General features: G+C 41.3%; 1 protein-coding gene across 2 annotated transcripts; it reads left to right on the top strand.

Annotated features, from left to right (window-relative positions):
• Window positions 1–41,350: 41,350 nt before the first annotated feature.
• On the top strand, window positions 41,351–45,604 carry LOC132820363 (high mobility group protein B3-like). 2 transcript variants are annotated; one of them, XM_060832415.1, is made up of 5 exons: window positions 41,351–41,431; window positions 43,262–43,423; window positions 43,509–43,651; window positions 43,873–44,047; window positions 44,342–45,604. In XM_060832415.1, exons 2-5 carry the CDS (start codon window positions 43,274–43,276, stop codon window positions 44,486–44,488), a joined length of 615 nt encoding a protein of 204 aa, XP_060688398.1. In that variant the 5' UTR covers window positions 41,351–41,431; window positions 43,262–43,273; the 3' UTR covers window positions 44,489–45,604. The 2 variants fall into 2 exon arrangements, with proteins under 2 accessions (XP_060688398.1, XP_060688399.1); XM_060832416.1 differs by having other exon boundaries at window positions 41,413–41,435.
• Window positions 45,605–72,089: the final 26,485 nt, after the last annotated feature.

Genomic DNA, 72,089 nt, shown 5'->3' with positions numbered 1-72,089 from the left:
ACTCTATCTATTGGCATCCCATTGTATTGTGATAGAAAACCTGATGTCACCCTCCTGAAAGGGTTGATTAAAAGTATTGAAACTAACAGAACAATGCTATCTTTTGGATAAAATCAAATTACTGCTGGAGTCTGAAACCAAAAGAGAAAATGCTGGAAAATCTCAGCAGGTCAGGCAGCATCTGTAAGGAGAGAAAAGAGCTGACATTTCGAGTCTAACTGACTCTTTGTCAAAGCTTTGACAAAGGGTCAGTTAGACCCGAAATGCCATCTTTTGATTAGGCACCTTCAAGCCTTTTCTGTCAGCATTATGTTCACAAACTTTGTGTTTTGTTCATTGACACATTTGGGGATATTTCATTCTGATTCATTCCTCCTACTCTAGGCAAGTCTTATATTTCAGAAACAAAAGCAGAAGTTGCTGGAAGAGCTCAGCAGGTCTGGCAGCATCTGTGAAGAGAAATCAGAGTTAACGTTTTGGGTCCGGTGATCCTTTCTCAGATTTTTATTTCTCTCCACAGATGCTGCTAAACCTGCTGAGCTTTTCCAGCAACTTCTGGTTCTGATTTACAACATCCACTGTTCTTTTGGTGTCTTTTATTTCTTTCCTTGTCACATTAAATACTGCCATTTGTCTTGCACCCCTTTGTTCAGTAAAATTATTCTTGTCTTCCTCTTCCTTTTTTTCTCTTTGAAAGCCTCTCCTTGCTAAAATTCTACTGCATCTCTTAACTTTTACCATTCTTGATAAAAAATCAAGAATGTTTCTCTTTCTACAGGCCTCTGGGAATATCAAGAATTTTCACTTCATGCTGATTCTTATGTTCCTTGCAAGCCTCTTCTGACCTTTCCTCATGTAAATCTACCGTCATAATTCTTTAATCCCTTCTCCCTAACATGCTTCTCTAACTTCCCCTTAAATGCATCAAAACTAATCACGGTAATCACTCCTCTGGGAATAATTTTTTTTTAATTTCAAAAATATACTTTATTCATAAAATAATTTGATGGCCTGTACAGTTGGTCATACCATACATATGTAAACATTTACATACAGAGATCAGAATTTATCATTTTTATACAGGTCTGTACATTTTTCAATCGTATGCCCATATATGACTGTGGCGTCAGCAGAGCCCAAATGACTGCATGGGCACCCTGTTCTTCGTTAGGCAGGCTGATGTTACACAGTGGTCTTTCCCCACCGCGCCTTGGAAATAAATGTCACATTCTCACTATTTTGTGGGTGAAGAATTCTCTCCTGAATTCCCTATTGCATATCTCGGTGACTATCTTATGTAATGGCCTTTTCGACACATTGACTCTTCATCCACTCTGTCAAAACTCTTCAGAATCTTAATACAGATAGCTCTGGGATAACCCTTGTTCCAGTAACATGATTTGGCTGCATCACTGACGACTGAAGGAACGGTATTTTCAAGAATGTTCACAATAGCACGATTCCAGTGGAGATTGGTTCACGTGCTTCATTCTGCGCATGCACCAATGTCCACACCAAAATCTCTGTACAATTCCACACATGCATGATGTCAGCGCCAGCCTTCATGCTGTTCTGCACCAACGTCAATATCAGCTGCTGACAGAGCAGATTTTGGGCGGCACGGTGGCACAGTGGTTAGCACTGCTGCCTCACAGCACCAGAGACCCGGGTTCAATTCCCGACTCAGGAGTGTGGAGTTTGCTCATTCTCCCCATGTCTGCGTGAGTTTCCTCCGGGTGCTCCAGTTTCCTCCCACAGTCCAAAGATGTGCAGGTCAGGTGAATTGGCCATGTTAAGTTGCCCGTAGTGTTAGGTAAAGGGGTATGGGTGGGTTGCGCTTCGGCAGGTCGGTGTGGACTTGTTGGGCCGGAGGGCCTGTTTCCTCACTGTAAGTAATCTAAAAAAAAATTTCTGAGAGGTACTGTATAGACAGAAGCTTTCTTCCATTTTTAAAATGTACTGTGTTAAATTTACTTTTGTTTCGTTGATAAATATGATTTCAACCTTCATTTAGGTTGAGCTCTCCTTTGTGTTAGACTTTTGGGTGATTTTTGAGTGATCGTGAGTGATTTTTTTGCTGGTCTGCCCCCAACCCTACTTTTTCCATAGGCCCCATTATTTCTATTAAATGAATTTATATTAAGCAAGGTTTCACTGGAATGCAACGACAACGTTATCGGAGAACGACCTGTAGGTCACCCCTCAAACTTCTTTCAAGAGAAAAGACACCCAGCCAGTCAATCCTTCGCTGAGGGGATGACCACACAGGGAACATTCTAGTAAATCTCCTCTACATCCTTTCCAGGGCCTCTATACACTTTATATGACTCAGTGACCAAAGTTTTACTCAGTACTCTAAGCTTGGACTGGCAAAGATTATCAGCATAACTTCCCTACTTTCCAATTCTATCTCTCGAGAAATGCAGTGTGTTTGGTTTGCCTTTGAAGTATCACTAACTTATTACTAAACTTTTAGTGATTGGTGCATTTGTACTAAGAGATCCTTTTCTAGTACCTGCCAGGTAAACAGTGAAATATTCTAGATTTAGAGGTAATGGGGCCAGTGGTGGGAACGGAAGTTAATCAGTTGGAATTTTAGTGGATTAAAATTTCACCACCTTCTTGCCCTAATTAAGGCGTTTGAGTAGAAGTAGACCATTCAGCCCATCAAATCTGTTGCGCCTTGCAATGAAATCATGGCTGATCTGATAATCCTGAACTCCACATTTTTGCCTTTTTCCCCATAACTCTTATTTCCTTATGGACTGAAAATCTATCTAACTCAGCATTAAATATTCTTAATGATCTAGCCTTAAATTCCTGTCTAGTTTACTGTCATTGGTACCAATGTGGCTGACAACAAATGTATCTCTCCCTTCTCATGCCAACGACCTCCCAGCCCCAAGGAGATGTCCTTTGCCCTAAAACCAGGAAAACAATGCAACATTTGGTGTTCATGCTCACGGCTGTGGAGAACAGTACCTAGAGTCATGGAGTCATAGAGATGTACAGCACAGAAACAGACCCTTCGGTCCAACTTGTCCAAGCCGACCAGATATCCCAACCCAATCTAGTCCCACCTGTCAGCACTTAGCCCATATCCCTCCAAACCCTTCCTATTCATATACCCATCCAAATGCCTCTTAAATGCTACAATTGCATGAGCCTCCACCACTTCCTCTGGCAACTCATCCCATACACGTACCACCGCCTGCATGAAAAGGTTACTCCTTACGTCTCTTTTATATCTTTCCCCTCTCACCCTAAACCTATGCCCTCTAATTCTGGACTCCCCGAACCCAGGGAAGTGACTATTTATCCCATCCATGTGTCTATTTATCCTATACATGGCCCTCATGACTTTATAAACCTCTATAAGGTCACCCCTGAACCTCTGACTCTCCAGGGAAAACAGCCCAAGCCTATTCAACCTCTCCCTATAGCTCAAATCCTCCAACTCCATCAACATCCTTGTAAATCTTTTCTGAACCCTTTCAAGTTTCACTACATCCTTCCGTTAGGAAGGAGACCAGAATTGCTCACAATATTCCAAAACGGCTTAACCAATGTCCGGTACAGCTGCAACATGACCTCCCAATTCTTGTACTCAATAATCTGATCAATAAAGGAAAGCATACCAAATGCCTTCTTCACTATCCTATCTACCTGTGACTCCATTTTCAAGGAGCTATGAACCTGCACTCTAAAGTCTCTTTCTTCAGCAACACTCCTTAGGACTTTATCATTAGGTGTATAAATCCTGATAAGATTTGCTTTCCCAAAATGCAGCACCTCACATTTATCTAAATCAAACTTCATCTGCCACTTCTCAGCCCATTGGCCCATCTGATCAAGATCACGTTGTAATCTGAGGGAACCTTCTTTGCTGTCCATGACACCTCCAATTTTGGTGTCAACTGCAAACTTACTAACTATACCTCTTTTGCTCACATCCACATCATTAGTATACATGACGAAAGGTAGTGGCAGTCCACTGGTCACAGGCCTCCAGTCTGAAAAACAACCTCCACCACCACCCTCTGTCTTCTATCTTTGTGCCAGTTCTGTATCCAAATGGCTAGTTCTCCCTGTATTCCATGAGATCTAACCTTGCTAATTAGTCTCCCATGGGGAACCTTATTGAAGTCCACATAGATCATGTCCACTACTCTGCCCTCATCAATCCTCTTTGTTAGTTCTTCAAAAAACTCAATCAAGTTTGTGAGATATGATTTCCCATGCGGAGAAAATGAGGACTGCAGTTGCTGGAGCTCAAAGTTGAGAGTGTGGTGCTAGAAAAGCACAGCAGGTCAGGCAGCATCGCAGAGCAAGAGAATTGATGTTTCGGGCATAAACCCTTCATCATAAAATCCTGATTCTCCTGCTCCTCGGATGCTGACTGTTCTGCTGTACTTTTCCAGCTCTACACTCTCGATTTCGATTTCCCACGCAAAAGGCCATGTTGACTATCCCTAATCAGTCCTTGCCTTTCCAAATACATGTATATCCTGTCCCTCAGGATTCCCTCCAACAACTTGCCCACTACCAACGTTAGGCTCACAGGTCTATACTTCCCAGGCCTATTCCCCTAATTTTACTATCGCCTAACAGTTTGACGCTCCCCTATTTAAATGGCTGTATCCTGTACCACGGTGCTATCACCAGTTTGCTTATATTCCCTGCAGTCCATACTTTTGTCGACACCAGCTTGCAAGAACTTTGTAGCTGTTGGATGATAGTGGAGACTAAGGCTGCTCAGCACCCACTCCATCATGCTGTGCTCTCTTTGATCACAGACTGAGTTTGAATCACGTAATCTAATGGATGTGAATCACCTCCCAGAGCAAGATGTCCAGGTAAATTTCCTCTCCCTTATTTTTAATGCCAAATACAATTGAAATTAGGCTAAATTTGATTTTCACGAATTACAGATTTAGACACTTTCTGACCCAACAAATGCACTCACTCATGCCAAGTTCTGGGTGGAATAACAAGATTACACCAACCTACCTGCTGCCAATTGTAGCCCTTTAGTTGTCAGTTAATGACGTGGGCTGCAATTACTTTGTCTCTCATAAGATAAGGAAGAGTCAGCCTCCCAGGCTGTCTGTCCGTGTGGCGCCTCTGAGCAGTGTGATGCCTCTCAATGTGCACTGACCTATGCAGGAGTAAAGGATTGGACACGTAGTGAGGGTGTGGCCACTGAGAGTGACCATCCTGTCACTGCTTCATATCACACTTACTGTGTGATTCCCATCCCGTGAAACAACCACCCGTGGCCCCCGCGCGTCCCCCACCTCCAAACAAAACTTACCTTTTCTCTGGTAGCTCCTTCAGCCTGGGAATCAAGAGGCGGGGGCTGTGGATGGATTGGCAAGAGACTGAAAGCCTGTTGGCCAATCAGATGCTTGATTTCTGGTAGATCTGGTGGGCTTTCACATCCTGGCTCAGTTCAGAAAGGGGATGGTATCACCCAGAAAGGTTAATTAACAATAAGTTCAAAACAAAGAAAATGTGGTAACTATTCTCTAAATTACATTTTTAATTCATACGTTTTACAAATAAATCTGTGATGTTTTCTGTTTACCTCAGAATTCCCACGGAATTGTGAGGAGACATTTTATCATTAGTCACTTGCTATACTGTACAGTGCAACAACTTTCTCAATGATTGCCACATCCTTTGACATTGCTTGCACAGAATGGCTATTAGTATCTAAATATAATATGGAGAGCAGCTCTCATGTTTCGTAATCCATTGTAGATTAGATTCTGGTTAATCTTGTGCTTACCCTTACAGAAAGATTAAGTTGGAAATGTATCAGGTGTATGAACTTAGTGAAGTGTCCTGACCAATGTCATGAAACACATCCAGAAAAAAACAAATATTCTTCAAATGACAACAACTGGTTAGACTTAATTCTTATTTGCCTGTTAAACATTATACAGCCAAATATCAATAGTACACATTTGGGAAGAATTGCATGATATTGCCTATAATTTCACCTTTTGATTAAGATAGAACATAGAACATAGAACAATACAGCACAGAACAGGCCCTTCAGCCCCCTTGCACTAATCTGTGAACTATTCTCAGCTTATCCCCCTACACTATCCCAAAATCATCCATGTGCCTATCTAAGGATTGTTTAAATCTCCCTAATGTGGCTGAGTTGACTACATTAGCAGGTAAGGCATTCCACACCCTTACCACACTCTGCGTAAAGAACTTTCCTCTGACATCAGTTTTAAATCTATCACCCCTCAATTTGTAGCTATACCCTCTCGTACAAACTGACGTCATCATCCTAGGAAAAAGTATTTCACTGTCTACCGTATCTAATCCTCTGATCATCTTGTATGTCTCTATCAAATTCCCCTTAGCCTTCTCCTTTCCAATGAGAACAGACCCAAGTCTCTCAGCCTTTCCTCCATAAGACCTTCCCTCCAGACTAAGCAACATTCTGGTAAATCTCCTCTGCACCTTTTCCAATACTTCCACATCCTTTTTGTAATGGGGTGACCAGAACTGTACACAATATTCCCAGAGTGGCCACACCAGCGTTTTGTATAGTTGCAGCATGATATTGCGGTTCTGGAACTCAGTCCCTCTAGCAATGAAACCTAACATACTGCATGCCTTCTTAACAGCACTATCCACCTGGGTGGCAACTTTCAGGGATCTATGCACATGGACTCCAAGATCCCTCTGCACATCCACGCTACCAAGAATCTTTCCATTGACCCAGTGCTCTGCTTTCCTGTTATTCTTCCCAAAGGGCATCACCTCACATTTAACTGCATTGAACTCCATTTGTCACCTCTCAGCCCAATTCTGCAGTTTATCCAAGTCCCCCTGCAACCTGTAACATTCTTTCAAACTGTCCTCTACGCCACTGACTTTAGTGTCGTCTGCAAATTTACTAATCCATCCACCTATGCCTGCGTCTAAGTCATTAATAAAAATGACAAACAGCAGTGGTCCCAAAACAGATCCTTCTGGCACACCACTAGTAACCGGACTCCAGGCTGAATATTTTCTATTAACCACCACTCGCTGCCTTCTTCTAGAAAGCCAGTTTCTAATCCAAACTGCTAAATCACCCTCAATTCCATGCCTCTGCATTTTCTCCATCAGTCTACCATGTGGAACCTTATCCAAGGCTTTACTGAGGTCCATGTATATCACTTCAACTGCCCTACCCTCATCTACATGCTTGGTCACTTCTCAAAAAAATCCAATGAGGTTTGTGAGGCACGACCTGCCCTTGATGAAACCATGTTGACTATCTGAAATCAAATTGTTGCTTGCTAGATGACTATAAATCTTATCTCTTATAATCCTTTCCAAAACCTTTCCTACAACAGAAGTAAGGCTCACTGGTCTATAATTACCTGGGTCATTTCTGCTGCACTTCTTGAACAATGGCACGACATTTACAATCCTCCAGTCCTCAGGCACTAAACCTGTAAACAATGATGACTCAAATATCAAAGCCAAGGGCTCTGCTATCTTCTCTCTACCTTCCCAGAGAATCCTTGGATAAATCCCACCCGGCCCAGGGGATTTGTCTACTTTCACTCCTTCTAGAATTGATAACATCTGTGCGTAACTAACCTCAATCCTTTCTAGTCTAATATTTCATACCTCATTCTTCTCCTCCACAATATTCTCCTTTTCCTGAGTGAAAACCATTGAGAAATGTTCATTTAGCACCTCTCCGATCTCTACAGGGTCCACACTCAACTTCCCACTTCTGTTTTTGCTTGGCCCTATTCCTATTCTAGTCATGCTTTTATTCCTCACTTACCTATAGAAAGCTTTAGGGTTCTCCTTTATTCTATTTGTTAAAGACTGCTCGTGTCCTCTCTTTGCTCTTCTTAACTCTCTCTTTAAATCCTTCCTAGCTGATCTGTAACTTTCCATTACCTCATCTGAACCATCTTGCCTCATCAACACATAAGCCTCCTTCTTCTTCTTAACAAGAGATGCAATTTCTGTAGTAAACTACGGTTCCCTTACCTTATCGCTTCCTCTCTGCCTGACAGGGACATACCTATCAATGACACGCAATATCTGTTCCTTAAACCAGCTCCACATTTCGATTGTCTGCATCCCCTAAATTTTTGGCTGAAGAGGCACATACATGAGTAACAAGAAGTACTTTATCACATAATTGTAAGCTAGCAGGTTATATTAGCTTAAGTCTCATTAACTACATTAATGCTAGATAAGAGTCATCACTATCTCTCAGAAGATGGTTAATAGGTCTCTGCTACTTTACTGTAGAACTGACTAACAACAAACTAGAATTGACTAACTCCTCCCAGAGACAGTTATCTAAATATCAGTGGACAGAGTTATTTCAAAATCCTTTCAGGCCAACTGTCTTGGACAGCAGTTATTATGCTTATACCTACCATGATGTTATATCACAATGACAGTCTTAAAAATCAGAAACCAGGTTATAAAAGAAGGACTGTGATTTCCTTACGCAAAGTGCACCAAGAAAATCTCCTATCAGTATTTAAAATTGTGGATTTTGTGTCATCTGCCAACGTTTATGTCCAACTCCAGAACAAGTAGCCCAGACTGACACTTCAGTGCAGTACTGAGGGAGTGCTACACTATCAAATGGACCTGATGGATGGAATCAAATGATTCAATGATGTTATTTCAAAGAGAAGCATTGTTGTTCTTTTAGGTGTTCTGACCAATATCTATCCTTCAATCAACTTCACTAAAAATGGATTATCCAGTCATAATCCAGGCATGGATAGGATAAATATACAAAGTCTTTTCCCTGAGTAGGGTGGGGGAGGGGTGGTGGGTTGTGGTGGGAGGGGGAATGGTGGTGGTGGAGTCCAGAACAAGAGGGCGTAGGTTTAGGGTGAGGGGGAAAAATTTTAAAATGACCTAAGGGGCAACGTTTTCACGCAGAGGGTGGTACGTGTATGGAATGCGCTCCAGAGGAAGTGGTGGAGGCTGGTACAATTGCAACATTTAAGAGGCATCTGGATGGGTATATGAATAGGCAGGGTTTAGAGGGATATGGGCCAGGTGCTGGCAGGTGGGACTACATTGGGTTGGAATATCTGGTTGGCATGGACGGGTTGGACTGAAGGATGTTTCCATGCTGTACATCTCTATGACTCTATTATCTCGTTGGTAATTGTGGGAGATTGTTTACAAATTGAGTGTTCTGCTTTCTACACAACAGTTGACTACATTTCAATAATACTTAATTGGCTGAAAAGCTTTTGGATATCCTAAGCTTGTAAAAAAATGCAATAAAGATGTAAGTTTTTATTATTTTTATTACAATCTTGCAACACAGCTATAATTCTGCATGTTCTATCAGCCTTATGTATCAGCTTGTTTGAATGTCCCGTTCGTTGATTGAGACTCATAAATAGTTTTAAGAATCTGTTCTTTCATCGGGATGTAGTTATTGCTGGTAAGGTCCACATTTATCGCCCATCCTAATTGCTATTGAACTGAATGGCTCGCTCAACCATTTCAGAGCATCTGGAGTAACAAGTAAGTGAGACCAGGTAAGAATAAAAAAGTTCCTTCCTCAAAGGACACTAGCTAACCAGATGGGTTTTAACAACAATTGATGATTGATACATGGTCTTGCTTTATATTCTAGATCTTATTCACTGAATTTAAATTCCTCCAGGAGGTCAATGGTGGAATTTGGGATTTCTGGATTACTACCCTACCCTCCCCCAGTGACATTACAACGACTGCATCATTGGTCCCTGCATTTCTTAAGTTATTGTAATGAGCTCAGAACCCTTTGTTGATTTAGCTTCTTATTATTTTGTGATATTTAGTGCAGCACCATCTGGTGTACATGAAATTGTGGGAATTAAATTGCACCAATTCTCTCTGTTCCTTTAGCTGGCTTTAATGTGCAAAAGATAATACCATAGCAAATGGTTTACTATTGTTATTAAGGTGCCAAAAAAAAAACCCATAACCCTTGTATCCTGGTGGGACATTATTAGCCCGTTTGTGCCAGGTACAACACAGAATGGAGTTATACAGAACTTTTCAGCACAGAAACAGGCTGTTTCCCAATAGATCTATGCATCACATGAACCTCCTCCCGCAAGGCAGATTGAGGTCAAATGGTCTTTTAGTCAGGAATTACGAAAACCTGAGGCATTGTTAAGACATCAGCCATGATACGAGGGGGCCTCTGAGTTGGAAGATCCCATTTAGAGGCCTTGTGATTGTAATCTCAATTGACACATTGATACAATACTGAGGGAGGGCTGCACTGTCAGGGGTACTGCCTTCTGGATGTAGTGCAAAATCAATGCCCAACTCCCCACTCCATTTGTTTGCTGTGCAGAAATTGGCTGCTTTGTCTCTTATGTTGCCAAAGTGAGTATACAAAATACTTCATTGGCTGTAGCATTTTAGGGTATCCTCAGATTGTGACAGACTCTTTATTCACCTATTTCTTCCTTTCTTCCTGCTGCAGACATTTCCTTTCCCTCAGGTGACTAATCTGAGATCTCCTTACAAATTTGTTTCTCAATTTCCCTCAGACTATTAGGGGGCCTATAATATAATCCCAATAAGGTGATCATCCCTTTCTTATTTCTCAGTTCCACCCAAATAACTTCCCTGGATGAAGAGGGAAATCAGGAGGGCAAAAAGGGGACACGACATAGCTTTGTGAAATAGGGTTAAGGGGAATCCAAAGGGTTTTTACAAATACATTAAGGGCAAAAGGGTAACTAGGGAGAGAATAGGGCCCCTCAAAGATCAACAAGGCAGCCTATGTGTGAAGCAGCAGGAGATGGGAGAGATACTAAACAAGTATTTTGCATCAGTGTTGACTGTGGAATAGGACATGGAAGATATAGAATGTAGGAAAATAGATGGTGACATCTTGAAAATGTCCATATTACAGAGGAGGAAGTGCTGGCTGTCTTGAAATGCATAAAAGTGGATAAATCCCCAGTGGATCATGTATACCCTAGAACTCTGTGGGAAGCTAGGGAAGTGATTGCTGGGCCCCTTACTGAGATATTCGAGAGGTGCTGGAAAACTGGATGTTGACTAATGAGGTGCCACTATTTAAGAAAGATGGTGCGAAAGTTGTTAGAGGGAATCCTGAGGGACAGGATGTACATGTATTTGGAAAGGCAAGGACTGATTAAGGATAGTCAGCATGGCTTTGTGCATGGGAAACCATGTCTCACAAACTTGATTGAGTTTTTTGAATACCTAACAAAGAGGATTAATGAGGGCAGAGCGGTAGATGTGATCTATATGGACTTCAGTAAGGCATTCGACAAGGTTCCCCATGGGAGGTGGCTTAGCAAGATTAGATCTCATGGAATATAGGGAGAACTAGCCATTTGGATACAGAACTGGCTCGAAGGTAGAAGACAGAGGGTGGTGGTGGAGGGATGTCTTTCAGACTGGGGGCCTGTGACCAGTGGTGTACCACAAGGATCGGTGCTGGGTCCACTGCTTTTTGTCAATTATATAAATTATTTGAATGCTGGCATAAGAGGTATAGTTGGTAGGTTTGCAGATGACACTAAAATTGGAGGTGTCATGGACAGCGAAGAAGGTTACCTCAGATTATAACGGGATCTTGATCAGATGAGCCAATGGGCTGAGGAGTGGCAGATGGAGTTTAATTCAGATAAATGTGAGGTGCTGCATTTTGGAAAAGCAAACCAGAGCAGGACTTATACTTAATGGTAAGGTCCTACGGAGTGTTGCTGAACAAAGAGACCTTGGAGTGCAGGTTCATAGTTCCTTGAAAGTAGAGTTACAGGTAGCTAGGATAATGAAAAAGGTGTTTGGTATACTTTCCTTTATTGGTCAGTGTATTGAGTACAGGAGTTGGGAGGCCATGTTATGGCTGTACAGGACATTGGTTAGGCCACTGTTGGAATATTGTGAGCAATTCTGGTCTCCTTCCTATCGGAAGGATGTTGTGAAACTTGAAAGAGGTCGGAAAAGATTTACAAGGATGTTGCCAGGATTGGAGGATTTGAGCTATAGGAAGAGGCTGAACAGGTTGGGGCTGTTTTCCCTGGAGCGTCGGAGGCTGAGGGGTGACCTTTTTACCTTTAGAGGTTTATAAAGTCATGAGGGGCATGGAGAGGATAAACAGACAAAGTCTTGTCCCTGGAGTGGGGTAGTCCAGAACTAGAGGGCATAGGTTTAGAGTGAGAGGGGAAAGATTTAAAAGGGACCCAAAGGGCAACTTTTTCAGACAGAGGGTGGTACGTGTATGGAATGAGCTGCCAAAGGATGTGGTGGAGGCTGGTACAATTGCAACATTTAAAAGGCATCTGGATGGGTATATGAATTGGAAGGGTTTGGAGGGATATGGGCCAAGTGCTGGCAAATGGGACTAGATTAGGTCAGGATATCTCTATAACTCTTTGACTGTAATTAAACAGGCTACTTTGCCCTGGATGGTACCAAGCTTCTTGAGTGTTGTTGGAGCTGCACCCATTCGAGCAAATGGGGAGTATTCTATCACACTCCTGACTTGTGCCTTGTAGATGGTTTGGGGAGCCAGGAGGTGAGTTACTCACTGCCGTATGTCTAGTCTCTGACCTGCTTTTGTAGCTGCTATATTAATGTGGTGAATCCAGTTGAGTTTCTGGTCAGTGATGACCGCCAAGATGTTGATAATGGGAGATACAGTCAAGTGGCTGTGATTCCATTGTCTCTTATTGGAGAAGGTCATTGCCAAGTTTTGTGGCTTCAAACATTACTTGCCACTTGTTGTGCAGACTCAATGGGCCAAAAAGTCTTTTTCTGTGCTGTGGACCTCTATTACACTCATGCATCCAGAGTGGAGAAATGGTGCATGGGAGGAAAGGAAGTCCCTTGGGTAGTACGAGGTGGTAAAGGTCCAGAGTGGGTTAAGGGGTGGTCTGGTCCTGAATGAGGGAAAGGGGCACAGGACTGCAGGGGTTAAGGGGTATCTGGTTTGGGGTGGGGAAGGGGTGTCAGGTCATGAGGTTGATGGGGGAGGGAGTTAGGTGTAGAGACAGTGGAAGGGTGTGGGATTCCCAGCGGGTGCAGGGGTTTGGGCCCAGATTGAGGTGAAAGGTGCAGGAATGTTGGGCCCAGATCTGTCAGAACAGGGTCTAGGGGAGTAAAGTGTCTGGGGAAGGTTTACTGAGGGTGGCAGAAATGAGGTAACAATGGGTCTATTAAATAGTTACTCAGGAGTTCAATTACATATCTCCAGGACAACCTCAATTATCCGAATGCGGATGATCCGAATTTCGGATTATCCGAACAAGATCTCAGGGTTAACAGCATTAGGCGACTCAGCATTCAGTTAAACGGCATTATGGCATGCATTGCCGAATAACCGGCATCCGAAATTACCGCTTGTTTACGATCAATTATCTGAACAAAATACCCCCTGCCCATCTCGTTCGGATAATCAAGGTTGTTCTATAATTATCTGAGCAACTACTGTGCTTCATTTAGAACATAAGAACTAGGAGCAGGAGTAGTCCATCCGGCCCTTCGAGCCTGCTTCATCCTTCAATAAGATCATGGCTGATTGTTTTGGGGCCTCAGCATCACTTACCCACCCTCTCACCGTATCCCTTAATTCCTTTATTGTTCAAAAACAAAATCGACCTTAGCTTTAAAAATGTTTACTGAAGTAGTGTCAACTATTTCACTGGGCAAGGAATTCCATTGATTCATAACCCTCTGGGTGAAGGAGTTTCTTTCAATTCAGTCCTAAATCTGCTCCCTCTAATTTTGAGATTAGCCTTCTTGTCCTGGTTTCATCTGCCAGTGGAAACATGCTGTCTACCTCTAATCTATTCCCTTCATAGTTTTATATGCTTTGATAAGATTCCCCACTCATTCTTCTAAATTCCAATGAATATAATCCCAGTCTGTTCAGTCTCACCTCATAAACCAACCCCCTCAACCCTGGAATTTACCTAGTGAATCTTCTAACCTTTCTGATTTAAATGGAGACTTTTGGTGCATTCCAGGGATAGAGGAATTGTCCAGTGGAACCTGAAATTTCCCAGGCAATTCCTTGGAGTCTGCTACAACATGGATTCAACAGGGTCTCCATGCTCCCTTCCATCTACACTGAAGTAATGACCATCAGAAAGTCCTGGCCTTTTCTGGGGGAGTCTTTCACTTGCACTAATTAATTCATGTTCATGTTATTTGACTGAAGAAATATTAAGGAATCCAAGGTCAAGTGTAGATTGATGCAGAGTAAAGCTGTCCGCATTCTACTCCACGGCACCTCACCCTGGCAACAAACACTCCTTCCTGCACCACATTTGGACATTTTTCCATCTCACACTCCAACAATACTCATGGCTTCATTTTAGTTCTGAGCAATTGGCATGGTGGGTTCATGCTTTCAAGAAACAGCATTACAATTACTCACACCCTCACCTTCCAAAAAATTGCAGGGATGATCATGACAGCCAAAAAAAAGGTGAGAGATAAGCAACTGCTAACTCAGGTCTGTGTTTGAACAGAAGTGACTCAGTTAAAAGGTCAGTGTCTCACCTGCTGTACCATCACCAAAACAAAAATCACTGAAAGCTACTATCCCTTCACTTGTAAATGGTCAAATTAGATTAGAATGTTTCGCCAATGAATTTTAATTCTTGCTAAATTTTAAAAAATGGGTTTGGCAGTAACAATCTGAGCTTATTCAATGATTATATTTTGTCTGTGAGCCTTATTAGACAACAATCACACAGTTGTCTTGCAGGCATCTGTAAACTGCTACCTGTTTATTAAAGAGACCACTTCAGTAGAATCACCAGTTACCTTCAAGTATTCATGGCAGGTGAGAATACATCTGTTCGGGTATGCCTACAGCTGCCATTTGCTGCCTTATTTGTACCAAGTATGATCCTTTTATCTTGAGTGTCATCACCACCAGCAAAGACACAGGATAAAACAATCTTTTTAAATTAATTGTTGTGGTTTGTTTTCATGTGGCTTGACATTAACTTTCATCTGATAATGCTCCTGTGAAGCATCTTTGTGACAACAACTATCTAAACGCAAGATATCATTTGTGGACTGTACATTTTCATCTAAACCCCAACACATCTGACTGAAAAAAAATTGAATCTTATGTCAACAAACACAAAAATATCCAGCTCCCACTGATGTCTGATGCACACTGGAAACAGGTCTCCTTCTGCAATAACTGTTTGCATTCTCAAAATGATCAGTTGTTAAGAAAGGAAAAAAAAAATGTTTTTGCAACAGATTGGAATATTCCACTTCTTTTGAGCTAAACATGAATGCAGGATTCAAACCGCTTTCAGTCATACAATGAAGAGAATGAAGAGTATACATCTTCTAATGGCTGGTTATAGAAAGACATGCCTGTGGTGGCATGGCAATTTTGGTAGAATTACCATGTCTTAAATCGGATTCAAAGGGTGATATACTGTCATTAACTGCAGTCCATGGAAGGTTCATGAGGTTGATCCTGGTATGGAGGGACTATTTTATGGGGAAGAGATTGAATATGCTGGATTTACACTCATTGGAGTTAAAACATACAAGACTCTGAGGGTACATGTCAGGGTAGACACAGAAAAGTTGTATAGTACAAGTGGGCATGATCTCATGATAAGGAGTCACATATTTAATACAAAGGTGAGGACGGATTTCTTCCCTCAGAGGATAATGATTTTGTGGATTTTTTTTAACCATAGAGCACTGTAGAAGTTGGGCCACAAAGTACATTCAAGGCTGAGAAAGCTAGAGTTTTAATCAGTAAGGGAATCAGGTTATGGGCCAAAGATAAGAAAGTGGAGTTAAGGATCATCAAATCAGCCATGACCTTGTTGAATGCTGGTGCTGACTCAATGGCTGAATGGCCTACATCTGCTCCTAATCTTATAGTCTAATGGTTCCTTGGCCATAAAGAACAAGACTGAATTGATCAGTTCCCAGAAAGAAGAAATTTCATTGTACCAGAGCAGAAACTTCCCAATTAATCCTGAATGCAATAACAAACAGGGTAGATGGCACTTTGCAAATGTTTATAGTTATTAATACATAGAAACAGACATACTTTATTAAATTTGCTATTTAATACAATAATTTAACAGTGGTAATTTTCTTTGTCAATGGTATTTTTAACATTGTCAAAGCTTCCCAAGGTGCAGAACAGAAATAGATGCTAGGTAGCAACAGAACAGTTTAAGAAAATGAAGACATAGACCAAAAGGTGGGAAGGATATGACGGAGGCCTAACATGCAAGAGCAGAAGGTAAGACTCCAGTGATAACAGGAAGACAGAAAGGGATATTGTCAGCATTTCAGAAGAAGAAGAAGATACTGGATGGAATCTTAGGGTTCTCCTCAGATAAAGGAGAAAAACAAAATTACTTTTATTCATTCTTCTCAAGCAGTCCTTCGAGATTGAGGATAATTTTCAAGATTTCAACATGGCAGCAGAGTAGGCCGTTCCAGCCGGAGCTCCTGTGCTCTGCCCTTTCTTTCTCTCTTTTGTTTCTCTTTTCTTGAGTGTTTTTTTTCAACTTTTAACTTTTTAAACTTACTCAGGGGGAAATGGAGGAAGCAACTCCTGACTGGAGGCTGGCACAGGGAGGTGGGTCCCAGACCAGAGGCTGGTACAGGGAGGTGGGTCACAGACTGGAGGCTGGCAAAGGGAGGCAGATCCCTGACAAAAGGTTGGCACAGGGAGGTGGGTCCCAGACTGGAGGCTGGCGCAGGGAGGTGGGTCCTTTGCGGACTGAGGGTGAGGCCTTGAGTTTTTATCCTAGTGTGATCTGAAGGCTCAGTGCTGGCTCATACTAGGGCAATAGGAAAGTAAATTGCCTGATTTTATTTTCCTTTTTATTCTTATGCTGGATTTTTATTTATTATTCTTTCAATTTTGTTCTTAAACTTAAGTGTCTGAACCTGAGGAACAAGCAGGGTAAAATGTTCACTCATGGATATGGCAGAGGTACTTAATGAGTACTTTCCTTACACGTTTACCGAATTAGAAAATGGTGCCAATGACCCAGGTGAAAATGTGAGTTAAACAATTGAATAATATCGCGATAGACAAAGAAGAGGTGCTGCAAAGGCTGGTAGTATTCCAGATAGAGAAGTCACCAGGTCCAGATGGAATATATCCTGGATTGCTGAGAGAGTTAAGGGAGCAAAGTGCCAAGCTGTTGACAGAAATTGTCCAGGCCTCTCTGAACACCAGATTAGTCCCTGGGGAACTGGAAGTTTGCAAATCTGACACCATTGCTTAAGAAAGGGGCAAAATATAATCCAGGAAACGACAGACATGTCAACTTGATCAGAGTGGTGCTGGAAAAGCACCACTCCATCCACTTGGACAGCCCGCGCTGGCCTATTACCCACCCTCGACCTCTTTATTTCCAACTTCTGCCGAAATATTAACCGCCTCAAACTATCTACCCCCCTCCCCCACTCCAACCTCTCACCCTCACAACGCACAGCCCTCCACTCCCTCTGCTCCAATCTCAACCTCACCATCAAACCAGCAGATAAAGGGGTTGCGGTGGTAGTTTGGTGCATTGACCTTTACACCGCTGAAGCCAGATGCCAACTTGAAGACACCTCCTCCTACCCCCCCCCCCCCCCGACCATGACCCCAACCCCCATCAGAGCTGAAAATGTGTTGCTGGAAAAGCGCAGCAGGTCAGGCAGCATCCAAGGAACAGGAGAATCAATGTTTCGGGCATAAGCCCTTCCCCACAAACCCGAAACATCGATTCTCCTGTTCCTTGGATGCTGCCTGACCTGCTGCGCTTTTCCAGCAACACATTTTCAGCTCTGATCTCCAGCATCTGCAGTCCTCACTTTCTCCCCAACCCCCATCACCAAACCATCATCTCCCAGACCAAACCGAACTTTATCACCTCAGGAGATCTCCCACCCACAGCTTCCAACCTCATAGTCCGGGAATCCCGCACCACCCGATTCCACCTCTTTCCCAAGATCCACAAACCTGACCACCCTGGCCGACCCATTGTCTCAGCCTGCTCTTGCCCCACTGAACTCATCTCCACCTACCTCAATACTGTCCTATCCTCTCTAGTCCAGGAACTTCCCACATACGTTCGAGACACCACCCATGCCTTCCACCTCCTCCAAGACTTCCGTTTCCCTGGTCCCCAACACCTCATCTTCACCATGGACATCCAATCCCTCTACATCTCCATCCGCCAGGACCAGGGCCTCCAAGATCTTCATTTCTTCCCCGCCAGACATCCCCAACAGTACCCTTCCACTGACACTCTCATTTGTTTGGCTAAACTGGTCCTTAACAATTTCTCCTTCGAATCTTACCACTTCCGCCGACCAAAGGGGTAGACATGGGCACCCACATGCAGCCCAGTTATGCCTGTCTCTTTGTCGGCTAAGTAGAACAGTCCATCTTCAGTAGTTACACTGGCACCACTCCCCACCTCTTCCTCCGCTACATTGATGACTACATTGGCGCCACCTCGTGCTCCAGCGAGGAGGTTGAGCAGTTCATCAACTTCACCAACACATTCCACCCTGGTCTTAAATTCACTTGGACCATTGCTGACACCTCCCTCCCCTTCCTGGACCTCTCCATCTCCATTAATGACGATCGACTTGATGCTGACATTTTTACAAACCCACCAACTCCCACAGCTACCTGGATTACACCTCTTCCCACCCTACCTCTTGCAAAAATGCCATCCTATATCCCAATTCCTCCGCCTCCACCGTATCTGCTCCCAGGAGGACCAGTTCCACCACAGAACACACCAGATGGCCTCCTTCTTTAGAGATTGCAATTTCCCTTCCCATGTGGTTGAAGATGTCCTCCAACACATCTCATCCACATCCCGCACCTCCTTCATCAAACTCTACCCATAACAAGGACAGAACCCCCCCAAAGTTCTCACTTTCCGCCCTACCAATCTTCGCATTAACCTCATCATCCGCTGACATTTCTGCCACCTCCAAACGGACCCCACCACCAGAGATATATTTCTCTCCCCACCCCTTTCTGCTTTCCATAAAGACCATTCCCTCCGTGACTACCTGGTCAGATCCACGCCCCCCAACAAACCACCCTCCCATCCTGGCACCCTCCCCTGCCACCACAGGAATTGCAAAACATGTGCCCACATCTCCTCCCTCACCTCCATCCAAGGCCCCAAAGGAGCCTTCCACATCCATCAAAGTCTCACCTGCACATCCACCAATGTCATTGATTGTATCCGTCGCTCCCGACAAGGTCTCCTGTACATTGGGGAGACTGGACGCCTCCTCGCAGAGTGCTTCAGGGAACATCTCCGGGACACCTGCATCAATCAACCCCACCGCCCCGTGGCCCAACATTTCAACTCCCCTCCCACTCTGCTGAGGACATGGAGGTCCTGGGCCTCCTCCACCGTCGCTCCCACACCACCTGACACTGGAGGAAGAACGCCTCATCTTCCACTTCAGAACACTTCAACCCCAGGGCATCAATGTGGACTTCACCAGTTTCCTCATTCCCCCCCCCCATCCCCATCACTTACCCCAGTTCCAACCTTCCAGTTCTGCACTGTCCTCATGACCTGTCCTATCTGCCTACCTTCCTTTCCACATATCCACTCCACCCTCCCCTCTGACCTATCACCTCCATCCCCACCCCCATTCACCTACTGTACTCCTTGCTACCTTCTCTCCAGCCCCACCCCCCCATTTATTTCTCCACCCTGGAGGCTTCCTGCCTCTATTCCTGATGAAGGGCTTTAGCCCAAAACTTCGATTTTCCTGCTCCTCGGTTGCTGCCTGACCTGCTGTGCTTTTCCAGCACCACTCTGATCTGAACTTTGGTTTCCAGCCTCTACAGTCCTCACTTTTGCCCGTCAGCTAGATGTTAATAGTGGGAAAAATGATGGAGGCCACAGTACAGGATAAGATAAATGTACATTTTGAGGAAAATAAGTTAATACTAGACAGACAACATGGATTAAAAGTTGGCTAAAAAAATAGGAAACATGGCAAGGTCTTGAAGGCATTTCTCAGACTGGAGATGAATTTAAAGCAGCGTTCCCCAGGGAACTGTGATGAGACCCTTGTTTATCTCATTTATATAAACAATTTGGAAATAGGTCTTGAGGGAAAAGTCTTTAAATTTGCTGGGGATACTTAGCTAGGGAGAATAGTGAATTTTGAGGATCACACTGAATAACTTCAAAAAGACATTGACAAGTTGGTCAAATGGACAGCCAATTGGCAGATGAATTTTAATGCAGAGAAAGATGAGGTAATGCATTTTGGTAGAAGAAACACCGAGGGAGAATACAGGCTCAATGGTACACCTGTGAGGGGAGTACAGGAGCAGAGGCACCTCACAGGGTTCATGTGCATTAGTCTCTGAAGGTGGCCAGATGAGTTGAAACAGTTTTTAAGAAAGCTTATAGGATTCTTACATTTATAAATAGAAGCATAAAGTGTGAAAACAAGGAAGTGATGCTATACCTCTACAAATCATTGGCCAGACCATATTTGGAGCATTGTGTTCAATTCTAGGCACCTTGGTTAAGGGAGGATGTTAAAGCCTTGGAGAAGTGCAATGGAGAATTACTAGAATGATACTAGGAATGGGGTTTTTTAGATGTAAGGAAAGATTCGAGGAATTGGGCTTACACTCCTTGGAGCAACGATTAAGAGATGACCTACTGAAGTGTTCAAAATTGTGAACAATTTTGTGCACAAATCAATGATTACATTCCCTACAGTGTGGAAACAGGCCATTTGGCCCAACAAGTCCACACTGACCCTCCTAACAGTAACCTACCCAGACCCATTTCCCTCTGCCTAATACACCCAACTCTATGAACAATTTAGCATGGCCAATTCACGTGACCTACACATCTTTGGATTGAGTGAGGAAACCAGAGCACCCGAAAGAAACCCACACAGACACAGGGAGAATGTGCAAACTCCACACAGACACTTGAGGGTGGAATCGAACCTGGGTCCCTGGCACTGTGAGACTGCAGTGCTAACCACTGAGGCACTGTGCTGATCTTTTGATGGGGCAAAGAAGGATATTCTGTTTTCATTTATTGGTACATCGGTAAAAATGAGCCACTATTTCAAAATTGTTCAGCAAAAGAGCTAGGAATGGGATGAGGAATAATTTCTTTACTCAGATTTGTTGGAATTTGGAATCCAATACTTGGAGAGTGGTGGAGACAGATTCCATAGGAGATTTCAAAAGAAAGCTGGATATATATTTGAAAGTGATCAAGTTTAGAGGGTCACAGGGATAGGGCTGGAGAATGGGATTGATGGACAGATCTTTTTGGAGCAGCTACAGCAGAATGGGCCGTATGGCCTCCTGTTCTCTAAGCTTCTTTGACTGTATACTGAATAAACAGAATTTAACTTCTTCCAGCTGCCATGGTTAGATTTCAACTTATGACTCCAGATTACTAGTCCAGTGATATTACAACTATGTTATCATTCCCTTGAATGTAGAAGGCAAGTGAAATGAATTAAGTTGGAGAAGAAGCTGTAACTGATGGGGAATCCTATGATGGTTAGATTGAGGCAGAAGGAAGACAGAATGGAGTTTGGAGTGAAAGTGAACTTTTTACAAGAAAGCTGAAACTCATCAGAAAGAGAATAAAAATCCAGACACGGTATCGCGTAGCACTAATACCTAATCTTTGGTCCAAACCATCTGTGCTGACCAGACCTCCCAATCTGACCTAGTCCTATTTGCCAGCATTTTGCCCATATCCGTCTAAACTCTTCCTATTCACATACCCATCCAGATGCCTTTTAAATGTTGTGATTCTGCCAGCCTCCACCACTCCCTCTGGCAGCTCATTCCATACTCACACCACCCTCTGCATGAAAATGTTTGCAGGTCCTTTTTAAAGCATGCTCCTCTCACCTTAAACCTATGCCCTCTAGTTCTGGACTCCCCCAGACCTTGGCTATTCATCCTATCCATTGCCATCATGATTTTATAAACCTCCACAGCTTCAAACACTCCAGGGACAAAAGCCTTGGCCTATTCAGTCTCCCCTCTAACTCAAACCCAACAGTCCCAGCAACACCTTGTAAATCTTTTCTGCACCCTGTCAAGTTTATGGAAGAGCAACCAAGATTGTATGCAGTATTTGAAAAAGACTACACCAATGTTTTGTATAGCCACAACATAATGTCCCAATTTCTATATTCAGTACTCTGACCAATGAAGACAAGTGTACCAAACACCTTTTTCACCATGCTGTCTACCTGTGACTCCATTTTCAAGGACCTGAACCACTAGGTCTGTTTGTTCAGGAATACTACCCAGGGCCCTACTATTAACTGTAAGTCCTACCCTGGTTTGCCTTAGTGAAATGCAACATCTCACATTTATCTAAATTAAACTCCATCTGCCACTCCTCAGCACATTGGCCCATCTGGTTAAGATCCCATTGTACTCTGAGATAATCTTCTTTACTGTCCACTATACCTCCAACTTTGGTGTCACCTGCAAACTTACTAAACACATCTCCTATATTCACATCTAAAACGTTCTTATAAGTGACAAAATACAGTAGACCTAGCATCAATCCTTGTAACACACCACTGGTCACAGGCCTCCAGTCCAAAAAAACAACCCTCCATCTCCATTCTCTGTCTCCTACCTTCAAATCAATTTTGTATCCAATTGGCTAGCTCCTCCTATATTCCATGTGATCTACTTAATAAAAACCAAAAGATGTGTGGATGCTGTCAATAGAAATTGCTGGAAAGGCTCAATAAATCTGACAGTATTTGTGAAAGAGTTACCATTTTGCATCCAGTGATCCTTCATCAGAACCCTCCCACATGATCTGATCTTACTAACTAGTCTACCGTGTGGAACCTTGTCGATTGTTTTGAAATTTATATAGATAGTGATTATTGTTTTGCCTTTATCTGTCTGCTTTGTTACTTCTTCAAATATCAATGGTATACTAAATCTAATTCTAAAAGTACTTAATTATATACTTTTAGTGAGAGTGATAGTAGAATAAGCAATCTTTTTAGTTTTGAACCCATGACCCCAAAACATTAGCCCAGTGACATTACTATGACATTGTCACTTCCCCTGTTGTTCTTCATTTGTCAGTTTAGATTGTCAGCTACTCAACTACAACAAACAGATATTTTTAATCAAGCTGTTCAAAGTGTTGTGAAACACCTATGGGGTAGATGGGAAATGTATTCAGGCCCTATCACCTTAAGGCAGGGACACTCTCACTGCACCACAAGGGCTAGAACTGTGATAAACATCACATTCAACAGTGATTATGTGCACCTCCTAATTTGAGTCATTAGATATCAATCAGGAAAGGGGGCTTTAGCTGCCTTTTAACTTATTTTTAACCCTTTCCAACTCATGAATCCTTCAAATGTAACCTTCCCTTTTTGCTTTGATTGGATAATTCAGCACAGTTTAGGATCTGCAAATGTTCGTACCAATGAAAGGAAGAGACTAAACCTTCAAATCAATTAAGAGACAGCTGGAAGTCTTGATGGATGGTCAATTGGGTCTCTTTAGATGAATGAGTGTAGGTAGGTCAAACTTATTTCCATTTGTATTTATTTTTTTCCTTTGGAATTCAATGTTAGATTGGATGGTATATTTATCCATTGAAAGAATTAATGTGTTGTGGTGGGTATTAGAGAGAAAGTGGATGATGTTTACAAGAATGGTTGCAGGATTAGATTAGACAATTGCTCTCTACAGAGAATAGTGAGAGGAAACAAAATGAGAAGGGGTTAAGATGGAAAGAAACTGTTATCATTGTCTGGAGGCTTGAAAGATAGAGGACACTGATTTGAGCAAAAGAGCTAAAAAGTGGGGAAAATCTTTCACACATCACATCATTAGTTGGAATGTATTATCTAAGAGAATGATTGAGATAGTTTACACAATTGACTTTCATAAGACAATTGGATAAACACCTGAAGGAAAGAGATTTTCAGTGTTATGGGGAAAGTGTGGGAGAGGAGCAACTTGCTAAATTGCTGTTGTAGAGAGCCAGCAAAGGCTTAACAGGCTGAATGGTTGCAGAACAAGAGGCTGTTCTATAAACCTATGACTTGTGAGGACATTACATGTCTAGTGTGAAAGATAAGTGGTGATTATTAAGTTGAACTTTGTGCTGCACTCTTTCCTTTTAGGTGCTGCCTTTCAATGAAAACATATTACGTTCCCACTCAGCTATGCAAGCTTTAATTGGTACTATATAAAGTGTGGTTGCTAACTTTTATTCTTTAACTAATGTCCCCAAAGCAGATTGATTAGTTAACTAATTTTATTTTTTTTTAATGGACTTGTGCTGTGTGAAAATTGGATGTTAGGTTTGCCTAGAATACAGTTGTGACAATGCAAAGTATTTTTGTGATTGTGATGAATTTTTTTTTGAAGTCATAAGGTAATGAAAGGTGCTAAGTATTGAGCAAAGACTTAATTTGTGCTCATGTATTTAACCAACCCTGGAAGAAAAATCAGTTAAAACAGGCAATTACATCATAATCCTTGCCTATATTATGAAGTACTTTTTTACATCATACAAAATTGCCAAATTTGTAGTGTTTAGTAGGTTAGTTTTACAAAAACAAACCTGTAAAAGTAAGCTTTGAATCAAGTTTTTGATATTGTCACCTGTATTGATATTTCTGTGAGCTACTAACTGTCTTTGGACGATTCTACAATTATGGCAAGTTCCTTTTTTAAATAACTTTCATTTGTTATTGGTCATCCAGTTGTAATCTGACCCCTTATGTGCACAGACCAAAAGAGACATGCTTAGTTGTTAACTAGTGTAATAAGGACAGATGTACAAAGTTAAAAATCTCACAATGCCAGGTTATAGTCCAACTTTTGGAGTGACGCTCTTCATCAGGTGATTGTCCTGATGGAGTATTGCTCCGAAAGCTAGTGCTTCCAATTAAAGTTGGTGTTGTGTGATTTTTAACTTTGTATTCTCCAGTCCAATACTGGCATCTCCAAATAAGGACAAGTGAGTTTTGAATTCCTTTTGTATGTCTGAGGAAACGGTTGAGACTTCAGGTTGTTTTATATTCCTGCATACTGCCAGGTTGAAATTTTAAATGAGGTGGTAAACCAATTGATAACTCTATGCTGGTGTCTCTTAAGATCAAAAAAGTGTTAATTCTTAATCTTGTTTGAGCCCTAAAATTCCACCTTATGTTGCCAAAAAAGTGTTCAGTTCAGTTATTTTTTTCATTTTTTGCTTCTAAAGGAATTAAGATGTCAGTGTACATAAGGAATGACTGTACTAGACTCTCACATTAACAAATTCACATGTTATTTCTCTATTCATACTGATCATGCACATTAGTCAATTTATTTTAAATCGACTGATGCTTGTGTTAAAACAATGGGCAGAATGCTCTTATTATTTTTTGATGGTTAATTTCACGGGTAGCTTAAGTAACCAGTCCCCCCAAGTGACAATCATGAACGCCATTGTGTGTCCTTTATCATTCTACCCCACATGATCAAGTTCTTCCCAATTTTAATGGATTTCAGCTGAGGTTCCTGAATAGCATAGATGAGAAAGTTGGAAGATTCTAGCCTCTGTTGATATTCTTGACCCGGTATGTGGCAACTGCAGGGACTTGCCCAAGATGGTCATCCAATTGATTTTTTTTTTCTGTCGCCGCCACCACCACTACACTTTGAGTATTGTGATTCAATACTTTTCACATCCCACAAAACAAAGGCTGAGTTGAGGTATTTGTTACAAGTGGAATTGTGATGCCATTTTGATGTGAATGTTGTCAAAAGCTGTTTAATGGCTGAAACCACAAATTAGGAGCCATAGAATAAGTTACACTTTTTTTTAACCCCCCTTTGCCACAATGTGATATTTGTAAGTTATATAATTCAAATCATGTAAACTAAATAACCTTTCAAATAATGAAGCTTGCCTATATTAAATACTGTCCACTGGCAGATTTACTTTTTATGTCATATGTTTCAATGCTGGAGCCAATACTTGGGGCTGAAGAGTTATGGAGGGACTAAAAGATCAGGTTTTTTTTTGTCATTGTAAAGTTGAATAATGTTGGTGATGCTGTAAAGTATTGTGTATATATCCAAATCTGGTTTTGAAGGGTATAGAAATGCATCTTGAGTGACAGCAAGAAATAGTAATAGTAATAATAATTCTCTTTTGAAATTGGTAATCTCTGGTTTACATTCAATGCCAAATTCAAATAAGGGAAGGAACAAAGAGAGAGGAAATAAATGGAATCAGTGGTGGAAGAGCTGGTGTATTGTTTGAGGATTCCAGTTTTTGGACAATAGAATGTCTTTTGGGATGCAAAAGACCTATTCAAATTGGACTGGAGACTTGTGACCAGTGGTGTGCCACAAGGATTGGTGATGGGTCCACTGCTTATCGTCACTTGTATAAATGATTTGGATGTGAACATATGAGGCATGGTTAGCAAGTTTGTAGATGGCACCAGCACTGGAGATGTAGTGGATAACAATGAAGGTATCTCAGTACAATGAGATCATGATCAGATGGGCCAATGGGTGGTAGATGGAGTTTAATTTGGATAAATGTGAGGTGCTGCATTTTGGAAAAGTAAATCCGGTCAGGACTTGCACACTTAATGGTAAGGTCCTAGGCAATGTTGCTGGAAAAAAAGACCTTTTGGAGTGCAGGTTCATAATTCCTTGAAAGTGGAGTCCTAGGTAGACCGGATAGTGAAGAAGGCATTTGGGTATACTTATTGAACAGTGCATAGAGTATAGGAATTGGGAGATCATGTTGCGGCTGTATATGATGTTGGTTTGGCCAGTTTGGGAATACTGTGTTCAATTCTTGTCTCTCTCTCCTATAGGAAGGATGCTGTGAAACTTGAAAGGGTTCAGAAAAGACTTACAAGGATGTTGCCAGGATAGAGGGTTTGAGCTATAGGAAGAAGCTGAATAAACTGGGATTATTTTCCCTGGAGTATTGGAGGCTGAAGGTCACCTTGTGAAGGTTTAAGAAATCATGAGGGACTTGGAAATGGTGAATAGACAAAGTTTTCTTTTGCCCTAGGATGGGGGAAGTCCAAAACTAGAGGACATATGTATAAGGTGAGAGGTAAATGGACATCTGACAATTGGAATGTGTTCAAAAGTGTGATAGTTCAGAGGCATTATGTTTCTGTTAGTGAAGGGTAAGGCTGGTAAGATTTAAAGAACAATGGATGAATAAAGATATCGAGATTCTAATCAAGAACAAAATAATCTTAATTTAAATATAGACAACTTTGGTTCAATTGAACTCTTTATATAAAGTGTAGAGGCATTCCTAAAAGATACCAGGAAGGCAAAGAGGTAATGCGATATTGGCGGGTAAGGATAATTAGAAAAGATTTTACAATATATTAAGAGCAAGAGAGTAACTAGAAAGAGGATAGGGCACCTTATCGATCAAGGAGATTGTCTTTGTCTTTGTGTTGAACGCTAGGAGATGGGAAAGATATTAAATGAATATTTCATCAGTTTTTAGTGTGGACAAAGAAATGGAGTCTAGAGAATACAGAAACATAAATTTGTTTTTAAATCAGTTCAACTTACAGAAGAGGACATTTGGGAGGCCTTATAATATAAAGGTGGATAAATCACAGGGACTTGATCTAATGTATCCCAGAACATTATGGGAAATGAGAGAGGACACCGATTCCTTGCAGAAATATTTGCATTATCTATGACTATGGGTGAGGTGCCTGATGACTGGAGAATTGATAAAGTCGAACTGGAGGTCTGCCATCAACTGTTCCGCGTGGATCGGTTCTCGCTCCTCTTTTGTCATTTTATATAAATGATTTGGATGAGAATATAGAAGGCATGGTTTGTAAATTTATGGACAATACCATAATTGGTGGCATAACAGATGGTGAAGAAGGTTTTCTAAGATTGACTCATTTGATCAAGATCTTTTGGCAATGGGTTGGTCAATGGCAGATGGAGTTCAATCTGGATAAATGTGAGGTATTGCATTTTGATACAACAAATAAGGGAATGGCTTATATAACTAATGGCGGGGTCTTGGGTAGAGTTGTAGAACAGAGGGACCAAAAGGTGCAGGTACGTTATGTGACGGAAACATCAAAGAATTGACAGGATGTTTAAAAAGTGTGTTTGGCACATTTGCCTGCATTGCTCAGTCCTTTTGAGTATGAGAGATTGGGAAGCCATGAGGCTGTACAGAACATTGGTGAGGCCTCTTCTGGAATACTGTGTGCAGTTCTGGTTGTCCAATTTTATAAGAAGGATATTATCAGCTGGAGCAGGTTCAGAAGATATTTACTAGATGTTGCTGGGTATGGAAGGTTTGAGTTATAAGGAGAGGCTGGGACTTTGTTTTTGGAGCATAGAAGGTAGAGGTGACCTGATAGAAGCTTATAAAATAAGTGATATAGATAGACAAACTACTGTTTACTATTTCCCAATGGGGGTTTTCAAGACATGGAGGCACATTAAGGCGAGAGAAGAGAGACTTTTCTTTTTTTTAAAAAAAAAGGCACGGGGAAGGGAAAATTTCTCTTTTCCCTACATTTTCGACATTTGTTTTGGTTTGTGTGTGGAATTAACCTCTTGGAAGTGACAGATGTGGGCGCAATTAGTGTTTAAAATCCATTTGGATGAATAAAAGAACTTTTAAAAAGTTGAGGTATCTGGGTGAGGAGTAGGCAGTTGGGATTAGTTTAATTTGGGATCATGTTCAGCATGGACTGTTTGGACCTAATAATAGCTATAGAGCATGGAAACACTCCGACTTTGACCATGGCCTGTTGCCAAATTGAAATTCACTGATTTAAGCAAGTGAACCTGGTGTGTATTGAACAGTTCAAGAGCAAATGTTGGACATAGTGGATAAAACCTTACTATATCTGGTGATTGTCAAGATTAAAGATGACAACTACCTACTGTTTCTAGTAATAAAATCTATATCCAATCTTTTCAGTAAGATGCATTTTTACTTTGATTACTTCAAATTATTGTCCAATTCAAAGGAGAACACTATAGTTGTAATTAGCACCAAAAAGTGGAATCATCAATGCGAACATAAGAACTAGGAGCGGGCGTAGGTCATCCGACCCTTTGGTCTTGCTCCACCATTCAATAAGATCATGGCTGATCTATTGTGGCTTCAGTTCCACATACCTGTCCCCTCAACGTAACCCTTAGTTATCTATCTTAGCTTTCAAACATTTATTGAGGAAGCCTCAACCACCTCACTGGGCAGGGAATTTCACCGATTCCCAACATATGGGTGACTTGGAAAAAGTGAGGACTGCAGATGCTGGCGATCAGAGCTGATCCAGGTACCGTCTCGGACTCCTCCTTCCCCTTCCTAGACCTCTCATCTCTACCTCGGACGACCAACTCAACACGGACATTTAGTATAAACCGACCGACTCCCACAGGTACCTAGATTACACGTCCTCCCACCCTACCCCCTGTAAAAATGCCATCCCATGTTCCCAATTCCTTCGCCTCTGCCGCATCTGCTCCTAGAATGACCAATTCCAATTCCGAACAACCCAGATGGCCCCTCCGACGTGGTTGACGATGCTCTGCTCCACATCTCCTCCACTTCCCGCTCCTCTGCCCTTGAACCCCGCCCCTCCAATCGCCACCAGGACAGAACCCCACTGGTCCTCACTTACCACCCCACCAACCTCCAGATACGTTGTATCATCCTTCAAACAGACCCCACCATCAAGGATATATTTCCCTTCCCTCCCCTATCAGTGTTGCGGAAAGACCACTCCTTCATCGGGTCCACACCCCCACCAACCCAACCTCCACTCCCGGCACCTTCCCCTGCAACCACAAGAAATGCAAAACTTGTGCCCACACCTCCCCCCTTACTTCCCTCCAAGGGATCCTTCTATATCCGTCACAAATTCACCTGCACCTCCACACACATCATTTACTGCACCCAAGGTGACCTCCTCTACATTGGGGAGACAGGCCACCTACTTGTGGAATGTTTCAGAGAATACCTCTGGGACACTTGCACCAACCAATCCAACCGCCCTGTGGCTGAACACTTTAACTCCCCCTCCCACTCCACCAAAGACATGCAGGTCCTTGGCCACCTCCATCGGCAGACCATGGCAACATGATGCCTGGAGGAAGAGCGTCTCATCTTCCGCCTAGGAACTCTCCAACCAGAAGGGATGAATGCAGATTTCTCCAGCTTCCTCATTTACCACCCCCACCCAACCTCCCTTATCTCAGTCCCAACCCTCAGACTCAGCACCGCCTTCTTGACCTGCCATCATCTTCCTGGCCTCTCCACCCCCACCCCTTCTCCAGCCTATCACCCTCATCTTAACCTCCTTCCACCTATTGCATTCGCAATGCCCTTCCCCCAAGTCCCCCCTCCTACCTTTTATCTTAGCCTGCTTGGCACACCCTCCTCATTCCTGAAGAAGGGCTTATGCCCGAAACGTCGATTCTCCTGCTCCTTGGATTTTGCCTGACCTGCTGCACTTTTCCAGCAACATATTTTTGGTTTAAAACTCACCTCCATGAAAGGTAAATGGCGGGGGGGGGGGTGGAATAATACTGCCTTGTCAGGAGATTTGGTTGGGAAGTAGAAAATAGAGATAGCAGGTATCTCCTGATGGAACTCCATTGGTCAATTCCATCTGGATCTGTGGCACAGGTTTAACTATTCACTTTTTTTCCCTAGAGAATTACACAGCAGTATCGAACAACATATCGAAGTTTTCTGAATACAGCTTGAAGGGGTAGTAAATGAAGGAAAGGAAGCATAAAAGTACAGATGTGGATCAAACTTCCTTCAATAGGTCTAGTTGCTAGAAGGAATACATTCGGGGTCAGAACATGAACAGCTGGGAAAAAAAGTCTCTGATCCAGTAACCTTCAGTTAACTCCTGATTTTACTCCATAGGTTCTGCAACATCTGAGGTTTTCCAATACCTTATTTTGTTTTTAAGCTATACTGCAGGCAATGAGAACTAAATGTTTTTTAGGATTTTGATATAAATTTGATATGGTAATCGGAGAGAAATTGTTTTTTTTTTACACTAGTGATGGAGTTTATGATAAGGGGACATTAATATTAAAATCATTGCCAGGCAATTCCAGAAAGCCACTAGGGGAAACACTTTCTCATGGAAAAGTGACTGATAGCACTGTGAAACACTCTTTCCCATAAAGAGCAGTAGATACTTGCTCAGTTAATCACTTTAAACGCTGATGTTTATTTCTTTATTTTTCTGGTGACAGTCAATAAAATTGAAATGCAGGTCAGCCATCTTCTAACTGGAATAGCAGAGCAGTTTGAGGGGCTGAAGAGCCTACAGCTGTTCCTATTCCCAAACTGAGAAAAGTAACATGTTTCCTGCTCTTTGATGGTATCCAGTGACACCTGCTGGAAAGATTAGCATGTGGTTCTTGGTGACAATAGGATTGAGTTAAAAATCTCAGGTCATAGTCCAATAGGTTAATTTGGAAATACAAGCTTTTGAAGCACTGCTCCTTTGTCAGGTGGCTAGTGGAGTTGCCACATTGGACACAGTATTTATAACAAAAGATCATAGTATCATACACTGATGTGATATATTGAACAAACTTAAATTCCTGTTTAGTTTTCGCTATTTAGAATGGGTCATGGTTTCAGTTCATTAATATGTAAGTCCCAGAACTATTTTCAAGTCACGTACCTGAAATAACTTAAGGCTTTATTTTAAAATGACATCTCAGCTCAGACAATGCAATAAGGTGTGAAGTTAGAGTCTGTATGTATTCCAACCTTGAGTCAGAGTGGTTCTATTTCCAAAGTAGGAATTTATAAAATATCACTTGGGTTGTAAAAACTATTGACTGCCTGCAGATTGTGTGCTTTTTGAACAAAATAGAATGTATCTGCAAATAGGATTGAATAGCGATCTCCCACATGGCAAATATTCACTTACCTTTTTGCATTTTGACTCATCCATTAAAAAATTGTCCCATCATGTAGCCTTTTTTTATTTAGAAACTGTTAAAACATGTGACAAAGTTGTCTTTTATTTTGAAACTAGAGTGTGAACATGTCAGGCCCATCAAGCCTGCTCCATTGTTTAATACGTGTTGTGTCGTGCTGAAAAAGCACAGTAGGTCAGGCAGCATTCAAGGAGCAGGAAAGTTGACGTTTCAGGCAAGAGCCCTTCATCAGGAATTTGAAGGGCTTTTACCAGAAACGTCTTTTTTTTTCTCTCTCTCCCTGCTCCAAGAGCCCTTCAAATCCTGATGAAGGGCTCTTACCTGAAACGTCAACTTTCCTGCTCCTTGAATGCTGCCTGACCTACTGTGCTTTTTCAGTACCACACTGTCGACTCTGAACTCCAGCATCTGCAGTTCTCACTTTCTCCATTATTTAATATGATGATGGCTGATACTTTGATCCTTTCACTCCCTTGTTAAGACTCTATCCAGCTGTCTTGAAAATATTCAAAGATTCTGTTTCCACTATCTTTCAATGAAGACATCCCAAAAAAAAAACTGAATTCAATTTCAAAATCCTGACCTGTAGTTCCAGATTCACCCATAAATTGAAAGATACTCTCCACTTTCCCTGTCAAGATCCCTCATGATCGATCAGGTCCCCTCTGCTCTCCTAATTTTCTGCTGGATACAAACCCAGCACATACAACCCTCCTCCGTAAGACAACCCACCCATTCCAGCAATTATTCTATTAAGTATTCCAAATTGTTTCCATGTTTTTACATCCTTAAAGATATTCCTGGTACAATATTCCAAATGTGGTCTCTCCAATGCCCGGTACAGCTGAAGTATAACTACTGCCTTTATCCAACTTCCCTTACTATAAATTAAAACATTCCTAGTTTTCCAAATTATTTGCTGTATATGCATACTAACATTTTGAGATTCATAAAGTCACTGTCACAAACTCTTAAAATACCCACCATTTAAGTGGTATGCTGTCTTTTTGTTTCTCCTCCTTCTGGTCAAAAACTGACAACTTCACATTTTCCCCACAACATACTCAATTTGTCATATAATTTGGGAACTGCTTAACCTATCTATATCCAATTATGACTCGTTTCAAGTAATGTTCATAACTCCTACATTTGCATCAGCAAATTTTAACTACCAAACTTTTTTTGTTCCTTTCATCCAAGCCATTTATATAAATTAAGCTGAGGCCCCAGTACTATATCCTATAACTCACTACTCATTATATCTTCGACATGCAGAAAATTTATTATGACTTCTGTTTCCTGTTAGCTAGCCAGGCTTCTCTGTGCCCAATATGTTATCCCTTACGCTACAGGTTTTTATTTACAGAATAACTTTGTGATGTATTATCAAGTGCTTTCTGGAAATCGAAGTATACTGCATATCATTGTGGATGTCACAAAACACTGTAGTTGTTGCAATACTCACTGTTCACAAAGGCCATATATAATTATATACTGTAGGACCATGTGCTTCCTCTACAGCCCCACCAGGGGCAGAGGAGAGTGGTTGGCACAGTCACTGTGACTACTAGTTCCTTCCCACTGGCTGCCTTTCCACTGTCAATAGTAGGAAGGCAATCAGAAGAGATGCAAATGACCTTTAAAAAGGTGACTTGCAAAGGAAGCATTTCTGAATGATTACTTGCTCCAAGTGTTCATTCATGAAAATTTAGGTAGCTTGGTCTCTTGAAAGAGAATTATTTTCAGTGAATGTAACTAAGGAGGAACTCCCAGACAGGATAGGAATTAAAACTGTAAACTCCCAGGGAAAGGCAACATTCCTCCCAGATGATGGGAGACGATGGAGGTGATTTGAGGCAATGATCATTAGAAGAAGCCATTTGTCAGAAATCAGCAATTTGGAAATAAACTGATGTAATGCTGATATTCAGAAAGGACTGACTCTGCAGTTACTTTGAACACAGAGGGAAGAGTAGCAAATGAGTTATTGTGTGTCTGTGTTGCACACCACCTCCCCCATTAATTGCAGCTAGACTTGAGTTTCTCCAGCATGTATTTTTTATGTCCAACATCCACAGTGTTATGATTTTATTGAGCCAACAAATGTTGGCTTTGTCGGTGATGCTCAAATTCAAAGGAAAAAAGTACAATTGGTTTTCTTTGGGGGGCAAGAAAAGATATGCCTTAAATATTAACTCCAGGAAATTCCAGCTTTGGGTGACTCTGTCTGTCTGTGCAGTTTGCATGCTCTCCCTGTGTTTGCATGGGTTTCCTCTAGGTGCTCTAGTTTCTTCCCGCCATCAGGGTTGTGCAGGTTGGATAGATTAGCCATGGGAAATGTAGGGGGGATGGAGTCTGGGTTTTGGTGGTATGTTCTTCAGACTCGATGGATCAAATGACCTCTTTCCACACTGTAGGAATTCTATGAATGGGCTCAGGTGGGCATAAGGGAGAGATTTTGATTATGTCTCAACCTTTTCTCAAATCCACTTTCTCCTATTCCCACCAGAGGCCATATGGTGGGCATGTGCTGGAAGGAGGGGAGTTAGCAATTTAAATAGAATAAGACAGCATGCCTCATTTTAACTTGCTTTTTGAAATGTACTCTTAGCTGCCTGCAATTCCTAGGTTGTCAGACCCCTGCTAGCAAACCAAGGTGAGCGAGCTGCTGGATGAGAAAAGAATTACCATTTCACTTCCCTGCTGGATCCAGCATGCCTGCCTATCCACCAAAACTTTATCCCATTTCAACAATCCTCCTTGCAAACAAGGCTTTTGATTGCCCCTGTTTTTCTACCAGTTCTATGGCCTTACTCCTGGCCTCCTATCTTGACTTGCGCACACAGGTCTCTGAGACCTCCAGATGTGGAATTTCAACCCTCCACTGAGCTACTCATATCTTTAGGGACCCACTCCCACCTTCACCCAACCATTTGGGACATGGTCCTAAACTGTACTTCGAGATCACGGCACTCCTCTACCTGGACCTCTTGAAGTCCCCAATTGTAGATCATTTCATTGTGAAACTGTTTTTCAAGCTGCCTTGACCATAACATCTGGAATTGCCTCTTCCGCCCTTGAAGATGCACCATTTGTTTAATTAAGATTTTGATAAGCTCTATTATTGGTGCAAAATCTTTTTTTCCCCTCAATTAAATGCTTATGTAAATGATTTTTTTGTTTCTTGTATACATTTGTAATATGGGCTTGGAAGCATTCCAAATGGATTAAACTTGTAGTTGATCCAAAGTTTTCAGTGGTGGTAGAAACTGAGGTAGGCCAGAATATGTAGAATTAGATGGATGAAGCGTTGAATTATGTAGACCAGCCTTAAATCAGAAAAACAGAAGAGTGAAGGAATACAGTTTTTTAAAAATACAAATCACTTCCTATCGGAAAGATGTTGTGAAACTTGAAAGTGTTCAGAAAAGATTTACAAGGATGTTGCCAGGGTAGGAGGATTTGAGTGATAGGGAGATGCTGAACAGGCTGGGGCTGTTTTCCCTGGAGCGTTGGAGGCTGAGGGATGACCTTAGAGGTTTTATAAAATCATGAGGGGCATGGATAAGATAAATAGACAAAGTCTTTTCCCTGGTGTCAGGGAGTCCAGAACTAGAGGGCATAGGTTTAGGGCAAGAGGGGAAAGATATAAAACAGACCTAAGGGGCAACTTTTTCATGCATAGGGTGGCTGTGTATGGAATGAGCTGCCAAAGGAAATGGTGGAGGCTGGTACAATTGCAACATTTAAAAGGCATTTGAATGGGTATATGAATAGGGAGGGTTTGGAGGGATTTGGGCCAGGTGCTGGCAGATAACGACTAGTTTGGGTTGGGATAGCTTGTCGGCATGGACTGGTTGGACCAAAGGGTCTGTTTCCATGCTGTACATTTCTGACTCTATATGTAACATTTTTTAGTTACACCATGATGGCAAAACAAGCAAAGCTTTATTTTAACTTAATACCGTCATGTCTACTGAAGTACAGTGAAAAGGATGGTCTTCTGTGCTTTACAGGCTGACTACTATAAAAGTGACTCAGGGTAACAGAACAGAGAGCAGGATACAATGTTACAGCTATTGGGAAGGTGCAGTGAGAGATCAACATTAGAGGTCCATTCAGAAGTCTTAACAGTGGGGAAGAAGCTGTTCTTGAATCTATTCATATACGTATACAAACTTTTATATCTTCTACCTGGCAGAAGAGGGTGGAAGAGAGTATAGCTGGGCTGGGAGGGGTCTTTGATTACATTGTTTGCTTTCCCGAGGCAGCCAGAAGCATAAATGGAGTCAAGGATTGAAAGGCTGGTTTGTGTGATGGACTAGGCTGTAACAACTTTCTGTAGTACCTTTCAGTCTTGGGAAGAGCAGTTGCTATACTGTGCTGTGATGCATCAGATAAGATGCTTTCTACGGTGCATCTATCAAAATTTGTAAGAATCTTTATTGACATGTTGATTTCCTTTAGACTCAGTGTAGGCGGACTGGGACAGATTGGTGATTGCCACTGTCACTCCCAGGAAGTTGAGACTCTACCATCTCAGCATGACTGCAGACAGGTGGGGTGTCCTCCATTCTACTTCCAGAAGTCAATGACCAGCTGCAATGTTCTGCTGATGTTAACGGACAAATTTACACCATGCCAGTGAGCACTTTCCTGTGCCCCATCTTGTCATTGTTTGTTTGAGATCTGGCCTGCAATGCTGTGTGGAATTTGGCCACACAGTCCTGAGTGGTATACTGTAGTAGGGGACTGAGTACACAGCCTTGTGGAGCATGTGTTCAGGATTATCATGGAAGTGTTGCTGTTACCCATCTGTACTGTTGGTTTTTTTTCCCAAATGGATATAATTGAAAGTTAGGGACTTTGGCTGAACATGTATTGAACCTTCATTAGCTCGCTTTCAAATTGTGAACCATTCTGATCTCTTATAAGACAGAATACAGATGCACTACAGAGAGAGAAAAAGAGATTTATATTTTATACCAGAACTATAAAGCTGAAGGAAAAGTGAACATACTGTATTTTTTTTTTAGCTATATCCAGATGCCCTGGCAGTGAAGGGTAAAACTGACGCCAATCTTTTAAACCCTCTCCAAATTTCTTTAATTTGGAGATCCACATTACAAACATAAATCCCATAACCCAACTTACAGCAGTTTTGCAAGTTCTTTTTTTAAATTGAAATTCCTATTTTTAGAAGCACAAGTGAATGTCTACCACCTGAAAAGGATTAAATGTAGTTAATATGAAAGTTATTTTGTCAAGTAAAGAGCGAGTGATATGAAAGCAGTCTTCAAAATGACAAGCTTGATAGCTGTTTAGAGAAATAAACTTTCTCTTGCGGGAGCATAACTGGAGGCCATCTTACAGGATGGTCACTAAAAATGAAATGGGTCATTCAGAAAAAACTTATCAATTAAGTGGTGAGAAAATGGAATTCACTCCCGCAAAGTAGTTCTGATAAATACAGCAACACTGAAGAACAATCTAGATAAGCAAAAAGAAAAACCAGGTTCTGTGGATAGTTAAATGAAAAAGGATGGCTGGAACCTCAAGTTGAGCATAATGATTCACTTCATGCTAGCATTTAAGACATTGAAGAGTCTGGTATGAAAATGACAAAGTAATTGGTGTACAAGTTCTATGGGAGTACCATTTGAATACCAGAGCTAAACAATGCAAACAGTGTTGACAAGAGAATGTGTAAAGCTGAACCTAACGAGAAATGGTGACTCTTGCTAAATGATGAATAACATTTTTCACTAAAGGGTTGAATTATGAGTGGCCTACTCTAGAAGTTCAATCAACCTCTCCGTACCTGTTCTGCTGTTCAACAACATCATGGCAGATCTGATTTGTAACCCCTCATCTGTTTCTGCCAACCTTCTTAATCCATGTGTTTTCAGAGGTAAAAGGTCATAGTGGAAAGCAGAATAAGTTGCCAAGGATACTGCATATTAAAACAAAATGGGAAAAGATTAATTTTAAGAGTAATTTGGAATAACTGTGTGTCAGTTTCTCTCAACACTACCTGACAGTGTGATGGGAACACCTGAAAGAAGTATAAGGCCGTCAGTAGTAGAGTCATGGAGTCAGTTGTACAGTATGGAACCAAACCCTTCCAACCAGATATTCCAAATTAATCTAATTCCTTTGTCCCATATCTTTCTCAACCCTCCCAGATGTCTTTTTAAATGTTGTATTGTTCATGTAAAAGACTCAGTTTTTTAAAAAAGTGACTAAGAATGGACACTAATTGCTATTATTTTGGTGTGAGATCTCTAGGTAATGTGGACAAGGATCCTAATGGATCTTTATCCGTTTTTATAACTCTAATATTTTGAACAATGTTTTAATGTGCCAAAGTTTAACCTTCTGAAGAAGGGTTTCTCTCTGATTTCTCTCCACACACCATACCAGACCTGCGGAGCTTTTTCCAGCGATTTCTATTCTCATTTCTGCATTTTAAAATAACTTAACCTGCCATAGTAAGTTAGTATTGAAGGCTGCTCTTACTAGAAGGGGGGAAAATTCAAAGGAAAATTGAGAATAACTGTAAAAAGTCTTTTTAATTTTGAAGAAAAGTATTAATTTAATGGCTCCGAGCCAGAGATGATCGTATTCCAATCTATAAATTTCCCTTAAGCAGTAATTAAATTCTGACATTAAGTCTGCGTTTCCAGACTGCGTTTGGGTTCTGTGGCCTTAAAGGAATGGCAGAATGATACATAATGCATTACTTGACATAACATCCCTGTCGTTATTAAACCGTATCTTCTAACTTGCTGAGCAATACCGTAGGTGGTCCCATAAGCGAGTTCAAAAACGCTTCAGAAGTCACACATCACAGTGACCGAACCCTGTGAAAAGCGGGAACGCCATGTCTATTACCCCTGTTACATTTGAACTTGGCCCCTTCCCAAGAATAGCACCGGGGGGATTTATAAGCAGCTGTCAATCTGCAGAACCGTTCCTCCGGATGAGTCTAATTAGATCACACCCCGTAGCAAATACCTGAATACTGGTCTGTGAACGTGATAAGTTGGGTTAAACTCGGCCGCCACTTTAGCTAAACAATAGCGCACCGCTGACCTGCTAACAGTTCCAGAAGTTGCGAGCCACTTTTTAAAGTTCAACTCCAAACACCCTCAACTGGACTTCCTACACTTTTGTGTAGCAGTGTTTCCAAATAGAAAATATATTTATACAGACAGAAAAATCAATTTCTGATTTTATACATTCACATTTCATCCAATTATTTCACAGGATTTTATCAATGAAGGGTCACTTAGACTCGAAACGTGAAATATTTCCCTCCACAGATGCTGCCAGACTAGACTTTCTCCAGTAATTGTTTTCTTTGATTTCCAGCACCCGCTCTTCTTTTTCATTTAATTTATAAAACCAATTACACACACTTTCGGAGAAATGTTTCAAAATGACGTTTCTAGTAATAATACCCTGTTTTGATTCCAGTTGTCAGGAGTTACTTATCTAAACTTTAATATGTGGGTTTTAAACTTTCTCGGACACGTCCAACAATTGAATTTGTCGTTTCTAAAATGTTGGAATACTTACCGTGAAAAACAGCTGTAGTTAAAATGATTTAACATCAATACATTTTAATACTTTAAATCTTTTGTTCGGAATTTGTTCTTATTGTAAGGTTCTCTAATGGGAAGTACCATGACAAGATTTTTAAACAAAAAGCGCTGTGCTTGATAACAAAAGATTTTAAAATTCGTTTATTTTTTTTAAAAAAAGTGTGTGTATATGTGTTGTGTGTGTGTGTGTGATATATAGTCCATTGAGCTCATATTTATCCAGAATATAAACAGTCGCAAAATATTTTTATTACAGTGAAACTTCATTAAGGTTCAGACCTAAGAACGGAGGCAAGTCTAATTGTTTTGTTTTTAAACGTCATACTTTTACGTGAAACGAGAGCAGCAATAGCTTTAAAACTCGGGCATCAAGTTCAGTGTGCAGCTTGTTCAGAGGGAGACCAATGAGGGGGGGAGGGGGAAGAGCGAGAGAGACAAACAAACTATTAAGGAACCAGAAACACAAAAAGTGGCAGAAACTCAGCAAGTCTGGCAGCATCTGTCAAGAGAGAGGAGTCAAACCGGAGTCGAAACGTCAACTGTTTTTCTCTCTGCACAGATGGTGCCAGACATGCTGACAGCCAGCATTTGGTATCTTTTTTGTCCCCAGATTTCCAGTATCTGCAGCATTTTTACTTCCACAGTTATAGGACCATGTTCAGGTAGGTTGAGGGAAGAAATTTGTTTGTGATTTTTCTTTTGGGGGGAGAGGAGAAGAATTACTAAAGGGACGAGTTTGAGTGAGAATTGTAGGAATAAGTTGAGAATGAACTACGGTGGGAACCATGATGTGGAGGTGCTAGTGTTGGCCTGTGGTGGACAAAGTTTAAAAATGGGGTAAAAACAATGACTGCAGATGCTGGAAACCAGATTCTGGATCAGTGGTGCTGGAAGAGCACAGCAGTTCAGGCAGCATCCAAAGTGCAGCGAGCTCGACGTTTCGGGCAAAAGCCCTTCATCAGGAATAAAGGCAGTGAGCCTGAAACGTGGAGTTCTCCCCACCCCCACCCTTCTCTAGCTTATCTCTCCACGCTTCAGGCTCACTACCTTTATTCCTGATGAAGGGCTTTTGCCCGAAACATCGAGTTCACTGCACTATGGATGCTGCCTGAACTGCTGTGCTCTTCCAGCACCACTAATCCAAAGTTTAAAAAAATCCTGATGAAGGGCTCTTGCCTGAAAAGTGTTTTCTCCTGTTCCTCGGATGCTGCCTGACTTACTGTGCTTTTCTAGTACCACTCTCTTTCGCCTCTGGGAGAAAGTCAAGACGGGAGATCAAAGTTTAAAAATCACACAACATCAGGTTGGACTACAACCTGCTGTTGATGTTTTTTTTAAAAACTACGGTGGGAACAAATTGTGTGTGTGCATAGGAGGGGGTGCTCCTGGTGGGAAGAAGTTGAGTTGATGAGGGAGGTCTAGTGGGACAGGTTTGACAGTGGAATAAGTTGAGTGGGAGGAAATGCACTGTACGAGTAAGTGCATTGAGAAACTTTTTTTTCTTCTGGCTGTTGCAGCGCTCTGCCAGGGCATTTTCCTTTTCGAAAAAGGCGGGCCTTTTTTGAATCTGGCGGCGTGCGAGGCCGCGAGCCAATGGGAGACGGGCGAGCCGCGGGTGGGCGGGGCAGAGGGCGGTGGCGCCGGCCAATCGGGAAGCGCGGCCACTGTTTAAAGCGGTGGCACGTCTGTCCAATGAGCGGGCGCGGCGGGGTCTGGGGCGGGAGGGGGAGGGGAGTTGGTGCAAAAGGAGGCTCGAGCGCGTCCGCCGACAACCAGCAGCAGCCAGCGAGCCAGCCGCCGGGTAGGTACGGCCGCGAGAGGCGGAATAAAGAAAAAAAACAAAATAACCGCTCCTCTTCCCACCCCCAAACCTTTCGTTACCCCTTCCCGTCCCCTCTCCCCGCCGTCCCCCACTGCCCCCACCCCACCCCGCCGGCGGGAAGGTGCTTTCCCGGCTCTTCCTCACCCTCGAGGCGCTTACACGCCGCCTTTAACATGGCAGCCCCCCCCCTTCTCTCTCTCTCTCTCTCTCTTGCTCTCGCTCCCTTTTCTCTCTCGCATGGCGATAGTGAGCCGCGGTGCGCTCCCGGCCGCCGGTTGCGCTCGAGCTCCGTTTCGCTTTCCCGCCGAGCTCCCCCCGCCAACCCCCCCCACGTCCGTCCGAGTCGGCGGGGCGGAGAGTGGGGTTTTTCCACAACTTGTCTTTCTCTCTCTTTTTTTTTTTAAATATTTTTTAAAAAAAAGCCCCCCGCTCTCTCGCCCAGTCCGCGGTCTCTATCAAGGCAACCGCTATGCGTCAAGTGTCTGGAAAACTGTGGCCAAACTTTTTTTCAGCCGAGTTTCTTCCGCGCGCACACAAAAAAAATATTCGGAAATCCGGGTTAATATTCCCCCCCCCCCCCTCCCCTCCCCTCAGATCGGCCGTGGTAATTTATTTTTTTTTGTGTGTGTGAGGGTGTTTTTTTCTTGTATGTGTGTGAGGTATTGTTGGGTTCTCTCTCGCTCTCTGGCTGTCGTTCACTCCTAGTGCAAAAGATGGAGCCATTTTAGCCCAGCGTGTGTGTGTGTGTGTGTGTGTGCTATTGAGAACAACTATACAGAGAGACACACACACACACATTGCCCCTGCTCTCTCTCTATATATAAGCACTGTGCCGCCTAAGCAAAGAGGGGGAACAATTTCTTTTCTATTCCCTTTATAAAACAGCCGCCTGAAACACCCCCACCCCGGCGATTTTCCGCCCCAAAAGCAGCCGCAGCCTGACGACGGAGGCATTTCAAGGGGACTTTCTTTCATGAGGAAGGATTTCACAAAATGGAAGAAGAATTATTGGGATGTTGACCTGTTTTTCTCTCCCTCCCCTCTCCTTTCTTTCCTTGTCGACTGCAATTCGCCATCATTACTCTCTATCTCCACATAGATGTACAGTGCCGTCCCCACCTTGTGCTTTAAATCACCCACAGCAAGGTTTTAAATACCCGTTCTTTTTTCACCCCCTCTCTCTCCCTCTCGCCCTTTTTTTTTTGCAGGTTCTTTGTTTCAGAAGAGGATTTTTTTTTGTTGTCCTTGAACATAAAATGGAGATGGAAAGAACATGGCGGGAAAGAAATAGATAAATAGCTGAGGAAAGATTCTGGATAGAACTATTAAGCTTCAATGCTATTGAATTGTGCAGTTGAAAAGCGCTGGCGGCTGTATTCGGACTGGTGCTTTCAGTTTTTAAGTTTAATTTGCGCCTATGTGAATTCGTCTCTGAAATGAAATATCTTTTTCTAACAATGGAAAGAAGGACTTCTGCCGCGTAGGTTGTTTTTTTTTGAAATCGCATCTGTACTTTTTACGGCTGCTTAATTCAAACGAGGCTACTTTTTTTTACTTTGACATTCTTGTTTGCAGGTGATGAAAAAATAACAATTTCTTAACTTTGGATGATTTTTTTTTTCTTCAAGAATTGATATTTAAAATGGATAGCACAAACAAAATGAGATTGCAATTTTTTCCAAAGTTGACATTCAAGTACATAATGTGGGAGACTAGTAGGCATTTATTTTTTTTAAAAAAATGTACAAATGTGAATTTGCTGCTTTCAGGCAAATTTGGGGAAAATATTTACTTTTTCTCTCTTTCTAGAGAAATATCAATATGGCAAAGCGTGACCCGAAGAAGCCAAGAGGCAAGATGTCCTCTTATGCGTATTTTGTTCAGACTTGCCGTGAAGAACACAAGAAGAAAAGCCCTGATATTCCAGTTAATTTCTCGGAATTCTCTAAAAGGTGTTCTGAAAGATGGAAGGTAACTTGTCTTGCTTGTGTATAAACAAATGTGCAACATATATTCTTGACTGAGATGTTGATCTAATGTATATATTCTTCACCAGACCATGTCCAGCAAAGAGAAGGCCAAATTTGAAGAACTGGCCAAAGTAGACAAGGCACGTTATGACCGAGAAATGAAAAATTACGTGCCAGCTAAAGGTAGCAAGAAGAAGAAGAAGGACCCCAACGCGCCAAAAAGGCCTCCGTAAGTATACTCATGATTACGGTCAATCGTGTTGACAACTCAGTGGTTTTGACTTCAGAAACTGCAAAATTCTGTTAAGCTTGATTTCAGGAGCTCCTAATCTCTCAAAATGTCAGCTTTTATAGCTGCTTATTTCTTCAAGTCCAGTTGATACTTTGTTTAAACATAACACCATGACTGTTGTTTCAAATGCATTTGTTGTAATACGTCTTTTTTTGCAGCTCTGGGTTCTTCTTGTTTTGCTCGGAGCATCGACCAAAAATCAAAGCTGTCAGTCCTGGCTTATCTATTGGTGATGTAGCAAAGAAGCTTGGTGAACTGTGGAATGCATGCAGTGAAGAAGAGAAGAAGCCATTCATTAGCAAAGCTTGTAAGCTGAAGGAGAAATATGATAAGGTAAGTACAGTTGCAACATTAGTACTTCCACATTTTGATCCCCAGGTTAAATCCAGAGTAACTATTCTAGAATTTATACAAACTACTTGATCTGAATGCTGATCAGTTTCTTCCTCTATATATGTTTGGAATCACTTGTAATGCCACCTGAAACTTTGTATAGTATGAGGAAGTATTGACACTACACAGGGAAGACTTGGTGGTATTAAGTTTTTTTTTGTGCAAGTTGGTGATCTCATTGGAATTGCTGGTCTTCCAAGTGGCAAGGAGTTGAAATAATTTCCTTTTTTTAAGGATGTTGCTGATTATCGTGCCAAAGGCAAGGTGGATAGTGCAAAGAAGCCCCCTGCCAAGAAGGAGGCATATTGTGATGACGACGATGATGATGAGGAAGAAGATGAGGAGGAAGAGGAGGAGGATGAAGAAGATGATGATGATTAAATTGTACATTTTGCCTCAGCTTATTACTTGCTATGTAACTGAAAGCATTTAAACCCTGTTACAAGTGTTGCAACCTTTTAATTTTGTAAGTTGGTGTGTATATGGTCTAAGGCAAAAAGTAGCTTGAGTTTTAAACTGTACAGGCCTTTTTGTAATATTCACACTACAGCGGTGGACATTGAGTCAACTGTTAACTCCTCTTTCTGTAGACTGGCTCAGCCTCCTGTGCAGAAGGGGGATTTAACTGGATTAAAATGTATTTATGTGGTGTTGTGTTTAAGTGCAGTATAGTTTAAAGTGCCGTTGTAGCCAATTCTTCAATTTTTGAGATTGCTGTAAGTATGAGGGGTAATGAAGCAATCAAAGTTTAAAAAATAAATCAGAGTTGTCAGTAGGCATTTTTTTTTAAGCCTGCCACGCTTGTAGGCAACATCGCACGGTGTCTGTCCCACATACTAGAATGGTCGTGCAATATACTTTTGACTTCATTCAGAATGAGTAAGGTATGGTTTATTGAGCGGAGTAGCAAGATGGCAGCCACCCTTGGGTAGTGATCAGTTTAATCTAGACCTGTTGGATGAAAAGGAGGTCACCATCATTCAGTGCTAGCCTCCTGTGCCTATGTATATCATGCTACTGTACTCCAAGAAAATATTGGTAAGCAGAAGCCAAATCCAAAGGGCTGTAAATGGTAAATGATTCTTTCCATTTCTGTGAACTGTTGTTCTCTCTCAAATGAGAAAGGACATATACTATTTTAAGACAAACGCTTTGTTTTGGCATTAATAGGCCTGTCTGGTGTTCTAGGTAATATTCATGCTTTAAGGTGATTGCATACTTCACAATTGGTGCAATTTGGGAACAATTTGAGCAAAATGCTTTAAGGCATCTTTTTTTTATATAAAAATATTAGGACTTTGCAGTACAATGTGGTCCTGCCTGAATCTTCACAGGCTGTGTGGTGACTCCCAATTTTGCACTTTGCTGAAATCCTAGTGACAACCCTGAGCATTCTGTACTTTAAATGATCTTGTAACTAAGGTATATTTTCTTTTTTGTATGTTTAGTATGCTAAAATGTGTTTTGAAGTAATTAAAACAGGATTAAATTTGTAAAGTCTTGCTTGTCTAAAGTGTCATTTAGATACTTTATAATGCTTATCCCTACACCAGTACACTATATAGGATGATTGAAGTTTTGAAATGGTAGCTGAAATGAATGTTTCCATCCTAGACAGACAGAGTTCCCACGATACTGAATTTCACTTTCTGACTCTCTAGGAGTGGTCTACTTTACATATTTAAATAGATATAATTAGTGAAATTGATTAGCACCCATGAACTAATGACCAGAAAAAGGCAGCAAACTTTTTTTGCAGTCTTAAAGAACAGGAAAAAATTGCAAAATATCTAGAAGTTGGGGTTATTGGTTTAAAAATAGGACCCTTCCCAATTGAGGCAGAGGAGGAAACATCGTGAGGGTATAGGATCTTTGGTAGTCTCCTAAAAAGGCAGGTGCAGAATCTTAACTCTATTAAGACACTGGTAGATGCTTGGAAGGTGTGTAAGAGAATTGGGCTCATGCAGAATTGTGGAGTTGAAGTTTAAGATTGAATCAACTATGATTTTGTTGAATGGTGATTGGCCTGCTCCGAAATTGTACATTCAGATCCACTTTTACTTTTGGGGTTTTCCAATCGGGTACTGAATCATGACTAGACCATCTACCTTCTATCAGATTCCATTCAATTGATTGATCATATTAAAACTGTAGGTGATCCATTACTTTTGAGATCACCAACTTTTCTTAAACTCTAATTGTATTCATTTGGGTGAGTTTGATCGCTGGTATTTCCCAAAAGTACTGGGTGCATGCCACTGTCTTTCACTAACATTTTTAAATTGACTTGACCACTGGTTGTTTTGACATGCACAGTAGTGCCAACAAAATATAGTTCAAGGCTTGGGATAGGGCTAGATCCAGGATATGATATTAAGAATGTTGTTCCAAGTTGTCTGAGAACATAATGGCCTTTCTAAGACATTTTGTCCCATACAAGGAATCTAAATTGAGAGGGATAGATCCTGCATTTGAAACAACTTAGGTTTTTTTGAAATTGCACCAAACCCCATTTAACATAAAGCCTATGTTTGCCCCTATTAGCAAGACTTCCTTAAGTGGGGTCATGAGCTAAAATTTGGCATCGCAAAATCGAAGTAGCCATCTAGTTCACATTTTACTGACCATAAATTTCAAGCCTCAATAGAATCATTTGGTTTGGGAATGGGAGTGGTGGGTAAAAGGAGAATTTTTGTTTGGGAAGCAATGCCACAGTGATGCCTCTGCTTGGCAAAACTCTTGAGCTGTGGTTCAATGTTATCTCTGCACTGTTGGGTGATCTTAGTTTCTACAGCTTCTAATTTTGTAGTCTGTCATGATATTGCTGTTAGCACTTGTGATTTGCATTCATAATTCAGTTCTTGAAATTTAGAATTTTGTGTAAATATTGGCTCAAAACATTCCAGCTCTGATAATATTGAGATACCAGTAAATTTAGTTGCTGTATTTTGTGACTACTAATTGTGTTCTTTATCCTGGGAGAGCAATTCTATTAAGTCTGCAGTGCTCCACAATTAATCTCTTCTCCAGTGGCTGCTAAAGAATCAATGTACTTTGCACCATTTCATATTTTTGCTGAAAAATAAGTAAAGCGTTAGTCTCCACTCGTTCATGCTGGGTTCCTGCTAATAGGCAAAATACAAGGTGACGTGCAGAGTATGTTGAAATCCATGTTGAAGTTAGCTATGTCAGGCAGTTATATCTTAAAAGAAAAGATCTGAAACTTAGTTCAGATGTGCATTGCAATCCTGCATGAGTTCTTAATCCTCCTCCAGCTAAGCACTAAACGTGTTTTAATATAATCAGATGTGATTTGGATTCTTGTCTTGCAATGTGCCATGTTTTAATTTTGAAGCCAGCAGATTAAGTGCAATATTGAAACTTGCCCACTGACTTGCTGATTAGATCTGCTTGCATTTCATGCTAAGACTACAATCTGGTAGAAATTATGCATATCCTCAATTTACCTGCAATGGAAGTATGACAATGGTGTTTGATCTCCAAATGAAATCCAGTAAATCAATTTTCATGAAATACATTCCACAAGTCCTAATTTTCTAAATATTTCCAACATTTACTCCTGCCCTAGTAACCTTTTTCTGAACAGTACTTTGGTTAGCCACTAGGTGTGCTAGAATAATCGTTATTGTTCGGACTACCTGTTGATCTATAAGCAAGATTGTCATTGAGTGCAAAAGGTTCAAGTCTGGTAGACCTGATTTGTCTGTGATGGTTGTTAAGAGTGTAAGGAGAAATCATAATGGGTAACTTTTTTAAAAAAAAATCTTCTGGTTACCTAATTCATTGCCTAACACTACAGTTAGTGATTTATTTACTTCTATTACCACCCTTGTGAAAGTTTAAGTTTTCAGCTTTTAACCTCCCTGCAATCGATACATGCACAACACCTGAGGTGCAATTGTTGGATTTTGTCTTTCTGTATAAAGATTTGATGGTGCTCTGTTTTTGATGCCTTGTTAATTGATTTGATCATTAAAGGTAGAGGTAGAACAATTTAATAATAGCCATGAAGGTTGCAATATTCTACAAGTTCTCAAAGGATACCATTTTCTTGAATTTAGTCCTTGTGCTATGTATTTCATCCTGCCCTCATTTAGTCCCATTGTAGTTCTTGACTGATCCAGAGTTGATTTTCTGACTAGTCAACTTGCACAATTGGTACACACAGATTAGTAAGCATTGAATTCTAATGGGGTTCATTATCTTATTTCAGTAATATGTCCTGTCCGCAAACAGGGATGGAGTAAATACTTCGAATCAACCTGGTCATACACTTTTTAACACCACTTGGAGCAAATGGGATTTGAACCTAGGCTTCTGACCCAGAGATAGGGAGACCACTGGTAGTGGCCAGAAGAACCCTCTAGAATGTATCAATAAGTGCCTGTGTAGCTGACACTTTCTCACCAAAATGACCCATCAGACAACTTCACATTCATTCTTTCCTTCCTCAAAGGCAACAAATGATTTAAAGGCAACCTGTACAGATGGAGAACAGTTGGACTGTTAGCTTTTTACTCCTGGAAACTAGACAGAATGAGTGTTGCTAATTTGAATCATGGTTTGAGTCTGGACTTGCAACTGATTTTATAAATTTATTTGTTAAAGGGTAATTTTAATTTTTAAAATCATTCTGGTGGGCAGGCGGGAGAGCAGGTTTTTTTTTAGATTGATTAGATTCCCTACAGTGTGGAATTCTAACTGGTCTTGACCAAGCTTTTTTTCCTGAAACCATTCCGAAGGTTGTAACAAACAATGGAGAGCATCGTGGTTTTAATGATCAACTTACAGTGCTGGTGATTTTTTTTAAAAAAAATTTTGTTTGTTTTACACCCCCCTCAAAAAGCCCTTCATTATGTTTGTTCAGAGACCTTCGTTGCTTTTTGTTCAGGTGAGTAATTAGCAATTTTGCTCCTTGAATAATATGAGTGGAGAACAGTACATTTCTGAAGGTGGTATTGTGATAAGGAAAAAAATGATCATGATACATAGGAAATGAGTCGATCGCCTTTTTACTATCTTAAGTTGTGTGCAATGTATTCTGAATGTGCTAGAATTAAAATTGTCTGCATTTGCTGAAAGAAAGTTGACAACTAGAAAGGTGAGTACTGAAACTTTTTTGCTACTTTAAAAATCTGCAAATTTAGTGAAGTAAACTCTGCTCAATGTCTTATGACTTATTTTGAAAGATGTCTCCTATGCTAAAAGGGCTTCACTAATAGTTTACTTGATCAGTTATTTCCTTATGATGCTGAAGTTAGATATTGACTAGTACAGTTCCTTTTTCTTTCTTTCAGTAGTATTGAGAGCTTTTAATATCTCGTTGCTCAGATGGTATCTCAATGCAGCAATCCTCCCATATGGTGCAAAAATGCTTGCCTTGATAAGTCTTTTTGGAGTTGTCAAACTTCTCCATCTCGAATGCCACCACTAACCCAAAGTTCTTATCTTGGAATAGACATTTTCATGTCCGTCCATTTGATTTCAATTGTTATCAAGTCCAAGACATGGAAGATGGGACTGGGGATGTTGCAAACTCAAATCTATTGAAATAGCTAACAAAATATTCTTTTTTATTTTGGCTCCATTTTTATTACTTCCCACAAGGTGTACCCAGCAGAGAACTGACTACAGAGTCAATGTTACATTTTTTTTCAGATAAAATGTTAATCAAGGTGCTATCAAGCTCCCAGTGTAAAGCACAATTGAGGGCAATGAAGAACAGGGTTATTTCCCCATCCTGCAATGTCATGGCAAATGTTTATCTCTCAAAATAAATTATCTGGCCATTGCTGTTTATGGGAAACTATATCAATTGCTGTATACTGCATTGATTCTGAAGTGCTTTTAGGGTCGTGTAAAATGCTAAATAACTGAGTTTTTGTTCTTCAAATTGTACTACTGCTTTATGAATAAAGCAAGTAGAAAGGTTCTTAGCTGACGTCTTTTGGAAAGCTGTGGTATCTATTCCAACTGGATTCTCCCCAGTTTTAGACTGCAAGCAAGGGTTTTGATCCACAAGGATTATTTTCTCCGTAAATTTCTCACTGATATTTTCCTTTTCACGTGCTTAGAGGCTTCAAAAGAGCTGTTGTTGTTGCTAACTGTTTTAATCTTAAATTGGGCCATAAAGATCTATTTGCATTTATTTTTAAGGGTCTTGTGGCACTGTTGGCTAGATGGTTAATGCTCATCTATCTTAGAAGGGTGTCACATCCTAATGGATTGAATGATTTGAAAAATACTTTAGTTGAAGCTATATTATGTGTTTTTTTTTAAATAGAAGGTTTCCATGCACCTTTTTGAGATGCACAAAGGTGTGTTTTGAGGAGATTTATAGCTCAGGTTGAAGTTTTGGATGTAGGTTTGCTCACTGAGCTGAAAGGTTCACTTCCAGACATTGTTACCCTGGTAGACCCCATATACCACCCCCTGAGAAAAGGAACAGGAAGTGACTTCACCACAGGAAGTAACATCACCAACCCAAAGAAACCCAAACATCTAAATAGCAGGAATTTTCAGTATTGCTTCGCACGAGGCCCACTGAAGATGTTACCTAGTAGGGTGATGAAGCATCTGGAAATGAACCTTTCTGCTCAGCCAGCAAACCTACATCCACAAAGATGCATGGTGTGTATATGAAAGGTCTCCAAATGAACTTGGTCATTCTGTGCTCTGGTTTGAATCTTCAACTCTTTGCTCATGTGTTTATTATATACTGTCCATGACCACTATATTTTGCCATCAGTTTGTGTATTTTTGTAACCTAAAAATTAGGTGACACGTTTGATACGCCACATCATTGGGAAAGCATCTGTTAGGGTAATCATTGCATGCTACTCAAACACCGTTTTGTAATGTTTATGAATACAGCTGTGGTTGCAATGCTGAGTTTCTCTGTTCCGTTCTGATTCTTCATGTGCTCAGTTTCTTTTTACCCTGCTTGTATTTTTGATTTTACCCTCCCCAGCAAACTCTAATTAAAACTGTTCCTATGGCACTTTAATGCACCAAAAGATGCATTATTGCAAGATAAGTTTCAGGACATTTACTGCAACTGTAGCAGTCTGTGACTTTATCAAGAGTTCTGGACAGTCTTGGGTGTTTTTTTTTTGGGAAAAGGATAACCCTACATTAAAAGTAGTTTAGAAAGCTTGCTTAGCTCATTCCTGACAAAGGGCTTATGCTCAACGTTGATTCTCCTGCTCCTTGGATTCTGCTTGACCGGCTATGCTTTTCCAGTGCCATACTCTTTGACTCATTTCTGGGTTGGAGAACTTTTTTAAATTTAATGAATGTTCTTGAAGATAGGCCCCAACTGACTGGAATTTAAAGAAATCTAGAGTGATCTTATTGATTAAAGAGAATCTGATAAGATGTAAACAGAAGAGATGTTTCTTGTGGACACGACGGAGGTGGGGGTGCAATTTAAGCATTAAAGTGTCTGTTGAAGACTGGTGTAGGAGAAATTTTCACCTGAAGGCTGTTTAGTATGTGGGATTTCACTTTGGAAACCACAAACTTTTGATCACTGAATTTATTCGAGCCTGGCTTAATTCTAATTGGCAAAGATTAAGGAGACAAGTAGGAAGGTGCAGGTGAAACTACAACCAGATCTGTCCTGATGTTATTGAATGGTGGAGCAGGCTTGAAGGGCTATATGACCTCCTGCCAAATGCTTTCCACTAGTTGACACTTGTGTCAAGATTTTGTGTACCATTTAATGGTTTTGTTAAAATGAACACAGGCAAGAGGTAAGTGATGAATTGTGTATCAAACTTGTGAAGAAATGCTGTATTTCTTGATGGTAACTTTTTTGTAAGTAGTCATCACTGCAGTATTTTTACATCAATAAGATACTTCAATTTCTTGAATTTAATTATGACATTAGCTAAGACTTATTGGATCATGCATCAGTAATGTTTTACCACTTGATTGGGTCAGCTGCTTGCCAGGATGTTTGGCAGGTAGTAAAATAATATTACTACATCCGACCACATAATTGAAATATCTAACTGATAGGTGCAGAAACCTGGACTAAGTTCTGTTATTGTAAAATGCATTTCTTGTGAAGAGTCAAGAAAATTCTGCATTGTTGGTGGTACTGACTGCTAACATGTGCAAAAAAGGGCTAACCTCACTTGAGTGAAACCAGTGACTGGTTCCTGTTTTCTGATTTGAGTTGGACCAAACAAAACAATTCTTAACTGTCAACAAGAGATCTGCGATTTAAGTCTTTCCCTTGTGTCCAATGGCTGATACTTGTAAGGTTGCAGGCTCAATTGTCACTTGAGGTCTCATGCACAAATGTTCAAGTTGAAGATTTCTGCAACATCCAGGGAGTAGTGTTCTTCTGAATGTGATGTTAAATCATCATTTCATCTGATGCTCATGTGCGTGTAAAGGATACCATGGTATTGTTTGGTAATTAGCCCTGGTGTGTTGATTAAATGTTTATCCCTGATCAAGATCCTAAAATCATCATCCTCTGGTTATTGTAATTGGATTGAAATGGACTGCTAGTTTTTTTTTCCCCAACACAACCACAATTCAAAAGTACTTAAATTACATGTTGCACTTTTATAAATGCAAAATTCTTTGAATGAAAACAAATCGTTTTAATAGCCAAGCAAAAATATGAACTGTTAATGCCACTTTTTCAGTGTTATTGTTTGGCTATTGTGCTATATTTGTAAGGCTTTCAATTTCATAGACTAGAATTGCAAGTTTCTGATACTAACTGGAATTAAGTAATCCAGTTAAGTATTACTTTTACATTTGGTTTTCCCCTCATAGTCTTCACTTTTTTCCCTGTTTTTCTTTTTCTTTTTCTTTTGGTCCATTCCTGTTCATGTAGCTGCCAACTTCTGACATTGTAAATGAAATGGTATAAGAATTATGCTGGTAAGATTTCACCCGCTCCTATTAAACCCAGTGTTGTCTTCAAATTGTCTGATTTCAAGACTTGGATGAATATGACTGACTTCATTTAAGCCTTTGGGGGATGGGGGGTAGGGGGGGGGGGGGTAGGAAATCAATTGGCTCATGTCATTTGTGTGTTTGTCCCAAATTCCTTTTTGTCAACTTAGCCTAAGGCCACAGCCTGGCAAGCTTTTCTGCTACTTGACTCCCAGCAATAATAATATGAACCCTAAAATCCTCATCTGCCCACAAACACAAAACAATTAATGTCAACTAAAATCAAAGTACTGTGCGTGCAGGAACTCTGGAAATTAAAATGTGGAGAAACTTGCGTCAAACAGCATTTGTGGAGAGAGAAATGTATTCTGAAGTGTCATACTGGAGTTGAAATGGCAAACAGGTTGATGTTTCCATAGAGGCTGCCAGACCATGGGAGTTTCTCCTGCATTTGTTTCTCAAGCATGTTACAGCATCAGGCAATAGGTTTGAATTCCTGTTTTCAAACTCCTCCTCCTCCACCTGCCATATAATCCTAATGTATCTTTAACTCCTGCAGCACTGGCCTTCACTTGTTCCTGGCCTGCCAGTCCATTATTTGTAGATTATTCTTTTGTGCTTGTGGTCTTTTGAACTCTATTATTCTTGTCACATTTTTTGTCTCTGCTTTCAATATGTTGCCTGCATTATTTTCACTTAAGCTGACTATTTGCTCATCTACACCCGTCTGATAAGTGCTCACATACTCATGAAGATTGCACACCTTTTTTTGTGTTGTGATTACAGTCGTTCCTTTTAACAGATGTACCCCATCACTAGCATCTGTTCCAGTTATTTCCTAGTAAAAGCTCCACACTCTTGGATGAGGAGTCAAAACAGAAGAGAGAAGGGGGAATCAAATTAACGTTTTTAATGTTTTTGCAAGATTCATACTCTCCATTATTTGGAGATGCCGGTGTTGGACTGGGGTGTACAAAGTTAAAAAAATCTCACAACACCAGGTTATAGTCCAACAGGTTTAAGCTAGTGTGCTTCCAATTAAACCTGTTGGACTATAACCTGGTGTTGAGATTTTTAACCATATTCTCCATTGTGCTTCATGGTTGAGGTCACCTCTTTTCTGATTGTAATTCAACTCCAGGAAGTTGATTTTATTCAAGCTTAGTTGTCAGTAGGATAATTGGGACTCCCTAACGAAATTCCTCGGCATTGAGTGTTTCCAATTGACACTAGGATGTTCGAGATGTAAGTGGGGGGGGGGGAATGCTGGAGAGCAAGGGTGAAATGTTTCATTTTTACTTGCAAGTTATGCTCCTGATTGTTCAGTTCTGACCACTGCATTTTGAGGTAATACATTAAATATGGGCTAAGACCAGTGCAAAAATTGTCTGTTTAGTATACTGTCGCTGAACTTGCTGTTGCAATTGTTACGCTAGTTGAAATTCTCACGGTGGTAGGCTGTACTGGGTGCAGTTCAAAGTTCTGATAAACTAGAAGAAATAATTGCCACACCTTTTTATATTGGCTTTCCATGACAGCAATTAATCACAATGTTGACTACCTTTTTTTCACAGGTAATGTAACAGTGGTAATCAGTCTATGCACATACATCAAGTTCTTACAATTCTCTGGAAACGATTAGATCTGTTTTTGAGGAGTAAGTTGTGGAAGGGGATATTATGGAGTTTACAATGCTTTAAATATGTGCAGTAGGATCTTCATACCCAAATACACAGAAAAGGGTTTCTTTTTAAGGTCTTAACTGAAGGATTACTACTTTCTAGTGCAGTAGTCTTGCCAGTATAGCATTAATGCTTTTCTGTAGGTACCTGACATTGTAAACTTCCTTTGTCTGCTCCAGCCTGCATATGTTGTGGGTTTGATTTGACTAATTTATTGTCACGTGCACCAAAGTACAGTGAAAAGGTTAGTTGAACAGTACAGGCAGATCATAGTAAGTAAGGGCATACCGATCATGGGGTGAAATAAAAACTAGGCCGAGGCATACGAGTTACATTGCACATGCTGTGTGCTTGGCAAGATCAGCATTATTTGAAGTATCCTCTTTCTGACTGAATAGGTTGAAGAAGAGCACTGCCAGGGTGTGATAGGTCTTTGGTGTTGGCAGCCTTGCCATGGTACGAAGCTGTGTAAATGGAGTCCAGTGGATGAAAGGTTGGCTTCTGTGATGATCTGGGCTGTGTGTACAACCTTCTATAGTATCTTATGGGCCTGGACAGAGCCATACTGGGCCGTTATGTACCCGGACAGTATGCTTTCAGTGGTGCATCTGTAGAAGTTGATGGGCCTTGTGGACAAATTTCCTAAGATACCTGTGTAAGAAGTGTTGTTGTGCCACCTTGACTTGCATTTATGTGGGAAGTCCAGGACAAGTCAGTTATAGTCACTCCAAGGAGCTTGACACTTCACCTTCTCAACCTCCGCTCTTGATGTAGGTGGGGGCATGTTCTCTTTTTTTTCTAAAGTCAATGATCAGTTCTTTAGTTTTACAGATGTTGAGAGAGAGGTTGTTCCCATTGTACCACATCCCCAAGCCTTCTATCTCCCTTTCTGTATTCTGATTTGTTGTTTGAAATCTGTCCTGTCGTCAGCAAGATTGTAGATGGCGTTTGGAATTTTAAATATCCTTGTAGGAGCAATACACTTTATTCCATGTTAATGTAGTGGTACCTTACTGATTTTAAGTAGTTCTGGTACAGTTATGGACTTTTTAAGCAATCTTCTTTTTCACTCATCTGAATTTTGAAACAAAATCAGAACAGATTTTAAGCTGCTTTTCAAAGTTTGCATGAAAGACCAACACAGGCAATACTGCAAATACAAAATGTGTATCATTGCATATGATTTTTGTTTCAATTTTTAGTTTGACTGCAATAAAATCCTTAGCGTGGAAGCAGGCCATTCAGCCCATCAACTCTGCACTGAACCTCACAGTATCTCACCCCAGACCCCTAACCAATCTCCATAACCCCACAGTTCCCATGGCTAGCCCATTAACCTACACATTCCTGGACACTGGAGGTAGTTTAGCAGGGCCAAACCACCTAATCCATGAGGAAACCAGACCTCCTGGAGGAAACCCTCAGATATTGGTAGAACATGCAAACTCCATGCAGTCACGCAAGGGTAGAATTGAACCCAGGTCTTGGGTGCTGTGAGGCAGCAGTGATAACCATTGAGCCACCATGCTGCCCTTACCTGAAATTTAAGATCATGCTCCATAATAACTTGTAGTCCAAGCTTTATTAATAAAGATCTGAAAGGCACCATGTCCAAAGGCAAATAGTGATTAACTCCGCTTTTTTCTTTCATCAGTCGCTCCAGACTCCCAAAGCTAGATTATTTTCTGCTACTGTACACACACAGGCATTTTGCAAGATACCAGGATCAACATTTGAATAGTATCCATTTGTTGGGAGTTGACAGCACAAGTTAATTTAATGATGGTAAATGCAATGATGGAAGAGCCAGTTTTCCTAGTTTCTGTGTTGCTTCTGGATCTCTTTGACCATCTTGGTGAATGCACTGAGTTTGTGCAGTTGCAGCATGCTCAGAATTGTAATGAATTATATGTGGGTGATATCTGCCACCTGCTCACCTCTACTGTTTGAACCTGTTGCAGTTTTTTTATGAAACACCCAGGGATATTTTAAGCTTGAACTTATTATTTTAAAGTACATATTGTTGCTTTATAAACAATTCAGGCAAATGAAATTGACACTGTATGCAACAAAGACCTTTTTGGAGGACTAATGAGGCAAGGGGATCCACAATGAATGGCAAGATCCCAGGAATTACAGCGGGACCTTTTGGTCTGCATGTTCGCAGCAGGACAGGGAATTGCAGTGATTAAGAAAATGTATGGGATATGAGCCTTCTAGTTGTAATTGATGCCTCAAGAGTTAGAGAAAGCAAAAGTTAGGCCAAGGCTGTAGTGTTGTGTGCATTTCTGGTTGCTGGAAGGTTGTGTATGAAGTTGAGCAGTGTAGATTGGATAGATAAGATCCAGGCGAATCTGGAGCTCTGTCAGAAGCGATAACTTTCCTGATATTCAAGTGTTTAGGGAGAAAGCTCAGAAATGCTATGGCATGGAGGCTATGGGCTAAGCTGGAAAATGGGGTTAGAGTAGATCTGTGCTTTGTGACTGGCATAGATATAAGGGGTCAAATGGACTCCTTCCATGGTGTAAGACTCCTATTTCTGTGAGTTAGGCTGGATGGATAATTTTGTTTTTTTTTTCTCCCTGTAGTGTACATGCTCTCTCTATTTAGCAGATGAGGGTTGCTCTTCTAACGCTTGACATATGATTCAATTGGGTGGACTCTTCAAGAGTTTGAGGGTTCTGTTCAAATCCCACTTGAGACTTCACAGTGGCAAAATTGATATCAGTTATGGTACTGATGGGGTATAGTGTCAATGGAATTGCCAGCTTTGAATTCAACTGCATTCCTTGGGGCTCAGTTGGATGCAGAAGATTTAGTTTTCTTAAATGATATTTATTTCTACTAATGCCAAAGAAAGCATTGTTTGGTAACTGTCAAGTTTGAGTTTGGGAATTTGCTGTGTGCACATTGCCACTATTGTAGATGTAGGAAATGTATTTAATTTGCTGTAAAGTGCCTCATGTCCTGAGGCTAAAGGCCATATAAATTCAAGGCTTTCCTTTGCAGCGCATTGATATAGAAGAACGCTGAAGCTGCTGTGGCCCTTCGCTAGTGAATGTCTTAGATACTTGGTAAGCTTGGTTCTTTATCATCACTAATAACATCAAAATAGTGTTGGTGATGCATTTAGTTTGTCTATTTCCTGACACACTGGGGGTCGGTAATGCCATGGTACAGTTCAAATGTATGTTGTGCAACAGTGGCCAGCATCTCTTCAATGCAGACCAGTTATGAGCTCATGCAAATCAGCATAGGAATTGCTGGATCAACTTGGATCTAATGCCTCCTTTACTGGCCTGTTTATTTCTGATAACAATAATTGAATTGTCAACCTACCTTCGCAAGCTATCAATTAGTGCTCCCTCATGAGGGAACTGCAATCAGACAAGGCCCTTGAGAAATATTTAAGGAAGCAGGAAAAAGCTTCAATGAGGCTAAAAGGGAAATGAAATTGTAAAGCATTTTCATACATTTATTAGGAACAAGAGTGTGATTAGGATAGGTGCATACAAGGATACAGGGAATTTATGCATACAGACAGAAGAAGTGGGTGAGGTCCTTTTAATGAGTTCTTTGTATTCACCAAGGGGAAAGGGCATGGATGATGAGATAAGGGAGGGGTATGTTAATATTTAATATTAGCATATTAATATTAAAGAGATGGTGTTGGGTATCTTTAGAAACATATTTTCAGGTAGATAGGTTTCTGGGCTTGATGGGGCTTATTCCAGGATACTGAAGGAGGCAAGAGTGGAGATTGTTGGGGCTTTGACGGAGCTCTTTGTCCTGTTTAGCCATAGATTAGTTTTTAGAAAATCAGATGAGCTAATGTTGTTCCCTTGTTTAAGGGTGGCAACCTATATTCCAGGAAATTATAGGCTGGTGAACGTTTCGTCAGTAGCAGTGAAATTATTGAAGAAGACTCTTGGGGGCAGGGTTTACTTGTGTTTAGAGAAGAATGGAACTTGTTAGTCAGTATGGTTTGGCGTGGGGGAGATCTTGTCTCCCAAATTTGAGATTTTTGACGAAATGTGGCAGATGATTGAGTTATGGCAGTGGATGTTGGCTACATGGCCTTTTAGTAAAACTTTCACAAGGTCCCGCCTGATAGGCTGGTCCAGAAGATGAAGTCACCTGGGATCCACAGTGAGCGCTACGTTGGACGCAATTGGTTTAGTCGTAGAAGACAGATGTTAGTTGTGGAGGGGTGTTTTACCGACTAGAGATCTGTGATTAGTGGTGTTCCACAAGAATCTGTGCTGGGACCTATGTTTGTAATCTATGTCTGTGTGAGTTTGCACATTCTCCCGTGTTGAGTGGGTTTCCTCTGGGTGCTCTAAGTTTCCCACCTCAACCCCACAAAGATGTGCAGGTCAGGTGAATTGGTCATACTAAATTGCCCATAGCGTTAGATGCATTAGTCAGGGGTAAATACAGAGAATGCACCTGGGTGGGTTGCTCTTTGGAGGGTCAGTGTGGACTTGTTGAGCTGAAGCGCCTGTTTCCATACTGTAGGGAATTGCATGAAAATGTAGGTGATCTGATCAGTAAGTTTTAGATGACACAAAAACATGTGTTTTGGATAGTGAGGAAGGTTGTCCAAGAATGCAGCAGAATATAGATCAAGTAGAAAGTTGGGTGAAGTAGTAGTAGATGGAATTTGATATGGATAAGTGAGAAAATGCATTTTGGAGGTCAAATGAAAGAGGAAGGTATGTAGTAAATGCCACGATCCTCTGGAGTCTTGTACAGTGATTTTTGGGCTGCAAGTCCATAAATCTCTGAAAGTGGCAACACTAGTGGGGAAAGAAATGATAAAGAAAGCATATGGCATGCTTGCGTCCATGTTGCAGCTGCACAAAACTACAGGTTACATTTGGAGTCTTGTATGCAGTTGCCGTTGTCTCAATATAGGAAGGATGAGGTGGCTTTGGAGAGGTTGCATATGAGGTTTACTATGATATTGCCTGGATAGGTGTATTTTAGCTAGAAGCAAAGGTTGGACAAACTTAAATTGTTTTCACTGGAAGCTCAGGTGTGACCTGATACAAGCATATAAAATTAAGAAGCATGGATAGGGTGGGATAGTGTATCTTTCTCAGGATAGAAAAGTCAAATAACAGGAGAAATGGGTTTAAAGTAAGAGGGGGAAACTTTTAAAGGAGATGTGTAAGGAAAGCACAAAAGGTGCCGGACCCCACTGCCAGGGGAGATAGTCGAAGCAGACAACATTTAGATAGTCATATGAACAGGCAGAGAATAGAGAGATTGAATTAGTTTAGAATGACGGTGGTAGGCACAAGCATGGTGGGCTGAAAGGCCTATTCCTGTACTGAACTTGCCTCATTGGCTTGTATTCAGAAGTGTGCATTTTAAAAAAAAATCGTTTTTCCTCTGTATTGCAATTATCATGTGGTGTCTCAGCACATTGCCCAAATGTGCAATTTACAATAAAAACGCTCAAATTTTCAAAGAATGAGATTAGAGAAGCATAGGCCTAGGATCAGAAAATGGCTGACGAGCATTAAGTCAGAAGTCTGTAACTGTTATTGGGTGTCTGGAAGTTGCAGTATCATATGGTTGTGGGGCGTGAGGGGTTAGGTGATGTTAGGGTAGAAATAGGTGTCTTTGTGTTGGAGTAGATATTGGGTCAAGCCCAAGTTTGAGAATAGTATTAACCTGAAACGCTGGGTTTATGGGACCAGTGGCATAGAGTGACTAGTTGACTTGTCATTTCTTCAGTGTGTGTCGTAGTTACAAGTCTGGTGTCATGCAGAGTTGACTTAAAGCATGGTTGAAGTTAGAATGGTTTTATTTCTGGTCATTCGTAGACCATTCTTCTGCTTATTATACTACATGGATGGTATATGTGATGATGTAGAGCTGCAATAACCATACAGAGGACCTTTTTAATATTTAACAGACAAATACCAATTTGAACTTTTTGAATATCCATTGGGTTCATTTAACCAGGTAAGAAGAATACATCGCATTTCTGGTCTCCCTCCTATATGAAGGATGTTGTAAAATTTGAAAAGGTTCAGAAAATATTTACAAGGATGGTACCAGGGTTGGAGGATTTGAGCTATAGGGAGAGGCTGGATAGGCTGGGGCTGTTATCCATGGAGCGTTGGAGGCTGAGAGGTGACCTTTATAGAGGTGTATAAAATCATGAGGGGCATGGATAGGATAAATAGACAAGGTCTTTTCTATGGGGTGAGGGATTCCAGAACTAGAGGGCATAGGTTGAGGGTGAGGTTTAAATATTTAACAGGCACCTGAGGGGAGCTTTTTCACGCAACTTTCTCATACCATGTTTAGATTACTTAGTGTGGAAACAGGCCCTTCGGCCCAACAAGTCCACACCGACCCGTCAAAGCGCAACCCACCCAGACCTATTCCCGTACGTTTACCCCTTTCACCTAACACTATGGGCAATTTAGCATGGCCAATTCACCTAACCTGCACATTTTTGAACTGTGGGAGGAAACTGGAGTGCCTGGAGGAAACCCATGCAGACACTGGGAGAATATGCAAACTCCACACAGTCGCCTGAGGTGGGAATTGAACCCAGGTCTCTGGCGCTGGGAGGCAGCAGTGCTAACCGCTGTGCCACCCCATGTGTGTATGGTATGAGCTGCCAGAGGAAGTGGTGGAGGCTGGTACAATTGCAACATTTTAAGTCACCTGGGTGGGTATATGAAAAGGAAGCGTTTAGAAGGATATGGGCCAAGTGCTGACAAATGGAGCTAGATTGTTAGCTTATGTAGTCGACGTGAACAAGTTGGACTGAAGGGTCTGTTATGCTGTACATCTCTGACTGAATCACTACAGAATTAACAATGAACTAGGGGCATGTGGTTTACACAGTCAGTTCAAGCATTTCTAACATCTGGTTCTCATTTGTCTCATTGTGAGCCAGTTCTTTTAGTGGTGTCCTCCTTGTAAAATTGTCAATTACTAGAAATTATTCATTACTCTTGTGGCATGTGCAACTTTATTGGTTCAAAGAAAAATGCACTAGGTGAGTAAAGTTTTTTGCATTTAATATTTGGACGGTGCTGAGTAAATGTGGAGGTCCTATCTGAAGGCATCAATTGGCTTGATGTTCACAACATGCTGTGTGGCTTTCTGCTGAGAGCTGGGAAACTAAACCTGTAGAGAACAGTTAACAATGCGTGATGTAGGAGCAATGAAATGCAGTGCACTGGTGACCGAGAATTATTGCTGTGTCCTAGTGGCAGTTATGAGTGTAAGTGTAGGTTGAACCTTAGGGGAATGAGGTCCAACAAGGCAGGGATGTCACGTTAAGTTCACTTGTGGTGCTTTGAGAAGCTGAACTTCCAACAGATGAGTTGAAAGGTCAGGGTCTGGAAGCTGATCTTGCTGGAAATGATGAGATGCCTTTTCCCTGGCCACATGCACAGCATATGGGCCATAAATCAAAACCGAAGAAAAGGTGCTTTCTACTGTTCATTCTGTTTTGAAAGTAAGCACTGTGTGGTTGTTTTTCCACTATTTTGTCAAGCTGCTTGTTCAGCAGTTAAAGAACAAGTAAGTCAAAAACTGGTATGGCAGTTAACTTAATTATCACAGTAAATAACCTATGGTGAGAAAAGGATAATTGCAATGTTTAAAGGAAGCAATGCCAGGTCTGGTGAGATCAGGCTAATAAGGGGCATTTGAAAAAGTCAAGAGAAGACTGAATAACGGATGCACTTTGAGAGGTAAAATGTGTCACACAGTTTAAGAATACAAGATTAGATTATATTCCCTACAGCCCAACAAGTGCACACCGACCCTCCGAAGAGTAACCCACCCAGACCCATTCCCCTACCATATATTTACCCCTGACGAAAGCAGCTACGGGCAATTTAGCATGTCCAATTCACTTTAACCTGCACATCTTTTGGATTGTGGGAGGAAACTGGATAACCTGGAGGAAACCCACACAGACATGGGAGAATGTGCAAACTCCACATTGACAGTCACCCAAGGCTGGAATCAAACTCTGGTCCCTGGTGCTGTGAGGCAGCAGTGCTAACCGACTGATGTAGCTATGAAAAACGGGAGTAGTGAGAAGGATCATTAGTGGGATAAATGGATTAATATCAGCAAGAAATAGCTAAATTTGCATTCAGTTTAGGACTGGTTCATAGTGAAATGAAGGAGCAGGTTGTGACACACTGCATATCAGAAAAGTAGCTGCTGTTATAGGGGTGGGGCAATGGATTCAGTGGAAGACCCGAGCATAACTCCAATTTTGATTGTGGGAAAGTTACGTTTTTGTTTTTAATGTGAATGCACTGAGTGTATCAATGATGGGTCCTGCATTTGTTGTCCATCACTTTAGAGGGTGGGGTGATGAGCTGCTACTGTAGACTACATAGCGTAGAGAGAATGGAAGCACTATTACAACAGTGATTCAAGGATTTTGACCTGCTGATGAAGGTATGGAAATGCATGTCCAACTCAGAATGGTATGAGACTTGAGGTGTTTTCAGATTGAGATGCCTAAGTTCTTCTGGGTAGTTCCTCAGTGTAGGTCCCCTAACTCCAACCATTTTCAGCTGCCTCATTAATTACCTTCCCTCCATTATAAGGACAGAAATGGGGATATTTTCAAGTGATTGCAACATCATTAGAGTCACACAATGCAGAAACATATCCTTTAGCCTAACTCGTCCATGGCGACCAAATTTCCCAAATGAAACTAGTCCCACTCGATTGCATTTGGCCTATATCCCTATTATGCATCTGTCCAAATGTTCAGCATCATTTACACCGCCTTTAGATACTGAAGTAGTCCATCTCTAAATACAGCAAGATCTGGACAATATCCATGCTTAGGATGACAAGTGTGCAGTGTCCAGCATCTGTAGTTCTCACTTTCTCCTTAGGATGACAGGTGCCGAGTAAGATTCACACTGCACAAATGCCAGATAATGACCTTCTCAAAGTAGAGACAATGTAATCATTCACCCATGACATTTAATTGAGTTACCATTATTGAATCCTACATTGTCAACATCCTGGGTCCTAGCATTGACCACAAACTCAACTGGGGATTCCCTATACAAATACAGTGGCTACAAGACCAGGCCAGACGCTAGGAATACTGTGGCAAGTAATTCACCACCTAACTCTCCAAAGTCTGTCCACTACTTACAAGGTGCAATTTAGGGCACGATGGAATATTCCCTACTTCCCTGGATGAGTGCAACTCCAGAAACCTGACGCCATCCACTCCTTCCTTACCAACACCCAGTGGCAAACAATATGTACTATTTGTAAGATGTACAACAGAAATTCACCAAAGATCCTTAGACAGCTCCTTCCAAACCCACGACTACTTCCATCTAGAAGGACTAGGATAGCAAATGCATGGGAACATCACTACCTGCGAGTTCCGCTCCAAGTCAACTAGCAATGGACAATAAATGTGTAGCCAGCAATGTCCTTGTCCCATGTGAATTTTAAAATCAAAGGATCATGGTTGTGGTGGGGAAATAGTGAATGTTCAAGTTGGTGGATGGGATGTTCAAACATATGACATCTGAAACGTTTTTCTTTCTTTCCAGTGCTAAGGAATGAAAGTTCCAAGGTACCAACGCCTTCTGGATTCACCCTCCAACTTCCTTCTTGCTCTATCTCCTCTTTGAAATCCATCTCTTGTTGGATATTCACCATACTTTTTTTGTTCTTTGAACAACCTGGGCTGAAGAAAGGACTCTATTCTTTTACACCATATCTCGATGAGTTTTGGACATGACATGACACTGAACTGTTCTTTCATTGCCTATACTGTATACCTACTTCTTTGAACAGAGGTTTTGTCCTCATGCTTCTCCTCCTCTTCCTCTTCCTCTCTCTTACCTGAATCTGATCTCTTCATTTGAGAACTGTTGCCATGATGTCAGCTGTTTTAATCCGTCTGCTTCCCTCACCCACTCCACCCTGTATCCCTCTGAACGTGTTGCACTCTGTCCCCTCAGGTCTAACCCTAACTTTATCAAGTCTTGTTGTCGATGCCATTTAGCATGCTAACCTTTTACTTTGCTGCAGCTAGTTGCTGACTCTCCATACTCCTCCTTATCTCACTATGACCCTACCACTGAACATCCAGTAGTTGTTTCCAAAACTGCCACTGGCCTCAACTTCCCCAGAGACTTTCCCACCTCCATCCCCAAAAACCCACATAGCCCGCTTCTACCTTTTCAAAATCCAGCAAGATGATTGCCCTCGTAGAACAACTCCATGCTATTCCTGTCCCAGCTAAAATGTTTCTCTACCTTGACTCTTCTTGTTTGTGAAATCCCTATACTTAATATCCATGCACACGTTCACCATTTCCCCTCTCCTTCTTTTGGGGTGTTCTGAAGGTTACCAGCTTAAACATAGAACAGTACAGTACAGGTCCTTCAGCCCTTGATGTGGTGCTGGCCTTTTATACTACTCTAAGATCAAGCTAGCCTACATACCCTTTGTTGTACTATCTTCCATGTGCCTATTGAAGAGTCACTTAAATATCCCTAATGTGTCTGACTCTACTACCACTGCTGGCAGTGGATTCCACACTGTCAAAGGTAGGTTCTTAACGCACAATCTCACCCCCCCCCCCCCCCCCCCCCCCCATCACTACCACTACCACCAATCCTTCCTCCAATTACCTGAAAATTATACCCCCCCTCATGATAGACATTCCCACCACGGGGGGAAAAAAGTCTCTGGCTATCCACGTGATCTATCTCCCTCATCATCTTGATGTCTTCTATCAAGTCACCTCTCATCCTCCTTTTGTTGCAATGAGAAAAGCCCTAGCTCCCTCAATCTTTTTTCATAAGACATGCCCTCCACTCCAGGTAGCATCACGGTAAATCTCCTTTGTACCCTCGCTAAAGCTTCCAAATTTTTCCTATGATGAGGCAATGAGAACTGAACACCATATTTTATGATTTTTTTTTTGGAAGGTGGCCTGTATGGTCTCTACCATCACTCGTTCTTTGCCTGGCTGAAGGAGTTCTCATCTTTGAACAGTTTCTCCTTTATTCATCTCACTTCCTCCATGTAAGTGTGTGGCCATGGTACCAACCTCCCTGTCTCTTTTGTGTGCAACGTGGACATTCCTTGCTCCACTCTTACATGGGCAAACTCCCACACTCTCTTTCTCATGATATCATTGGGGCTGCTTCCTGCAATCACCTGAGATCAGGAAAGTTTAAGTAATTGTGCTCCTCAAGTCCAATCTTTTCTCAGCTTCATCTGGTCCACACGTTTCCTTGACTACTTTATTTCACTGCTAGAAAATAACTGATATTCATTACAAACCCATTGACTGCGTGTTGCTCTCGCTCTTGCTGCTCATTTGGCTCTGATCTGATAATGCCACTTTTAGTCAACGGGGGATTTCCCTCCCACTGTGGTTGACAGGGCTTTCGGCTGTATCAGCCAACTTTCCACAGTTGTGCCACAGAACAACAATAGGCTTCCATTTATCCTTAATTGTCATACCACCAGCCTCCAGCATTTCCTCCACCACCAGCTGGATCGCACAGCCACGCTCGTCCTCGCTCCCTTTTACTTTCCCTGCCCTTGCTGTCCCAGGACCAGAGAAATAATCTCTAGATCAGGAGTCGTGCTTTTAAGATGGAAATGAGAAATTTTTTTCTTAAGGGCAGAGAATCTATAGAATTCTTTATTGCAGAGGGCTGAGTCAAGGACGAGAGAGGGAATTTTCATCAGTAATCGAATGAAAAGTCATGGGGAGAAGGCAGGAAATTGGAGTTGAGGATTATTAGATCTGCCATGATATCATTGAACATTCAATGGGCTGAATGGTCTACTTTTGCTCCAACATCTACTGATCCTATTTTAAATCCATTTTTGACATCCCTGTTTGAAATTTGTTTCTTGCTCATGCTCTCATCAATCTCCCCAGCTTCTCTCTGATTGGAAGTTGAGTAGATTGACAAATTCAAAGTAAAATTTGAACACAGAAAATCTGGAACATCACCTTCTCAACTCCTTTAATCTGTCAGCTTTGCCTTAGCTGAAATCTTTGTGTGTTCACTTCTTCTTCTTCTTCTTCTAGAGAACCTCACAACTTTACGTAAATTCCAACTATTTCTGAAAACTGATTGTTGAGCCTTGTTATTAATGGCAGGAGGGTTTAAGTATCTGACACTTGGTCTGGTTCAGATATTCAGGGCAGATTTAGATTACATTACTTAGTGTGGAAACAGGCCCTTTGGCCCAACAAGTCCACACTGACCCGCCGAAGCACAACCCACCCAGACCCATTCCCCTTACATTTACTCCTTCACCTAACAACACTACGGGCAACTAAGCATGGCCAATTCACCTAACCTGCACATTTTTGGACTGTGGGAGGAAACCGGAGCACCCAGAGGAAACCCACGTAGACGTGGGGAAAATGTGCAAACTCCACACAGTCAGTCGCCTGAGGTGAGGATTGAACCTGGGGTCTCTGGTGCTGTGAGGCAGCAGTGCTAACCCGTGTCACTGTGCTGCCCATGGGGTAAGGGGTTAAATAAATTCTGGTTTTAGGCCAGACCGCCAATTTCATGGAACAGTAAGTGGATCATAATCTTGTATGCTGTCTATTGTACAATGTGCCTGAGGCTACGGAAGGTGAAACATATGACCAGAAACTATGTAAGATGCTTTCAACTGAAATGGGATCCAAATGAATCAGACTGAATCCCTTCAGTGGTAGAGCCATGTTCCAGAACGGTCTGTGATGTTTCATGCTACTTTTGGTGACGGAAGGAACATAAGGCTTGTGTTTACATCTTGGAGTTAACAAAATGTGGAGCTGGAGAAAGCACAGCAGGTCAAGCAGCATCAGAGGAGCAGGAGAGTTGACGTTTCGGGCAGGACCGTTCATCAACCTGTTTGACCTCTTGTGCTTTGTCTAACTCTACATTACATTTTATCGACTGACTTTCAAACATGTGCAGTCTTCACTGTCTCCAAACTGTACTTGTATCTCCCCTTTCATAGCAACCCCTGGTACTTTGCTGCTGCAATTTTAAGTGTACCTCACTGGCTGTAATGTAAGAAATGTGACAGTCAATTTATGATGCTCATGCTGCACAAGCAACAAAATGATAAATTAAGAGAATCTTCACAATGCGCTTTTAGGATTAAGCGTTGACTAGGCCACCAGGGATAACACTCGTGGTTATATTATGAGTAGTGCCGCGGAATCTTTCATTTCTATTTAAGAAAGTAAATGGCCTCATCTATATGACGATGACGTCAACAAGGCAACATGCCTAAAGCTCTGTCCACCTAACATTTTGTTATTTTTTCCTGGACTGGGATTTGAACCCACAGCCTTCTGATTTTCACTGAGCGTGATCCATGTACAGCTAACATGTAAACCAAAGCAGTATAAGTTGTAGCAACATTTGCTCACCACATGCAGTAGAGACTTAACTGAGAAGGTGATTAGAGAATGCTAGTAAACTATTCAATGTCAAGAGTCTAATCCAAATTTAATCTTAGGGCAATATTACAATTGATATAAACTAACATCCATTCATTTCTTTATTTAATGAAGTTACATAAGTTTATTTTATTCAAATTGTTATTTTAATTCTATATCTATTTAGCTCTTAATTGCTTAGTGAAAATATTTAAAGATTAATAATTAGGATATCATCTGTAGTTGTTATTGCAAGATCTGTTCTTTGATGTGGGAGTCTTCATTCACTCAAGAGCTTGTAGGTACCTAACTGAAAGTTAACAGGATGATCTCATCGTCAAGGGATGGTTCAACATGACCTCAGCCGCACCAGTCTACTTGGATACATCTGTCCATGCCAGGATTGGTAGAAGTGACTACCACTGTGAAATACTGTCCACATCCTGACCATTCTCATGGGCACTATGACTGTTCTAAATGACAGGGTAGGCTTAGGATCTCAAAACTTTGCTTTTGTGAGGAACAACAAAATTATATTTCCTCACAACTTCATGTTTTGGAGGTGCAGGTATTGGACTGGGGTGGACAATGTTAAAAATCATAACACCAGGTTATAGTCCAACAGGTTTATTTGGTAGCATTAGCTTTTGACGCACTACTTCCACAGATGGTTGTGGAGCAGAGTCATAAGACACAGAATTTATAGCAACAGATTGTAGTGTCATGGAATGTAAGTTGAATGTGTTTAATATTACATCTTTCATCTTTTAGAATGATCATGTTAGTTTTGGTTTCTGCATCTGTAACTCCCAGAACTTTTTAAAGTTAGATTCTGAATAGCTTTATCGATCAGTGCTATCTCAGATCAGATAATGCATTGAAGGTGTGAGGTTAAAGACTGTCTGTGTCCCAATGTCAGGTCTGACTGATTCAATTTCTAAAGTGGGATTTGCAGAATCCTACATGGGTTTATGCAATTTTTGATCAAAATATAATGTAATTTGGCAAGAATAAATTCAGCCCACAAGTGTGTGTGTGTGTGTGTGTAGTGGGGTATAAACCTGTGAGAGAGTCTGTGTGCATTTCTTGGTCTGTAGGGCCATATGCATCTCTATCAAGAATGGACATCTCAACACTGCACTTGACTGCAAATCCACAGACAACCTCACACTGCTACACCTCTCCAGCTTACACCCAAAACATATTAAAACAGCTATCCCCTATGGATAAGCCCTACGCGTACACCGGATCTGTTCAGATGAGGAGGAACGTGACGGGCACCTGAAAGTACTCTAGGATGCCTTCATAAGAACAGGATGCGATGCTCACCTCATCGACTGCCAGTTCCAACTTGCCACAGCAAGGAACCGTAATGATCTCCTTAGGAGCCAGACATGTGCTGCAACCGACAGGGTATCCTTCAGTATCCAGTGATTCCCAGGAGCTGAAAAACTACACCATGTTCTTCGCGACCTGCAACACACTATCAATGAGAATAAGCACTTCGCCAAGACCTTCCCCACACCTCTACTGCTTGCCTTTAAACAACTGCCTTACCTCAAGCAGATCAATGTTCATAGCAAACTGCCCGGCTCTCAGGACAACACCATACAACCCTGTCACAGGAGGTGCTGCAAGACGTGTCGGAGTGTGGGCATGGATACCACCATTACGTAGTGGGACACCTCCCACCGTGTACATGGCAGGTACTCATGCAAGTCGGCCAACGTTGTCTATCTCGTACGCTGAAGGCAAGGATGCCCTAAGGCATGGTACATTGGCGAGACCAAGTAGAGGCTATGGCAACAGATGAATGGACACTGCACAATAATCAACAGCCAGGAGATTCCCTCCCAGTCAGGGAGCACTTCAGCGGTCCAGGGCATCCAGACTCAGACCTTCGGGTGACTGTCCTCCAACAGTCCTCCAAAGCAGACTTCAGGCCAGGCAACAACGCAAAGTGGCTGAGCAGAGGCTGATAGGGGGATGGCCTCAAATGGGACCTTGGGTTTGTGTCACACTACAGGGAACCCCCACTGCACTATAGAAACATATTGCATGCATGCGCACACACACCCTCCCCTCTGCTCACACATACACTCACACTTACACAGACCCTCTCACAGACTTATCCCATTACACTCGTACACAAACACACTCTCTCACAGATACTCACACCGCCACACACATACCCACATGCACACAGTTGATCTTCCCTGCACGCGCGCACACAAGTTTGTGGGGTGAATTTGTACTTGCAAAATTGTAATATATTTTGCTCAAAAACTGCAGAAATCCATGGAAGATTCTGTAAAGCCCACATTAGAAACAGGATCAGTCTGACCTAACATTGGGACACAGACCTCACACCTTCAATGCATTATCTGAGCTGAGATGGCACCTATTGTTAAAGCTAGCTTGAGAATGTAATTTTAAAACAAATCTGGGATTTTCATATGAAGAAACCAAAACTAACATGATCATTCTAAAAGATGTAAGACTTAAGCTAAATTTGTTTAATATTACATTCCATGTCATTGCAATTCTGTTGCTATAAATTCTGTCTTATGATTCTGCTCCACATCCACCTGATGGGGAAGCAGTGCGTTGAAAGCTAGTACTTCCAAATAACACCAGGTTGTAGTCCAACATGTATATGTGATTTTTTAAATTTTATCCCACACTGAAGTTATGGTTTTCTTCACTATTAATAAGGCAAAGTCACCATTGTCTTATCAAATAAAAAGTTGCTCTGTCATTACAGAGAGATGTCTGCTGATTTAACCTGAGAGAATAGAGTAACTATCGATGTTACTCTGTCACAAGCCAGCCATCCTTCCAATTGAGCTAAATAACCCCAGTTTACCAGCAAGCTAGGCAACCAACTGTGGTTAAATACGGTGTTCAGAAATGACACCAGGCAGGTCCCACAGCCAGCAGTTAAGATTGAAACTTTGCAGTCTTGTCCATCCACTTATTAATAGCATAATCTCTTGCAGTTTAAATAAAAAGGTGGAACTGCACATCTGCAGTTACAAAGTATGCAAAGATAAGAGCGATAGACAATTGACAGCATTTACCTGACTGAAAGAACTGTGATGGAATTTGCACTGCATATTTCTTAGTGATGCCAGCTAAGCACTTCCACACACTAGCTCAGATTTTTCTATGAACTTGAAATGCATAAAATAATGGTGACTTATGAAAGTTTAACTTCGTGAAGTGACTAATTTAGTAATGGCAGAATGGTTTTGCTAAATGATGAAGTGATCAGTTGCACAATATGTAAATACTTACATTACTATTCAGACTGATTTTATTGGTAGTTGCATATAGTCCTGGCAATGGCCAGCTGATGCAGGAGTGACAGTTTGAGATGCTGCCTGCTAGAGATGGATGGTTGTAATAGACAAGTCAAAACCTAACAACAACGGAGAGAGCATTGCCATTAAAAATGACTCACTATAATTGGCTGAATTTAGTATATTTTACTGGGGCAAATATAACAGCCATAACAGTTAAATTCGGAAACTTATTATTCCCGCAAGCTAAACAGTCAACAGAAAACTATTTTGCATAAGAAAACAGGTGTTCTCCACAGTAATATTACACAGGCCAACAGCTGAAATTTTTGTTTTCAACTTACAGACACTTAAATGAGTCATGTTCAGAGACGAGAAATGAAGATATGACATTTTGAATGATCTACGTGTTTTGGAATTGATGCACTCAGCTAAGCTGAGTGGGAAATAAAGAATGGCCAGAGGTTTTATAGCCAAATGTTCTTCCTGCTTGTTTATAAATGGGATATGATGCAAGAAGCATCATAATTGTGATTCTCAACATACATTTGAAGAAACATTTCTTGTGAGATGATTAAATTCAGGTATGTTTTAAAGGTACCTTG

The sequence above is a fragment of the Hemiscyllium ocellatum genome, chromosome 11 (assembly GCF_020745735.1).
Source record: "Hemiscyllium ocellatum isolate sHemOce1 chromosome 11, sHemOce1.pat.X.cur, whole genome shotgun sequence".
In the NCBI taxonomy this organism is placed as follows: domain Eukaryota; kingdom Metazoa; phylum Chordata; class Chondrichthyes; order Orectolobiformes; family Hemiscylliidae; genus Hemiscyllium; species Hemiscyllium ocellatum.
The sequence above is the reverse complement of the archived record's forward strand: the minus strand, read 5'-3'. Positions and strand labels throughout refer to the sequence as shown.

Coding starts and splice junctions, on each gene's coding strand:
- LOC132820363 (XM_060832415.1), top strand. CDS start 43,274: ATGGCAAAGCGTGACCCGAAGAAGCCAAGAGGCAAGATGTCCTCTTAT. Junction 43,652..43,872: donor AACGCGCCAAAAAGGCCTCC/GTAAGTATACTC, acceptor CTTTTTTTGCAG/CTCTGGGTTCTTCTTGTTTT. Junction 44,048..44,341: donor TGAAGGAGAAATATGATAAG/GTAAGTACAGTT, acceptor CCTTTTTTTAAG/GATGTTGCTGATTATCGTGC.